The 72,089-nt window shown below is 45.0% G+C and overlaps 2 protein-coding genes across 2 annotated transcripts; one reads left to right on the top strand and one right to left on the bottom strand.

Moving 5' to 3' along the window:
- Positions 1-26,298: 26,298 nt before the first annotated feature.
- On the top strand, positions 26,299-70,685 carry NUS1 (NUS1 dehydrodolichyl diphosphate synthase subunit). The gene is made up of 5 exons (XM_073575937.1): positions 26,299-26,741; positions 33,772-33,888; positions 38,776-38,928; positions 51,519-51,618; positions 65,438-70,685. Exons 1-5 carry the CDS (start codon positions 26,399-26,401, stop codon positions 65,526-65,528), a joined length of 804 nt encoding a protein of 267 aa, XP_073432038.1. The 5' UTR covers positions 26,299-26,398; the 3' UTR covers positions 65,529-70,685.
- Positions 52,856-54,846, bottom strand: LOC141089487 (uncharacterized). The gene is made up of 2 exons (XM_073575936.1): positions 54,130-54,846; positions 52,856-53,914 (listed from the first exon to the last, which is right to left on the bottom strand). Exons 1-2 carry the CDS (start codon positions 54,284-54,286, stop codon positions 52,986-52,988), a joined length of 1,086 nt encoding a protein of 361 aa, XP_073432037.1. The 5' UTR covers positions 54,287-54,846; the 3' UTR covers positions 52,856-52,985.
- Positions 70,686-72,089: the final 1,404 nt, after the last annotated feature.

Below are 72,089 nucleotides of genomic sequence, written 5' to 3'. Positions count from 1 at the left end.
CTTTATTTCAACAAAATATTAAAAATTCATAGAAGACAAACAGCACTTACATAAATTCTGTTTGCTGGATATGTATTCTAGCAATTGGTGCAATTTTCCTATAGTGGAACCTGTTCATATCGGCATCGCACTATATCGCACTTGTGGAACCACCTGATCCGCTGGACCCACTATTCCTAGACACAAGGCATTTTCCGGTCACTATACCTACCTTTGTGTCCATAATTTTTCAGGAGTATACTCCCCTTGTGAGGATTACAAATGTGTATCCCCACATGTCCATATTGATGTCTGGAAATCTTTTGGTCCCCATGCGGATATGGTGTTTTTTTCTGTGCAATACAGTCAATTAATTATGTTTTCAGTACTACCATTTTCTGTGCATTATGGCTATACACTTAACTAATTAGGAGATCTGTCTAAACTATAGATAGGGTATATATTCACTAATATATTGGTGAATATTGCTAGAACTGTCCTCCCCTTTGTGGTTTGAGGCACCTTTTTAATATTACTGTTTGTCTTCTAGGAATTTTTAATATTTTGTTGAAATAAAGTGTTTTAAATGTATCTCGTTATTGTTAAACACTTCTTGATCTCGATGCGTCATAATTGCCGCATGATCAAAATGGTTCTCTATGATGTGGAGCGTTGCCCGCTCCTTGCGTGAGGAAAATGGGCTTGGGTATTATGTTTACTGTTTAATAAAGAGGTGGATAACTCTTTACACAAAAGTTTTTATGTGACAATCAGTAAGTGATTACAGCAAACCAAATGTGGCACAGACAAACTTGCAAAGTTTTTGGGAGGTTTCATTAGTGGCCAGAAAATGTGCTAGTCTCCTCTATTTCCATTAGAGTCCTTGACGTTCCAAGAGAGTCAGCAAGTATGAGCTCAGCGTCTATATGGTATTCCATAATATGTTTGTTACTACTTTGTAAATAATTCTTATGAAAAAAAGAAATTAATTTATACACAATTTTCTAAACAGTGTAAAGACTAAATTAATGAGACACCGACACACTACTTCTATTACAGCTTTTAAGACACCCCATTCTAAATCCATAAGCAATAATATGGAGTGTTACTTCCTTTGGAGCTATAAAAACTTCCTCTTTTCTAGGAAAGCTTTCTACAAGATTTTGAAGTGTGCCAGCACGAATATTTGCCTATTTAGCCAAATGGGCATTTGTGAGGAGACACTGATATTCTGATGTTAGATTGGAGGACTGGGCAATCTCCATTCTAGTTCATCCTAAAGGTGTTTGATCAGGGCCGGACTGGGACTAAAATTCAGCCCTGGCATTTGAAGTTACACAGGCCCACTAGTCACATGGTGACTATATAATATCTTTGTACACTTGTAGTTTACAAGAAGTGAGAGGAGATTAACACGACTATATAACATGTAGTCACAGCTGTGCCCAGTATTTCAGCTCAGTCCTATTTATTGCTTTTAGGTACAGTACTCCTCCCAAATCTCTGTCCCCTTTTGTATGCATGATTACAGAATTCCTGGCAGAACTGCTCTCTATTGGGCAACCAGACCCCCTGGTCATAGCTGCCCCTATCATACCTCCCATCTTTTGAAGAAGGGAAAGATGGACAAAGACTGCGGCGCGCGCAGCGTGGCGCTGCAAATTTTGGCCACGCCCAGCCACACCCATTTCACAACTAGTCACACCCATGTCCACACCTAATCGCACCCATTCAGCACTGCTGATCACACTGACTGGTACTGAGGGCACAGTGGCTGGCATTATGGGCACACTGACTGGCACTAAGGAAGAGAGAAAACAGAGAGAGAGAGAAAAAAGAAAACAGAGAGAGCGAGAAAAAAAGAACACGGAGAGAAAGAAGAAAGAACAGAGAGAAAGAAAGGGGAAAGAAAGAAAGAACAGTGAGAGACAAAGAAAGAACAGTGAGAGACAGAGAAAGAACAGAGAGAGAAAGAAAGAGGGGAAAGAAAGAAAGAACAGAGAGAGACAGAGAAAGAACAGAGAGAGAAAGAAAGAAGTAAAGAAAAGAAAGAACAGAGAGAAAGAGAGGAAAGAAAAAGAAAGAAAGAACAGAGAGAGAAAAAAGAAAGATTAGAGAAAGAAAGAACAGAAAGAGAAAGAAAATGAGGGAAAGACAGAACAGAGAATGAAAGAACAGAGAAAGAAAGAAAAAGAGAGAAAGAAATAAAGAAAGATTCTACAAAGATACTATAGCAGCCTGGCTCCCATTGTAGTGCCCACCTGAGCCTCCCGGTGCAGGACCTATCATGATCCGCTCACATGGCCGGCATCCCCGATTCCAAGGCGATCCTGCTGTCTGCGCTGTCGGAGGAGGACACGGTGATGGATCTGAAGCATTCCTGGTTCCGTCACAATCTCCTCAAGAAATTATCTCATTTCCGGTCAGCTTCCAGCACATCACTTCAGGTGGAACGTCATGTGTGTGTTTTAAAATGCTCCTCGGGGCTCCGCCGTGTACTCCTGTGTCCGTGGGAAAAGCCTGCTTTGTATGCTTTGTACACAATTGGCTCCGCTCCGTACATCCCGTACACATATGGCTCCACTCCATACACACACGGCTCCACTCTGTCCACCTCGTACACACGTGGCTCCTCTCCGTACACCTCGTACACACACGGCTCCACTCCGTCCACCTCGTACACGCGTGGCTCCTCTCCGTACACCTCGTACACACGCGGTTCCGCTCCGTACACCTCGTACACACGGCTCCTCTCCGTACACCTCGTACACACGCGGCTCCTCTCCGTACACCTCGTACACACGCGGCTCCGCTCCGTACACCTCATACACACAGGGCTCCGCTCCGTACACCTCATACACACAGGGCTCCGCTCCGTACACCTCGTACACACAGGGCTCCGCCCCGTACACCTCGTACACACACGGCTCCGCTCCGTACACCTCATACACACAGGGCTCCGCTCCGTACACCTCATACACACAGGGCTCCGCTCCGTACACCTCATACACACAGGGCTCCGCTCCGTACACCTCGTACACACAGGGCTCCGCTCCGTACACCTCGTACACACGGCTCCTCTCTGTACACCTCATACACACGCGGCTCCGCTCCGTACACCTCGTACACACACGGCTCCGCTCCGTACACCTCGTACACGCGCGGCTCCGCTCCGTACACCTCGTACACGCACGGCTCCGCTCCGTACACCTCGTACACACGGCTCCTCTCCGTACACCTCGTACACACGCGGCTCCGCTCCGTACACCTCGTACACACTGCTCCGCTCCGTACACCTCGTACACGCGCGGCTCCTCTCCGTACACCTCGTACACGCGCGGCTCCACTCCGTACACCTCGTACACACTGCTCCGCTCCGTACACCTCGTACACGCGTGGCTCCTCTCCGTACACCTCGTACACGCGTGGCTCCTCTCCGTACACCTCGTACACGCGTGGCTCCTCTCCGTACACCTCGTACACGCGCGGCTCCGCTCCGTACACCTCGTACACACTGCTCCGCTCCGTACACCTCGTACACGCGTGGCTCCTCTCCGTACACCTCGTACACACAGGGCTCCGCTCCGTACACCTCGTACACACTGCTCCGCTCCGTACACCTCGTACACGCGCGGCTCCTCTCCGTACACCTCGTACACGCGCGGCTCCTCTCCGTACACCTCGTGCACACACGGCTCCGCTCCATACACCTCGTACACACGGCTCCTCTCCATACACCTCGTACACACTGCTCCGCTCCGTACACCTCGTACACACGCGGCTCCGCTCCGTACACCTCGTACACACTGCTCCGCTCCGTACACCTCGTACACGCGCGGCTCCTCTCCGTACACCTCGTACACGCGCGTCTCCGCTCCGTACACCTCGTACACACTGCTCCGCTCCCTACACCTCGTACACGCGTGGCTCCTCTCCGTACACCTCGTACACGCGCGGCTCCTCTCCGTACACCTCGTACACGCGCGGCTCCGCTCTGTACACCTCGTACACGCGCGGCTCCGCTCCGTACACCTCGTACACGCGTGGCTCCTCTCCGTACACCTCGTACAAACAGGGCTCCGCTCCGTACACCTCGTAAACACTGCTCCGCTCCGTACACCTCGTACACGTGCGGCTCCTCTCCGTACACCTCGTACACGCGCGGCTCCTCTCCGTACACCTCGTACACACGGCTCCTCTCCATACACCTCGTACACACGGCTCCTCTCCATACACCTCGTACACACTGCTCCGCTCCGTACACCTCGTACACGCGCGGCTCCTCTCCGTACGCCTCGTACACGCGTGGCTCCGCTCCGTACACCTCGTACACACTGCTCCGCTCCGTACACCTCGTACACGCGTGGCTCCTCTCCGTACACCTCGTACACACAGGGCTCCGCTCCGTACACCTCGTACACACTGCTCCTCTCCGTACACCTCGTACACGCGCGGCTCCTCTCCGTACACCTCGTACACACGGCTCCGCTCCATACACCTCATACACACACAGCTCTGCTACATCCACACTGTAAATCCTGACCCCACACATACTTACCTCAACCAGCACCATGACAACAGCAAAGCAGAGTCTTACAGATGGTAGAGGCAAGGCTGAGCGCACAGGACCTGTGATGAGGTCACAGGAGGGGCGGAGTCAGGGGTGACATGATCGGGGGTCTGGACAAAGGCTCCTGATCATGTGACCCCCTGACTCCTCCCCTCCTGTGACCTCATCACAGGTCCTGCGAACAGAGCGAGCAGGCAAGCGAGTGCGACGCTGTGAGTGGCTGCGGGGGGGGAGGGAGTCTCATGCTAAGGCGAGGATGGGGTGCGTGGGGGGGGTGGCGGCTTATCTCCCTGCAGTGCGGGAGGAACTTGAAACTATCACTGCCATGCCCGCAGAGGGCCGGCGGCAGGAGCAATAGTGGCCGCAGCAGCTGGCAAGCGGCCAGATGATCGGGCGCTGCCGCCCGCGGCCCACGTGACAGCGGCCCAGCGGGAGAATGCCCGGTTGGTTATATTGCCAATCCGGGCCTGTGTTTGATGCAGTTGAAAACAGGGCTCTGACCGGGCTAGTCATGTTCTTCCAAACCAAACTCATCCAATCATGCCATTATGGACCTTGTGCACAGGGGTACAGTGAATGTGGAACAGAAAAGGACCTTTCCCAAACTGTTACCACTGTTGAAAGCGTAGATCAACCCTGAAAAACCTGCCCCATAGCATTATCACTCATCCACCAAACTTTACAGTTGGCATAATGCAGTCTGGCAGGTAATATTTTTGGCATTCACCAAACCCAGACTGCCAGATAGAGAAGCTAATTTCTTCACTCCACAGAATACAGTTCCACTGTTATGGAATCCAGTAGTAGAATGCTTTATATACAGTTGTGTGGAAAAAGTTTTTGCCCCCTTTCTGATTTCTTATTCTGTTGCATGTTTGTCACACTTAAGGTACTGTCACACTTAGCGATGCACCAGCGATCCCGACCAGCGATATGATCCGGTCAGGATTGCTGGTGCATCGCTAAGTGGTCGCTAGTGAGCTGCCACACAGGCAGATCTCACCAGAGACATAGCAGGGGTCGAGGGTCGCTACTTACCTGTCAGACGAGGCGATCCTGACGTCCTCCCGCCCGCGTCCACACTCGCCGCTCGTCTCTCCACAGGAAGCCCAGCAGGAAGCTGACGACGAGAAACGGTCCAGGACGTTCTCGCGCGATCAGTGATAAACAGCGGGGGAGCCGGTCGGAGGTAAGTATCAGACATAGCGATATCGCTAGCAATATCGCTATAACGTCACAAAACCAGTGACGTTATAGCGATATTGCTAGCGATATCGCTTAGTGTGACAGGCCCTTTACAGTAGATGTTTCAGATCACCAAACAAATTTAAATATTAGGCAATGATAAGACAAGTAAACACAAAATGTCTAAATGAAGGTCTTTATTATTAAGGGAAAAAGAAATCCAAACCTACAGGGCGTTGTGAGAAAAAGTGATTGCCCCCCTTAAAACATAAATTAACTGTGGTTTATCACATCTTTAGGAAGCTGAGATGAAATTCGCTAGCCACACCCAGGCCTGTTTATTGCCACTTCTGTTCTCAATCAAGAAATCACTTAAATAGGACCTGCCTGACAAAGTGAAGTATACTGAAAGTTCCTCTAAAGCTAAACATCATCCGGCGATGCAAAGAAATTCTGTAACAAATGAGAAACCAAGTAATTGAGATCAGTCTGGAAAAGGTAATAAAGCCATTTCTAAAGCTTTGGGACTAAAACGAATCACAGTGAGCAACATTATCCACAAATGGTGAAAACCTGGAACAGTGGTAAACCTTCCCAGGAGTGGCGGACCAAACAAAATTACCGCAAGAGCGCAGCGACGACCCATCCAACTTCATTTTGTGCTTACTTGTGCTATCTTTGTCTAATAATTAAATTTGGTGATGTGAAACATTTAAGTGTGACAAACATGCTAAAGAAAATGAAATCAGGAAGGGGGCAACTTGTGGAAACGCTCTAAAAATGTGTGTAATCCACATGACCGTATCAATAAAGTTTTGTCAAAGCCAAATACCAGGAATGATCAAAAACAAATCAGCTTTATTTAAAACATGATCTACCAACAAGATATAAGAAAAGTATTGTATGCAATGATGAAATTCAGCTGCCACTAAGGGGAGTTCATTGCACACTATATTTATACGGCTATTAAGAGCTGTGTAATGCCATGTATTGTGAGTTAGTGGTTGACTACAGTAGAATCTGCCAGAAAAGGGAGCGACACATTCTAAAGGGAATCTGTCAGTAAGGTCAACCCTCGCAAGCCATCTATATAGGCTTGTAGATCATATGAAGCTGGAGAAAATAATACCTCAATATCTGTGATCTTATGTCTTATTGCAGAGAAATCCACATTTGTATTATATGTAAATGAGATGTTAAGATCTATGGGCCGGACACTGATCTTCATGGGAATCTGCCACATAGAGCTTATTTTATTTGAAAGGGGGCATTGCCGGTCCGGTGTGAGTCATGTAAATCAGGAGAGCAGACTCTCAGTCATTACATGTCTCACACTGAAAACGTCCACTTTCAGTTAAAATAATCTCTAGAGGCAGATTCTCAGGGAGAGCTATGTCCGGACCATAGATCTTAACAGCTCATTTACATACAGTTAAGTCCAGAAATATTTGGACAGTAACCGAATCTTCGTGATTTTCGTTCTGCATGCCACTATTTTTATTTAAAATGAAACAACTGAGATGGAATTTAAGTGTAGATTTTCAGGTTTAACTAAGGAGGTTGAGTAGAAATATTCTGTGAAATGTTTAGGAATTGCAACCATTTTTCTACAAAGCCTTCTCATTTCAGGGGCTCAAACGTGATTGGACAAATTACCTTTGCCATAAGTAAAATGTTAATTTTTAATACTTTGTATAGAATTCTTTTCAGGCAATGACTGCCTGACTAGTCTGGAAGCCATGTACGTCACCAAATGCTGGGTTTCCTCCATTGTGATGCTTTGCCAGGAGGCCTCAACTGGAGCTGCCTTCAGTTGTTGCTTGTTTGTGGTACTTTCTGCCTGAAGTTTTAAACTGTCAGCAGGATCTAGCACTATAAAGTGAAGTTATGTCTATAACAGTGCAGTTACACTGATTAACCCCTTCACGACCTTTGACGCCACGTAGGCGTCATGAAAAGTCGTGCCAGAACGACCCATGACGCCTATGTGGCGTCATGACTTTAAAGCCCCCCTGCGGGTCGGGTGACCTAGGTCACTGAAAGGTCACCCGACACGCAGATACAGGGGGCTATGTTCTTCGCCACAGGGGGCGTGGCTTCACCCCCACGTGGCTACGATCGCTCTGATTGGCTGTTAAAAGTGAAACAGCCAATCAGAGCGATAGTAATATTTCATCAATGAAAATTGATGAAATATTACAATCCAGCCATGGCCGATGCTGCTGTAGCATCGGACATGGCTGGAGACACCGATTCCACACCCCCACCGGCGATCGCCCCCCCCGCAACTGAATGACAGCGGCGATCTGCCGCCGCTGTCATCATCTGCCCCCCTCCCATTCCCTCTGCTCCCCGCCAGATTCCGATAACCCCCTCACCCCCTCTCACCTCCCCCGGCACCTTCTAAGTCCCCCTGTCGCTCCCGGTGTCCGGCGGGTCCGGTTCATGGGCGCCGCCATCTTAGAAAATGGCGGGCGCATGAGCAGTGCGCCCGCCCGAATCTGCCGGCTGCAGATTCCATTCTTTCATTTTGATCACTCTCATAGTGATCAAAATGAAAGAAAAAGTAAATAAACCCCCTGATTATCACCCCCATAGGTAGGCACAACTAATAAAATAAAGAAAATATTTTTATTTTTCCATTAGGGTTAGGGTTAGGGTTGAAAAGAGGGTTAGGGTTAGGGTTGAAAAGAGGGTTAGGGTTAGGGTTGAAAAGAGGGTTAGGGTTGGAAAGAGGGTTAGGGTTGGAAAGAGGGTTAGGGTTAGGGTTGGAAAGAGGGTTAGGGTTGGAAAGAGGGTTAGGGTTGGAAAGAGGGTTAGGGTTAGGATTGGAAAGAGGGTTAGGGTTGGTAAGAGGGTTAGGGTTGGAATTAGGGTTAGAATTAGGGTTAGGGTTGGAATTAGGGTTAGCGTTGGAATTAGGGTTAGGCTTGTGGTTAGGGATGTGTTAGGGTTAGGGCTGTGGTTAGGGGTGTGTTGGGGTTAGGGTTGGAGTTAGATTTGAGGGGTTTCCACTGTTTAGGCACATCAGGGGGTCGCCAAACGCGACATGGTGCAACCATTGATTCCAGCCAATTTTGCGTTCAAAAAGTCAAACGGTGCTCCCTCCCTTCCAAGCCCTGACGTGTGCCCAAACAGTGGTTTACCCCAACATATGAGGTATCAGCGTACTCAGGAAAAATTGCAAAACAACTTTTGGGGACTAATTTCTCGTGTTACCCTTGGGAAAATAAAAAATTGGGGGCTAAAAAATTATTTTTGTGGAAAAAAAATGATTTTTTCATTTTCACGTCTCTGCATTATAAACTTCTGTGAAGCACTTGGGGGTTCAAAGTGCTCACAACACATCTTACATACGTTCCTTGGAAGGTCTAGTTTCCAAAATGGGGTCACTTGTGGGGGGTTTCCACTGTTTAGGCACATCAGGGGCTCAGCAAACGTAATGACGACCGCAGACTATTCCATCAAAGTCTGCATTTCAAAACGTCACTACTTCCATTCCGAGCCTTGACGTGTGCCCAAACAATGGTTCCCCCCCACATATGGGGTACCAGCGTACTCAGGACAAACTGGACAACAACTTTTGGGGTCCAATTTCTCCTGTTACCCTTGTGAAAATAAAAAATTGCGAGCTAAAAATTCATTTTTTGAGGAAAAAAAAGATTTTTTATTTTCACGGTTCTGCGTTATAAACTTCTGTGAAGCACTTGGAGGTTCAAAGTGCTGCTCACCACACATCTAGATAAGTTCCTTGGTGGTCTAGTTTCCAAAATGGGGTCACTTGTGGGGGGTATCCACTGTTTAGGCACATCAGAGGCTCTGCAAACGTAACATGATGCCCGCAGACAATTCGATCAAGTCGGTATTTCAAAACGTCACTACTTCCCTTCCGAGCCCCGACGTGTGCCCAAACAATGGTCCCTCCCCACATATGGGGTATCAGCGTACTCAGGACAAACTGGACAACAACTTTTGGGGTCCAATTTCTCCTGTTACCCTTGTGAAAATAAAAAATTGCGAGCTAAAAATTCATTTTTTGAGGAAAAAAAAAGATTTTTTATTTTCATGGCTCTGCGTTACAATCTTCTGTGAAGCACTTCGGGGTTCAAGGTGCTCACCACACACCTAGATAAGTTCCTTGGGGGGTCTAGTTTCCAAAATGGGGTCACTTCTGGGGGGTTTCCACAGTTTAGGTACATCAAGGGCTCTGCAAATGTAACATGATGCCCGCAGACCATTCCATCAAAGTCTGCATACCAAAACGTCACTACTTCCCTTCCGAGCCCTGACGTGTGCCCATACAGTGGTCATCCCCCACATATGGGGTATCAGCGTACTCAGGACAAACTGGACAACAACTTTTGGGGTCCAATTTCTCCTGTTGCCCTTGTGAAAAAAAAATTGCATGCTAAAATTCATTTTTTTTGAGGGAAAAAAATGATTTTTTATTTTCACGGCTCTGCATTATAAACTTCTGTGAAGCACTTGGGGGTTCAAGGTGCTCACCACACATCTAGATAAGTTCCTTGGGGGGTCTAGTTTCCAAAATGGGGTCACTTGTGGGGGGTTTCTACTGTTTAGGCACACAGGGGCTCAGCAAATGTAACATGACGCCCGCAGACCATTCCATCAAAGTCAGCATTTCAAAATGTCACTACTTCCCTGCTGAGCCCCAACGTGTGCCCAAACAGTGGTTCCCCCCCACATATGGGGTACCAGCGTACTCAGGACAAACTGGACAACAACTTTTGGGGTCCAATTTATCCTAGTACCCTTGTGAAAATAAAAAATTGCCAACTAAAAAAAATTTTTTTAGGAAAAAAAAAGATTTTTTATTTTCACTGGTCTGCATTATAAACTTCTGTGAATCACCTGGGGTTTCAAAGTGCTCACTATGCATCTAGATAAGTTCCTTAGGGGGTCTAGTTTCCAAAATGGGGTCATTTGTGGGGGAGCTCCAAAGTTTAGGCACACAGGGGCTCTCCAAACACGACATGGTGTCCGCTAACGATTGGAGCTAATTTTCATTTCAAAAAGTCAAATGGCGCTCATTCCCTTCTGCGCCCTGCCATGCACCCAAACAGTGCCCCCCCCACATATGGGGTACCAGCATACTCAGGACAATCTGGACAACAACTTTTTTGGTTCAATTTCTCCTGTTACCCTTGTGAAAATAAAAAATAGCGTGCTAAAAAATCATTTTTGAGGAAAAAAAATGATTTTTTATTTTCACTGCTCTATGTTATAAACTTTTGTGAAGCACTTGGGGGTTCAAAGTGCTCACTACACATCTAGATAAGTTCCTTAAGGGGTCTAGTTTCCAAAATGGTGTCACTTGTGGGGGAGCTCCAATGTTTAGGCACACAGGGGCTCTCCAAACGCGACATGGTGTCCGATAACGATTGGAGCTAATTTTCCATTCAAAAAGTCAAATGGCGCTCCTTCCCTTCCGGGCCCTGCCGTGCACCCAAACAGTGGTTTATGACCACATATGAGGTATCGGTGTACTCAGGAGAAATTGCCCAACAAATTTTAGGATCCATTTTATCCTGTTGCCCATGTGAAAATGAAAAAACTGAGGCTAAAATATAATTTTTGTGAAAAAAAAGTACTTTTTTTTTATTTACGGATCAATTTGAGAAGCACCTGGGGGTTCAAAGTGATCACTATGCATCTAGATAAGTTCCTTGGGGGGTCTAGTTTCCAAAATGGGGTCACTTGTGGGGGAGCTCCAGTGTTTAGGCACACAGCGACTCTCCAAACGCGACATGGCAAGCGCTAAATATTCCAGCATATTTTCCATTCAAAAAGTCAAATGGCACTCCTTCCCTTCTGAGCCCTGCCGTGCGCCCAAACAGTGGTTTTTGACCACATATGAGGTATCGGTGTACTCAGGGGAAATTGCCCAACATATTTTAGGATCCATTTTATCCTGTTGCCCATGAGAAAATGAAAAAATTGATGCTGAAAGAAAATTTTTGTTGGAAAAATTAAAATGTCTTTTTTTTCCTTCCATGTTGCTTTAGTTCCTGTGAAACACCTAGAGGGTTAATAATCTTCTTGAATGTAGTTTTGAGTAGCTTGAGGGGTGCAGTTTTTAGAATGGTGTCACTTTTGGGTATTTTCTGCCATATAGACCCCTCAAAGTGACTTCAAATGTGAGGTGGTCCCTAAAAAAAATGGTTTTGTAAATTTTGTTGTAAAAATGAGAAATCACTGGTCAACTTTTAACCCTTATAACTTCCTAACAAAAAATATTTTGCTTCCAAAATTGTGCTGATATAAAGTAGACATGTGGGAAATGTTATTTAGTAGCTATTTTGTGTCACATAACTCTCTAGTTTAACAGAATAAAAATTCAAAATTTGAAAATTGCGAAATTTTCAAAATTTTTGCCAAATTTCTGATTTTTTCACAAATAAACGCAAAAATTATCGATCTAAATTTACCACTAACATGAAGCCCAATATGTCACGAAAAAACAATCTCAGAATCGCTAGGATGCGTTGAAGCGTTCCAGAGTTATTACCTCATAAAGGGACACTGGTCAGAATTGCAAAAAATGGCCAGGTCATTAAGGTCAAAATAGGCTGGGTCATGAAGGGGTTAAATCAATACCTTTGGTGAGCGAATCTGATCTATGGTTCTTGTTTAATTCTGTTTTCTTCTGATTTCATCTTCTGTGCATTGGGACAGGCCTGGGGGGATAGGGCCTCAATTTCTTCTGGCCCCTCCGCCTGCCTCCTGTGTTTCTGCAGGTCACTCACCATCTTTAATTTTGAAATTTTGCATCGCTGGCAACTTTATTGGCATGGGCGGCATGTGCGCAGTTGGATTCCATGGACGGTTTTCTGTTCTTCAATAAAATTAAAAAACTTCCTGGGTTGCTTTTGCAATACGTTTTGGGTCATTGTCCATCTGCACTGTGAAACAGTGTCCAATCAACATTGCTGCATTTGATTGAATAAGAACAGATAATATGGCCCTGTATACCTCAGAATTCATCCGGATGCTTCTGTCTTCAATCACATCATCAATAAACACTAGTGACCCAGTGCCACTGGAAGCCATGCATATCCATGCCATCACACTGACTCCACCATGTTTTACAGAGGATGTAGTGTGCATTGAATCATGAGCCATTTCAAGCCATCTCCATAATTTCTTCTTCTGTTCTAATAATGGTTTTCCAGAATGGGGCTTGCTTTTTTAGATTTCATTTTTGCAAAGACTAATCTGGCCTTTCTATTTTTTAAGGCTGATTAATGGTTTGCACTTGTGGTGAACCCTCTGTACTTGCCCTCATGAAGTATTCCCTTTCTGGTAGACTTAGATACTGAAACACCTACTTCCTGGAGAGTGTTGTTGACTTGCAAGAAACAGATGAATTCCAGCGGAAAACCAATGATTCTTAAAAATTCAACATTTATTATTCCAGAATTAAAAAATATATAAAAATGGTGCACCACAAAAATGATAGGTACTAGCTCTTGCAACATATTGCACAAAAGAGGGCGTTATACCCTGCGTTATACCCTGCGTTTACCAACGTGTTTTGACATAGGTCATGATTAAGAGCCATAGGCTGGAGCCTAGCAACCACGGCATCACCAGGGCCACCTCTGATTGGTGCTATGACGTAGATCACACCAATCAGAGAGCACAGACGCGATGTGAACCCACAGTGACCGCCCTGTACTTCCTCATTCTGGATGCAGACTTGTAGAGGGCGGTCACTGTGTCGGTCTGTGCTCTGTGCTGGACCTTGTGGTGCCACATACTTTTTCAAGCCTATGCCTTACTTTTCATGTTCCTGCTGCTCATGAGGAAGAAAGAAAGAAGACTTTCTTGATCCCTCTCTGAGCCATTCCTGGATCTTTCATAATCCACACCAATCCCCCTCTCCTTCCCTTTTCCCCTCGGCATCCTCCACTAATGCCACTGAATGTTGATCAGTACTTGACTCGTGCAGCCGTCGATGCATATCACTGATCAACATCCATGCTCGCTGTTTTCTACACTTTTTTTTGTCCCTGTCTACTCCCCCTTTGCACCACCTCTGTGTGTATCACCTGCAGACACTGAGCACTGATCAGTGACAAATCACTGGTCCACACTCCTGCTCTCTGCTTTCCTCTCCTTTTTTCCCTTATTTCCCCCCTCCCCTCCTTAGCACCACAGAGTTTGTGCGTCCTACAGCTTTCGCTTTTGGCAAGGTCTTTTTTTCCTGTTTATTTTTTTTATCCCCTTTTTGCACCACATTGTGCGGGCGTCCTACAGCCATTGAGCTCTGGTCGGTGACGAACATCACTGACCAGTCTCTGGTTGTTGGGTTTGTTTTTGTGTAAAAAAGGAATCAAATAAAAAATCATCTAAATTTGATTTCAGAAGTAAATTAGGGACAGTAAAAATACACTGTAGTAGTCGTCATCTACTACAGTATTTTTTACTGAATTGAGTTAGTGTCAGATAGTAAAGAGCAGAAAAAAATAAATTAGATTAGTTGTTAGGATTAGATTAGGAACATTAAAAATATACCATAGTAATCGTTGTCTACTCCAGTATTTTTTACTGAATTAAGTTAGTGTTAGTGTCTGAAAAAAAGAATCAGACCAGTGTGTATGTTCTACAGCTGACGAAGCGCTATCACTGATGCACATCAGTGATCAACCTCCGGTTGTTGAGTTTCTTGTTTTTCTTTTGTGAAAAAAAGAACGAAAAATTTAGATTAGGGACAGTAAAAATATACCGTAGTATTCGTCATCTACTACATTATTTTTTACAAAATTGAGTTAGGGTGTCAGTGTGGAAAAAAAGAATCAGATCCGTGCGTGTGTCCTACAGCCTTCGGCATTCACAGACACCTGAATAAAATTTCATACACACACACAAACACCGGATACGAGAAAAAATATCCCGCTCTTCCCAATCACTATATTCAGCAAAGAAGTCACACACCATCCTTGCCTCCAACCCCGAAAGAGTGAGGGAGAGGAACCCACCTATTTTATTTTTCCTTCTTGTCTTGCTCTTTCTCAAATAAAACTGAACCACCACGAAGACGCTCCAGGTAAGAAACTCAACCAGCGCTCATTGTTACTGACCCCATATGGACTTCAAATTCAGAAGATTATGAGCCACTGATTCCTGATTTTGTAGTGCAATCAGGAATCAAATTTGACACCACTGGCCTCACAGAAATAAACTTTTTCAAAGTCTTTTTCTCTGTGGATTTTGTAAGCCTCACGGTGGTCAAACAAGTTTGTAAGACTTTTGGCACAAAACTGCCCTTCTTTATTTTATAACTGGACCCCTGTAGACGCAGTGGAAATGATGACGTTTTGGTATCTGGTCCTTCACATGAGGTTAGTGAAGAAGCCAGAACTTCGGCAATATTGGAGTGTTGATATGTTATACAACACTCCAGTTTTCCACATGGCTCTGACCCATAAACTATTTGAGGCAATCCAAAAATATTTGCATTACACAATTTTGCATTCAAAAAGTTAAACGATGTTTCAACCCTTCCGATCCATGCCGTGCACCCAAACAGTGGTTTCCCTCACATATGGGGTATCTGCGTACTCAGGAGAAATTGCACAACAAATTTGGGATTCATTTTCTCCTGTTACCATTGTGAAAATAAAACATTTTTGGCTAAAAGATCATTTTTGTGAAAAAAATTTGATTTTTTAATTACACGGCTCATTGTTATAAACTTCTGTGAAGCACCTAGGGGTTAAAGGTGCTCACCACATATCTAAATAATTTTTTTGAAGGCTCTAGTGTAATGACTCTGTTTTGGGTATCCCAGGGCCAGGGGCTCCTTCCCTGTCCGTAACGCTAGGAGCGCCCTAGCTATCCCTATTCCCCTGATTACTTATAATGGTGAAGACGCCGAGGACACTTACCTTGATGAGTTCCTGAATCCACCCTCAGTCTGTTCCCACCCCTCACCCAGGGAAGTAGTAGTGTATAGCTATACAACACCACCAACTCCTGAACCATGCAGCAATTAATCATTTTCTGATTGCTGAATTCCAGTATATATACAAGAGGGAGTGGCCAAGAGTGAACAGCTAAGATCCTTAAGGCAGGTAAGCTTCCAGGAGCTCTCAACTGAGCAGACTAACCCCTGCACTGCTAGAAGAAACCTGCACCTTTTAATATCAAGGTGAGGAATTTCTAGCCAGTTCAGGAGGGGAAATCAGATGATGCAGTATTCTAGCTCCTCTCTGTTGTGGCAACACTGTGACATCTGGTTTCCAAAATTGGCTCACTTAGTGGGGGGGGGAGGGTTCCACTGTTTAGCACTCCAAACGCGACACGGCATCCGCTCTTGATTCCAGCCAATTTTTGCTTTCAAAATGTCAAACGGTGCTCCTTCCCTTCCGAGCCCTGCCGTGCACCCAAACAGTGATTCTTCATACATATGGGGTATCTGCATACTCAGGAGAAATTGCACAACAATTTTTGGGATCCATTTTCTCCTGCTTCCCTTGTGAAAATAAAACATTTTGGGCTTTAAAGATCATTTTTGTTGAAAAAATGCATTTTTTTTTATTTCACAGCTCTACGTTATAAACTTCTGTTGAGCACCTAGAGGTTCAAAGTGCTCACCACACATGTAGATAAGTTCCATGAGGGGTCTAGTTTCCAAAATGTGGTCAAGTGTGGGAGGTTTCCACTGTGAAAATAAAAAAATTGGTGTCTAAAGTAAAATTTGTATGAAAAAAGTTAAATATTCATTTTTTCCTTCCACATTCCACTAATTCCTTTGACGCACATGAAGGGTTAATAAACTTCTTGAATGTGGTTTTGAATACCTTGAGGGGTGCAGTTTTTAGAATGGGGTCACTTTTGGGTATTTTCTGCCATATGGACCCCTCAAAGAGACTTCAAATGTGAGGCGGTCCCTAAAAAAATGGTTTTGTAAATTTTGTTGTAAAAATGAGGAATCGCTGGTCAACTTTTAACCCTTATAACTTCCTAATAAAAAAAACTATGTTTCAAAAATTGTGCTGATGTAAAGTAGACATGTGGGAAATGTTATTTATTCACTATTTTGTGTCACATGACTCTCTGATTTAAGGAAATAAAAAGTGAAAGTTTGAAAATTGCAAAATGTTCTAAATTTTTGCCAAATTTCAGCTTTTTTTTCCATAAATAAACGCAAATCATATCTAAGAAAGTTTACCACTACCATTAAGTACAATATGTCATGAAAAAACATTCTCAGAATCAGTCGGATCCGTTGAAGCGTTCCAGAGTTATCTATAATATAACCGGCTAAGCGTGACTCTGTCCGAAGCCTTTATAGACTGCGCAAGCGCGACACGCCTGCGCAGTCTGGCTCCACACAGAATGAGGCAGCCAGCGGTGAGGAGTGTGTATGGCGCCGGAGATGGCGCTACGCATACACACTGCATACCGCTATGTCCGGCGCCATACTTACATACTTATCTGACCGGGAGGAGCGTTGCCGCGGCGCTTCTTTTCGGCCGAAGATCGGGCCAGGAGAGCGGCCGGAATCGCGCATAGCGCAATCGGCACCATTTTACTAAAGACACATTTTCAGTGTGTCTTCAGCAATATGGCGCTGGACAGCGCTATGGGCATGCGTGTACTCCGGCGCCAGACTCCTCCCCCGGCCTCCAGCAGAACGTGACAGGCAGCGCTGGAGCACAGGGAAGAAGGGTGAGTATAAATGTTTTTTTTTGAATGTGTGTAGTTTAATAGGGGTGAGGGGGACCATGCATACCAGGAAAGAGGGACAGGGGACCATGCATACCACGAAAGGGGGTGAGGGGACCACGCATACCAGGAAAGGGGAGTGAGGGGACCAACCATACCACGAAAGGGGAGTGAGGGGACCACGCATACCAGGATAGGGGGTTGAGAGGACCACGCATACCAGGAAAGGGGAGTGAGGGGACCATGCATACCACGAAAGGGGGTTTAGGGGACCATGCATACCACGAAAGGGGAGTGAGGGGACCACGCATACCATGAAAGGAGGGTGAGGGGACCACGCATACCACGAAAGGAGGGTAAGGGGACCACGCATACCACGAAAGGAGGGTGAGGGGACCACGCATACCATGAAAGGAGGGTGAGGGGACCATCCATACCATGAAAGGGGGGTGAGGGGACCACGCATGCCATGAAAGGAGGGTGAGGGGACCACGCATACCACGAAAGGAGGGTGAGGGGACCATGTACACCACGAAAGGGGGGTGAGGGGACCATGCATACCACGAAAGGGGAGTGAGGGGACCACGCATACCAGGAAAGGGGAGTGATGGGACCACGCATACCAGGATAGGGGCTGAGGGGACCATGCATACCAGGAAAGGGGGGTGAGGGGACCATACATACCAGGATGGGGGGGTGAGAGGACCACGCATACCACGAAAGGGGGGGTGAGGGGACCACGCATACCACGGAATGGAGGTGAGGGGACCACGCATACCACAAAATGGGGTGAGGGGACCACACATGCCAGGATAGGGGGGTGAGGGGACCACGCATACCACGAAAGGGGGGTGAGGGGACCATGCATACCAGGAAAGGAGGTGAGGGGACCACGCATACCACAAAATGGGGTGAGGGGACCACACATGCCAGGATAGGGGGGTGAGGGGACCACGCATACCACGAAAGGGGGGTGAGGGGACCATGCATACCAGGAAAGGGGGTGAGGGGACCACGCATAGCACAAAAGGGGGGTGAGGGAACCATGCATACCATGAAAGGGGGGGTGAGGGGACCATGCATACCACAAAAAGGGGGGCGAGGGGACCATGCATACCAGGATTGGGGGGTGAGGGGTAGCATGCATACCAGGATTGGGGGGTGAGGGGTAGCATGCATACCAGGATTGGGGTGTGAGGGGAGCATGCATACCAGGATAGGGGGGTGAGGGGACCACGCATACCATGAAAGGGGAGTGAGGGGACCATGCATACCACGAAAGGGGAGCGAGGGGACCATGCATACCACGAAAGGAGGGTCAGGGGACCATGCATACCACGAAAGGGGGGGCGAGGGGACCATGCATACCACAAAAAGGGGGGCGAGGGGACCATGCATACCAGGATTGGGGGGTGAGGGGTAGCATGCATACCAGGATTGGGGGGTGAGGGGTAGCATGCATACCAGGATTGGGGTGTGAGGGGAGCATGCATACCAGGATAGGGGGGGTGAGGGGACCATGCATACCAGGATAGAAATGAGGGGGTACCATGCATACCAGGATAGGGATGAGGGGGCCATACATACCATTATAGGGACCATATATACCAGAATATGGATGAGGGGTGCCATGCATACCAGGATGGGAGACCATATACCAATAAAAATGCTCGCCACCCGGGCGTAGAACGGGTTCATAGCTAGTTACCTTATAAAATGACACTGGGCTGAATTGTAAAAATTTGGCCTGGTCATGAAGGTGAAAACAGGCTTGGGGGTAAATGGGTTAAATGTTAAGTAGGCACTTAGTAGGCATGTGAACACTGTTTTCTAGGGCAATTAATTCTGAACCCTGGATGTGGATTGATAAGAAATGAAAAAAATATTTGTACTAAAATAACAAATAGGAGGGAGAGGACAATGATGTTGACCTCTTTCTGACATATGACATACTATTCCGTCCATGTGCCCTGGGACTTAATTCCCATGGACGGAATAGTACGTCATAGGCGATCAGCCACGCTCACAGGGGTAGCGTGTCTGATTGCGGCCGAGTGTCAGCTGATAATTACAGCTGACACCCGGCACTAAGTGCCAGGAGCGGTCACGGACCGCTCCTGGCACTTTAACCCCCGGCACACTCTGATCAAACATGATTGCAGCGCTCCGGTGGCATGGGGTAGCATTGCGCAGGGAGGGGGCTGCCTGCGTGTTTCCCTGAGACCCTCAGAACAACGCAATGTGATTGCGTTGTTCCGAGGGCCTCCTCCCTGCAGGACCCCGGATCCAAGATGGCCACGGGTCCTTCCGGGTCCTGCAGGGAGGTGGCTTCTCAGTGCCTGCTGTCAGATCGCTGATCTGACAGAGTGCTCTGCAAAGTGTCAGATCAGCGATCTGATATGATACAGTGACGTCCCACCCTGGGACAAAGTAAAACAAGTGAAAAAAAAAATAATGTGTAAAAATATTTAAAAAAGAAAATCATAAATAAAGAAAATAAATATATAAATATTCCCCAATAAATACATTTCTTTATGTAAAATAAATAAATAAAAATACACCTATTTAGTATCGCCGTGTCCGTAACGAACTGCCCTATAAAACTATCCCACTAGTTAACCCCTTTTTTGAACCCCTTAAAAAAAAAGGCAGAAAAACAATGCTTTATCATCATACCTGCTAACATAGAAAAAATTCAAAAAAACTCATACCACAAGATATGGCCTTCCCAAAACCCTGTCTGATGACAAATGCACATATAGCAGGATGCAGCAATCCTCCACTAATAAAGGCAAGGGGCAGCACAGGTGCAAACTACTGATAAAAACAACCACCCCACACCTAACAAACCATGGTGGGGTTGGTTGCCTAGTAGAAAAAATGCACATAGATAAGGCTTGCATAGGACGCCAGTCACACAGTGATGCAAAGTGTCTGGCTTCCAACCTATTAATGACGCCCATAGTATCATCATACTGCCAAAAAGTGGAATACCACGTGATCAAAAAGACGGATATAAATAAACATGGTACCGCTGAAAACGTCATCTTGTCCCGCAAAAAACAAGCAGGCCATATACCTCAGTCACGGGAAAAATACAAAAGTTATAGCTCGCAGAATAAAGTGATGTAAAAATAATTATTTTTTATATAAAATTGTTTTTATTGTATAAAAGCACCAAAACGTAAAAAATGATATAAATGAGTTATCACTGTAATCGTACTAATCCGAAATATAAAACCGCTTTATCAATTTTACCACAAGTGGAAAGGTATAACCCCCCCTCCAAAAAAAAGAAATTCATGAATTGCTGGTTTTTGTTCATTCTGCCTCCCAAAAATCGTAATAAAAAGCGATAAAAAAATGGTACCAATAAAAATGTCAACTCGTCCCGCAAAAAATAAGACTTCATATGACTCAGTGGGTCAAAATGTGGAAAAATTATAGCTCTCAAAATGTGGTGATGCAAAACTATTTTTTTCAATAAAAAGCGTCTTTTAGCGTATGACAGCTGCCAAACATAAAAACCCGCTATAAATAGTAAATCAAACCCCCTTTATCACCCCCTTAGTTAGGGAAAAATAATAAAATTAAAAAAATGTATTTATTTCCATTTTCCCAATAGGGTTAGAGTTAGGGCTAAAGATAGGATTTGGGTTGGGGCTAAAGTTAGGGTTGAGGCTAAAGTTAGGGTTGGGGCTAATGTTAGAGTTACGGTTGGGGCTAGGGTTAAGGTTGGGGCTAATGTTAGAATTACGGTTGGGATTAGGGGTGTGTTAGGGTTAGGTTTGTGGCTAGGGTTATGGTTACGATTGGGATTAGGGTTAGGGGTGTGTTGGGTTTGGGTTGGAGTTAGAATTGAGGGGTTTCCACTGTTTAGGCACATCAGGGGCTCTCCAAACATGACATGGCGTCTGATCTCAATTCCAGACAATTTTGCGTTGAAAAAGTCAAACGGTGCTCCTTCTCTTCCGAACTCTGTCATGCACCAAAACAGTGGTTTACCCCCACATATGGGGTATCAGCGTACTCAGGACAAATTGCACAATAACTCTTGTGGTACAATTTCTTCTATTACCCATTGAAAAATAAAAAATGGGGGTGAAAATATGATTTTTGTGGAAAAAAATATGATTTTTTGTCATTTTTATGTGTGCGAGCACTGTTTGCGTTTAGTGCCAATTTTTTGCCAATTACTTGCAATAAAGGCATTTTTTATCCTTAACATTATTCTCAAATAAAAAATGGGGAAAGCCAAATAAAAAAGGGGGAAAGTCAGCTCTGCCTATTGTCAGAACGCAATACATAAAGTGCATATGCACATATTGATTTCTAACTGTACTTTTAAATGAGACATTTAGCAAACAATTGATCAATTCTTTCAGCCACCCCGCCACGTCACGGCATTCTAATATGGGGCAGTCCTACTGTACGTTTTTTATATTCGCTGTGCAATTACGGCCTCATAAATGTATTAAAAGCAAGACTATATTAAATACAAAATGTACCTGAAGCATTTCTGAATCACTCCCATGGAGTCAGAAAGGCTGAGCGTAGATAAAGGCCGTCCAGGTCCGGACATGGACAGATATGACTTCCACACTGCCAAACCAGCAACCATAGATGAAGGGTGAAACAGGCCCAGACACAGGTGCATAATCAAATAGAGCCTGTGGCAGGGTAGGGCTGCTGCATGTGTGCATGGAGCACCCGGCCAGGGCTATCGGGGTACTCGGCACCGGGCTCGTTGATCTCAATGGGAGTTGTCACGGAAGCTGTGACCCGGTCCGTGGCCCTGGGGCTCCACTGCAAAAGGGGGTGAAAGAACTATGAAATAGAATTGATTAATAGTTTGTGACGCCACCTGTGGCGTTCGGCAAGGGAGGTGTTAAGCCGACGCTGCATGCAGATCCTCTGGGACTGGTGGTGTGTTGCAGCCAAGATGGTGAAGCTCCCCACAGGTGGAGCTGTAGTCCCAGGGCAGTGTAGATGTAGGGGTAGCTGAGAGGCGCAGGCAGTGTAGAAGCTGGTACCCAGATGTAGCGGTACCAGGTGTGTTGGCGCAAGAGTGAATGGAGGACACCAGGGCTTGTAGTTCCAAAGCTTTACTCACAGTCTGTAGTACACACAGGTGCCTGCCTCCGTACTGTGTCCTCCGGGTCAGAGGCTCAATCAACCTCCAGGTCAGATGGAGTGCTCCCTTCCAAGTTCAACGCTCCGCCAACTTGTACCTTTCTGAACGTCTCCTCTTATAGCGCCTTTAAGTGTGAAGTACTCGTAGTACTGAGTTACACTGGAGTGCCTCTTGACAGATGTTCCCAAGAACTCTACTTGTACGGCAGACAGCTGTAGCCTGCTTCGGGGACTCCTAACTCCTGAATCACATATCATCTCACATATCATCCCCTGAGGAAGAAGTTTTTAACTTTGAAACGCGTAGGGAAATAAATGTATTAACCACACAACTTGTGAGGAGTGATGGTCTGGTAGCGCACGTTTATTCCATAAAAATTCCCTGCTTGAATCTGAAGATTTATGGCCACGGCGTGGTCATTTGGATGTGCAGCAAGCTGACCTTTGTTCCTTTATGCCTGATACTCTCCTGCAGAGGGTGAGTATAAATCATTGTTTTATATCTTTGTTTTCTCGGGTAAGACCCTATTGCGCTCTTTTTCCTTTCAGTTTCTACAACTCCTGAATCCCGGCTCACTATCAATGTTGCTGTTGTGCCCCCAAGTCTTAGATGGGAGTAGTGCATTTACAGCCCACTACTCCACCGGTGTCTGCTGCAGGACCATTAGCATCGATACAACCTCGGGGACCGGGCCCCAGCCTTGCGCTTAGAACTTTTAGGCAGGGTTCTCTCCTAACCCACGTCCTCTGTTCCCCTATACTCCGTTCCATACTAACCTCTCCTCCTGGAAGATCAGGTTTCAGTTCAATGTCTGTCTCCTTCTTTCCTTTCCCGTGCCTCCATCCCTCTCTCAGGGATCTTCTTTCCTCACTCCTCTCTGAGTGGCTTCCTCTCACTGACTGACCTGTAATCCTAAACCTTTCTGCTCTTTTATGTATTCTAACTCCACCCGCCTCAGAGCACATTTCGTGTTCCAAGCAGTGAGCCACCAAAGGTGCTCTGCTACACTCCAAGTAGGGAGCCGCAATGTGGCTTTTCTGAACTACCGTGTTGTGTGGGATGCAAGTGTTGGAGCATGGTCAGGAGCCCCCAACTTACCTGGATGGTGGGGCACCACACCTCAGGAGGAGGTGCAGTACCTCTGTGGCGACCGAACCTCAGGGGCGCCACATGTACAGCAGCCTAGATCAATCACAATACAGACAGATAGAATGGCATGCATAACCCAGCGCACACAGCAAAAAGTGGTGGTCAGCCACAAACCAATATCAAATAAAAAAGGGGGGAAGCCAGCGCTGCCTATGGTCAGCACATAAGCAAAAACAAAAGAGAACATTCAGCTCACGCCTGAGATGTAATTCCAAGCACAAGATGGAGCACTGCTTCCTCACTGCTGCACAGCGTCCAAGGCAATAGGAAAAATAGAAGTGGATCCAGCTCATTCACAGGGCTTATTTAAAAATTAGAAAATTTTTATTGGATGATCCTTAAAAAATTCAAAATGACAAAACAGACATCTCAGATGGCACAGCAATGACAGGGGGTGATGTGTAATAAGACCATACGCGTTTCGAGCAACATGGCTCTTGAACACTGGTTCATTTAGCAAACAGTTGATCAATTCTTTGAGCCACTCCGCCACGTCACGGCATTCTGATATGGGGCAGTCCTACTCTATGCTTTTTATATTCGCTGTGCCATTATTGCCTCCTAAATGTAATAAAAGTCGAAGGATGATTGGCATTTCAGAGAACACCAAGCTTGGCAGATTTGAAATTGGTGCCCTGTGCTCTTCATGGATGAGAGCAGGTTCACACTGAGCACTTGTGACAGAGTTTTGAGATGCTGTGGAGAACATTATGCTTCCTGAAACATCCTCCAGCATGACTGGTTTGGCAGTGGGTCAGTAATGGTGTGGGGAGTCATTTATTTCTCCATGTGCTAGCCAGAAGTACCCTGACTGCCATTACGTACCTGGATGAAATCCTCAGACCCATTGTGAGACCATATGCAGGTGCACTGGGCTCCTTGATGAATGACAATGCCAGACCTCATGTGGCTGGAGTGTGTCAGCAGTTCCTGCAAGATGAAGGCATTGAAGCTATGGACTGGCCGGCCCATTCCCCAGACCTGAATCTGATTGAGCACATCTGGGACATCATGTCTCGCTCCATCCACCAACGTCACATTGCATCACAGACTGTCCAGGAGTTGGTGGATGCTTTAGTCCAGGTCTGAGAAGAGATCCGTCAGGAGACCATCCGCCGCCTCATCAGGAGCATGCCCAGGCATTGTAGGGAGGTCATACAGGCACATGGAGGCCACACACACTACTAAGCATCATTTCCTTGTCTTAAGGTATTTCCACTGTAGTTGGATCAGCCTCTGCACAGGAGGAATCCCGACCCTTGCCTTCTGCTGTCTCCCATTCAGTCCCAGCTGCAGTGGAGCCTGCTCAGCAAAGACGGTGATCCCGGCGTCTTGCTCAAGCTAGTGTTGTTGGGTTGGTTGTTGCTGCCTTCCCTGGTTCAGCTATAGCAGCCTGCACTAGTCAGTGGCAAGCAGCTCCAGAGTATAAATCCCTTTTGCAGCCCACTGAGCATGCCCGTGGGACGGCCTCTCATTGGAGGTCACATGCTCAGATCCTCAAGCAGCTTGGATTGGACCATTAGGAAGGTCCCGGAAGGACACTGCTATAAAAGGGTCGCATGGCCACTCGGCCATGCGCTAGTATAGACTCATTATGTTATTGGTATGTGTGATGATGGATGCATGAAACTGGTGAATGACTCATTATATTACCCCCCTCCTTTGATACGCATGTGTTAGGGTATCTGAGTCAGCGCCAACGGGTGGCTATGTTTCCGCCACCGTGCTCCTAGCATTATCACACACTAGTGGCCGGTGGTGTCATCCTGTATAAGGCACTACCGCATTGCGCCAAGTCAGCACCTGCCAGTGCAGCGCCATGCACAAGTTGTGCGCTGTTTAGCCCAACCTTGGGCAATTGGTGGCGCATGCGCCAAGTGCTGCTGGTCTGGAGGGACCCTTTCCCTTGTCTCTGGGGCAGGGTCTTGTGACCGTATAGCAGTGCTTCCCCAGCTGAGTCCTGTGAAGTAACAGAGTTCGCTCCTATACGCACGGGGTGAGTGGTTACCCGCCGGTGTTCAGCTAGAACTCCGCCATTACCTGACAGCAGTATTCCATCTCTGCACGGTGGACCCCGGGTTGCGATCTCACTCTCTTACACTTTAGCTTTAGTGCGATCCACAACCCTAACATTATACTAGCGCCTCACTGGCATGCGCCACCTGTAATTTTTCACTTTGATATTGAGTATCATTCCAACTCCAGACCTCCATGCGATATTCATTTTAATTTACATTAATCATTTTTATGTTGCATTGTTCTCAACACATTCCACTAAGTCTAATGAATGCTGATTTGCACCTAGAATAGTTCAGTGACATATAGGACGCGGTATTTTAGTGTTCCCTTTATTTCTTGGGCAGTTTCCCTCCCATATACCACACACTGCTCTCAGATTTCATCCTGTAGCTATCCACACCATGCACTTCCTCGCTCCGTCCATAGGTGTCGCTGTGACGCCTCGGTGTACGTCCGTCCGCTGCTCACGTCTCGTTCATCCTGCATCCTTTTCCCAGATTCCGGCTCCAACCTGCAGTGGCCACGTCACGCTGCTTGTTTCCCGCGGAAGTGACGACACGAGGTAGCTCGTCCAATCCCGGCTGAGCGTGTGCGGAGCGCTAGAGTTCCCCCGTGTGGCACTGGCATGGTTGCGGCGGGGTGAGGTGCCGGTGTAGTGAGCAGCGGCCATGTCCGTGCTGTACGCGCTGGCCTGGCGCCTCCTCCACCTGCTGCTCGGCGCACAGCGGGCGCTGCTGGCATGGCTCCGGCTCTGGCACTGGAGAGTGTGGCGGGCGGCAGGTGCCCTGCTCTTACCTCCCGACATCTCCTACCAGGAGCGGGCGCCTGACAGCAGGTTCCCCCGGAGCACCACGTACCTGAGCGGCCAGGAACGGGCACAGCTCAGCAAGCTGCCCGTACACATCGGCCTGCTGATCGGCGAGGAGCAGGAGAGCTGCGCGGACGTGGCCAGCCTGGTGCTGTGGTGTATGGCGCTGGGCATCTCCTATGTCAGCGTCTATGACCCGCAAGGTAACGTCATCAGCGGTGACCCCAGGTGACCTCACTGTCACCCTGCATGGAGGTGTGCTGCCTGTTAGCTCCTGGCCCCATCGCTGTCCCCGGGAATCTGCATCACCAGAGGTTCCCCACCTTACGTTATAAGACTGGGATAGACCAAGGCAGACCCTCAGTCATCTGCAGAGGGGGCCTCCATTGTACCCCATAACCGATCAGTCTGTGGCCACCATCCATGGCGCTCGCTTTAGTAAGGGGTGTTGTGTGTGACAGTTCCTCTGCTGTGGGTCGGGTACCCGGTATTCTAACGCTACGCTGGATTTTGTTTTCCAACCTGGGAATGGAATATGACTGCAGCAGAATCGATGACCCATAGAGGTTCCACACAACATCTGCCGCTGACATTGTCCCGGGATGTGGATTTTCACACCACGTTATGTCAGAGGGTGAAGTCTGTGACCAATTCCCATGTAATTCATAAAGGTTACAGTCCGAGTGCAGCTAATAGGGCCTGTGAAAATTGAGGCCGTCCTGTGATTTGTTATGGAGGCCACCCTGCTGCTGTTACTAGAAAGTGGCATTACACGTATTTTTGTGGGCTCAGATTGCCTTCTAGGAGCCTGGGTAAGTGTGACCTTATGTATGTATTGTGATTAGAGGATAGCGAAACCTCCATGTGATGTTTCTGGAACATTATGCACACGTCTATTAGTGAATGGAAATCAGAGGTAAAAGCCTAAGGAGAACGTAGCGCAAAGAGTCGTATCTAACATACAATTAAAAGTTCTTTATCAGATTGCACTAACCTGATGTATGATTTAAAAAGCATTTTTAAATCCTTTTAGCTGCTGCAGATCCACGGTTCATAAACCGAATGGCATGAAGATAGGAATGACCATTCAACTGAATGGCTGCCATGTAACATTACCCTTTCCCTGCAGTGGCAGTGCGATGGCTGGTAATTTCTCCTGTAAAATCAGTTGACTGGTGCTAGCTTGTTCAAGTAGGCTTGTCTCTGATGTGCCCACCTCTTTTAGGCCTCATTCACACATCTGTGTTTTAACACGGACGTGAATAAATGGTACTGGTGTCATCAGTGTAACATCACTGTGTTCACTGTCTGGTCCGTATGTCCATTATTAACATCAGTTTCTCATCAGTGTACAGTCCGTGTGTCCGCTGTTACCATCAGTGTGTGGTCAGTGTACAGTCCGTGTGTCCGCTATTACCATCAGTGTGTGATCAGTGTACAGTCCGTTATTACCATCAGTGTGTGGTCAGTGTACAGTCCGTGTGTCCGCTATTACCATCAGCGTGTGATCAGTGTACGGTCTGTGTGTCCGTTATTACCATCAGCGTGTGATCAGTGTGTGATCAGTGTGTGGTCAGTGTACAGTCCGCTATTACCATCAGTGTGTGGTCAGTATACAGTCTGTGTGTCCGTTATTACTATCAGCGTGTGATCAGTGTACGGTCTGTGTGTCCGTTATTACCATCAGCGTGTGATCAGTGTACGGTCTGTGTGTCCGCTATTACCATCAGTGTGTGATCAGTGTACGGTCCGTGTGTCTGTTATTACCATCAGTGTGTGATCAGTGTACGGTCTGTGTGTCTGTTATTACCATCAGTGTGTGGTCAGTGTACAGTCCGTGTGTCCGCTATTACCATCAGCGTGTGATCAGTGTACGGTCTGTGTGTCCGCTATTACCATCAGTGTGTGATCAGTGTACGGTCCGTGTGTCTGTTATTACCATCAGTGTGTGATCAGTGTACGGTCCGTGTGTCTGTTATTACCATCAGTGTGTGATCAGTGTACGGTCTGTGTGTCTGTTATTACCATCAGTGTGTGGTCAGTGTACGGTCTGTGTGTCTGTTATTACCGTCAGTGTACAGTCCGCTATTACCATCAGTGTGTGATCAGTGTACGGTCTGTGTGTCTGTTATTACCATCAGTGTGTCATTAGTGTCTGGTCCGTGTGTTCGCAAACTAGTTTTTGGTGTTCTCATGGCCTTCTTTCTTATATAACAATGTACCAGGAGGATATCGGTTTCCTAAATTAATTATGATGGGTATGTGTTCTATCTGTGAAAAAAATAATACAACACATGTGGAACATGGACGTCTGTATGAGGCCTTAAAGGGGTGGTCCGAAGTCAGTCAATTTCATTCTAAATCCCTATCTATTTAGTGCCATAATCTAAACTAATTTCTAATATTGCATGAAAAATTCCATACTGTTCCCTGCTTTTCTACTTTTTTTTTTTTCCTTCTAGTTTTCTGATAACCCTTCGTTTGAGTATCCCAGCATGCACTGGGATTCTCAAACAAAGCGTCATCAGGGGGCAGAGGCTGCTGTCCCTGCCACAGTCCACGCCCCCTCCCTGAAACGAAGCGTCGTCAGTGAGAGCTCGTCTCTGTTCTGTCCTTGCGCGATGTGCACAATGACAGCGCACGCTCTGTTCAGATCAGCAGTAAGAGCTGGCAACAGGGCAGTGTCACATTACCCAGCCTGCAGAGATTATCGCTGCCTCTGCAGGTGACATCACTGGTCTTTGCACGCTGGGTGTTCTGACACCGCTATGTTGCCGTTTCGTCACTGCTGATCTAAGCTAGCAACATAGCGCGTGCGGTGATTGTGCATATCGCTCAGGTAGTAGCTCTACCCCTGAAGCGAGCGACGCTGATGACGCTTGGTTTCAGAGAGGGGTCAGGTGCTGCAGCATTGACCGCAGCCTCTGTCCCCAGCATGCACTGGGATTCTCAGATGCAGTGTCATCAGAAAAGTAATAGGGGAAAAAAATAAAATACATGGTGTAGTTAGGTAACAGTAGGGATTATTTTAATGCATGCATGTTAGAAAATTAGTTTAGATTATGACACGAAACAGGTGAGGATTTAGACTTAAATTTACTCTTGACTTTGGCCTAATGGGCTTCGTGAGCTGGAACGTCAAGTGTGCCATCTCAAGGAGAAACAAGTGGGGAAAAATTTGATGTCCTGCATGGCCGCCCTATAGATCTTAGAAAATGATCCCAATCCGTGTAGGGTTGTGTGATTTATACCAGAAAACAAGCACTGATTGAATATATGGTAAGCTAAGTTGAGGCTCATATATGGTCCCATTCACATAGACGTACATACTGGGGCAGAAGGATCATCTGTACAATCATTCTCTCCCAATACACCATGCATATTGTGGGCAGCACATCCCCTGTTTGCATGGGCAAATGTGCTGCTGACCACAATGATTATTATGCAGGTATAAACGATCCAGTAAGTTGATAATTCTCTTTGCTTTCTCAATGTCTGAGCGGTGGCATATTTACATGGTCCAATGGTCAGGACAAGCGTTCTTAGGAACGTACATTCTCTGATTAGACTGTATTAATGGAACTTTATTATTGTCACTGACGGTCCCCATAGAAATTGGTTTACATAGGCAGTCATTAGTACAGTGAAAGTTAGGCTATGTTCTCATTCAGTGAGTTTTTCCATTTTTAGATGCGTTTGGGGATGACAAAAATAGAAATAAAATGACACAGTACAGGATCCATATATTTGAATGGGGAGAACGGAAATGTCCTAAAATGTTTTTCATTCGATTGCAATCCATTTTTTAGCTGGTACTAAAAACATACAGCTCAATTCATTAAGAATGTTGTTGTGCACACCAGTGTTAATAAGGAGCGTGCAGGATTAAGATGCGTCTATATCATTAAGGCCTCTTTCACGCATCAGTTTTTTTGCCATCAGTCACAATCCGTCGTTTTGTGAAAAAAAACTGATGCATCGGATAATGTTTCTCCACTCAGGGACTGGAGTAAGTTATGCCGCTACAGTGGCGTAACTTTTGAAGAATATGTCGGGCAAGCCCATTTTGGCGGATCTTGCGGTGACAAGCTTCAAAATGTCAAGTCACAAAATGTTTGCCTAATTTCAAGATGTGCACAGGTTTTGCGACTTTTTTTAAGAGCTTTCTGCCTGAAATCTCACAAGTGTGTCAAACACTTTGGAGAATAAGGGATATAGTGCAACTGTTTTTGCCAAAAACTGTATATGTCATCCATTAGTGGACCAATGTTTAAGGCACTATGAATGCCCAGAACATTAGAGATGTTCAGAGACCCCTCTAGTACAATTTGGCTAGGACTGGGTATGACAGCTCACACTCATCAAATTCATGACGAGCAGTGTCTTTCCTTATGCCATAAATCTTAATCCTGTCCCAGGTAGAGTAAGGGTACCGTTACACTTAGCGATGCACCAGCGATCCCGACAACGATATGGATCGCTGGTGCATCACTAAGAGATCGCTAGTGAGCTGCCACACAGGCAGATCTCACCAGCGACATAGCAGCGGTCGGGGGTCGCTACTTACCTGTCAGACGCGGCGATCCTGACGTCCTCCCGCCCACGTCCATGCGTTGCTCGTCGGCTCCACAGGAAGCCCAGCAGGAAGCAGACGACGAGAAATGGTCCAGGACGTTCTCACGCGATCATCGATAGCCAGCGGGGAGCCAGTCGGAGGTAAGTATCACATGCAGCGATATCGCAGCTACGTCAGAAAACCAGTGACGCTATAGCGATATTGCTAGCGATATACACATGCTTCCCACTCTGTGGATAGCTAAGAAGAAGGTGCGGCTGGAGATAACCCGTGTATATAGATGAACAAAAGCTGAAGCCAGCCTGTTCTAACTACTCGTAATATTCAGTATTGGGTTGTGTATTTGGTTAGGTTTTATAGTTTAGTATTGTGACACATGCAGTGGGATGACTACATAGTTTCAGGGTTTTCTCTGTGCTGATCTTAATCCCACTGCAGTCACACGCAATCCACCCTTAAGTTGCTTATGAGAATCAATAGTTTGCAGTTAGGATGCATTTCCACTTGTTGATCACAGGCATTACATTTTAGCCAAATATATATAAATAAATTGACACTGACTAATATGTAAGCTTGCATAAAAATGATTTGTCTCAGCAGCACATAGTCCTGTGTAAACAGGGCATGTGCTGTTGAGAGCAATAGGCCAATGGTCTTCTATGTGCACAAAACAATCCATCTGTTTTTTCTGTGCACGTGAGGAGCGTTCCTCCTGTGTAAACCAGCTCTTAAGCAACCACTAATAAACGTAGGGTGCATTTACATGGGCTGATATCTGTTAATTAAAGAAACGCTCATCAACCCTATGTATGGAAATTGTCCGTCATTTAAAAGCCTTTTTGGACTGAACAAGCACGCCTCCATGTGCACAGAGCCATCGTTAATTGAATTGTTCTGTGCACATAGAATATCGTTGTTCTCGGTAGCACCTGTCTTGTTTACACGGGGCAATATTCTGCCAAGAGTGATGGTTTTTAAGCCATGTTATTAGGGAGGTGATTATCCTTGTAATCAGGAATGGATATGGTACTCGCTTCCTGGTTATTGACCATTGTTTATGCACCCTATGGGTAAATTTATATGCTCCGGCAAGGTGATCTAACCAAATATTTTTTTCTTCTTCTGCATGGTGTTTACAAGCAAAAAGCCTTTGCACACTACTGGAGCGTAGCTTCAATGGTTGATACACTTGCTGAGTGTGAAAAAGGAAATAATTGCGTTTTGCATTTTTTTTCCAAAAGCGGCTGATCTACCTCTAAATTTCGCCTGTGCTTTGTGGAGATCAGCAGAGTCCGACATAACCACTGTTTTTATCTCTTGGCTGACGGCTCACCCCACGATTCTGTTACATATAGGATCTAGCACATTGATGGTAGTCTCTGGCTCAGGGGCCTTCCTCTTACTGCCCTTCAGCTGCGGCCATCTACTGTGTATGCACCTCACAATGTAGTAGACTATGATGGGAAGATAACGGCACAGGTCAGGATGTTTCAATCAATGCAGAGGTTTCCTCTGGGATTAGAAGGATCCCGACACAGCCTGAGATGTCAGTCATGTGCAAGCCGGAAGGGTACTGAAGGCGTTGCATCTGATCTGCATACAGGGTGCAAAACATTGCTAAACAATTCTCCGATCTACCGCAGAGTTTAGAACGAAATCCTAATGTATAGCACCTACAATGCCTGTTGTGAGAGATTTACCCTCTCGGTGTTGTACTGGAACTAGCTGGTGTCAGACACAGAGCATATTAAGTAGGCATACTGAAGTATGCAGAAAGACTATAAGTTTAAATAAAAATATACAATTTGTAATTAAAAATCATGATACACACCATTTAGTATAAAATACAGAAAAAATCCCAATGCATCAGGTATCAATACTTGACGACAACAATCTTCACACGCCTGTGATTATTTTGCATCATTGTGCTGAAACAGTCTTTCATCTGGTTTCAGGACATGTGTCCGAAAAGTCACACGGAGACTTCTCAATAGTTTCCTAGCATCAGCATGTGAAGGGCAGAGTAGCCACCTATGCCTTTTTGCTTGTGCTTGTTGTTTTTTTTTTTTTTTTTCACGTGGTCCATTTGTCAATAAACCTGCCATGTGAATGGCTTCATAAAATATAATGCGTAGGTGTGATAGCCATAGAAACAAAAGACAGCAGACGGACAACCAACACCGTTGTGTGGATAAGGCCTCCATTTTCTGTGTGTAATATGGGCATTCCAAAAATCAAGCCAAAAACAATGTTGAGCGTTGTACATTTTATATTTGTGCCACAAAAAAATTCTACACACTTCACCTGAATTTAGATGTACTCTCAGATAAAAATAACATTTATTTTGCATAAAACAAGACCTCACCCGGAAAAAATACAATATATGTGACTGCTAAAATGTTGGAGTGTGACCACGAAAAAATAAAATGACTGCTTCTTAAGGCCATTAGTCGGTAGTGCATGCGGCCATGTGAGGCAGCTCCTCCTCTTCCAGTTGGGTTCTGCTCTGATGAGGGTTTGTCCTTCCCTATTATCACAGTCATCTGCAGCTGCCGGGCTGCAGATTGGCTTCAGCTCCTTCTGACCGAATCTCTCTGTTTAATAGCAAACATTGGTGTGAACATGTAAACATGACCTCTTTTTCCTCCTTTCTTAAGGGATCTACAAGCAAAATTGCTCCAGACTTATGGAGGAAGTATTAAAGCAGCAGAAGGAGGCCTACTCCAAGTATCCACTTGAATATGCGAATGGCAGCGCTGAGAGAACAGATAAAGGTGATGGATGTGGCAGTGCACAGACAGGCTTCTGTTCCTTTCATGCACTGTGTGAGATCTCGTTTCCCATGATAAATGCACTATTCAGCTTTTGTACATTCTGCCTATTGTACCGCTATCATCCGGTTTCAGCTCGTACACACAGACGCTTTTGTACTCAGATTAAGGGGCATATATGCATCCTTCTGGCTTGCACATTCTTATAGATGGTGAGCTGTGGTTATGTTCAGGTATTAGCAAAGTGTAGCGTAGGGGCATTGCTCTGGCCTTAGTGTGTGACATTGTATCACTGGGTGCCACTCACTTTACAACATATGGACATAGTCGGTGATACCAACGTGGGCAGAATTCTTGCTATTTTACTATCTCTCCAGAATATTGAAATAGCGTCTAACTAACATACTGGAAATGATCAATACCACTGTACAGTGATGTAAAGTCACTACAATTACCTTTATGTGGTGACTGAATAACACCACTATGGAGTGCCAATATAAAAAATTCTGCCCTTTCAGTAAGTGGATAACCCTACCCATTACTGATATAGTGGCTAAGTAACAACGCTATAATGTGCCTGTTTACAAAATACCATATGTTACCTTGATAACCCTACCTGTTACTGGTAAACATCACCACATAGTGGCTGAATAATACTGCTATAATGCACCTGTATACCCCCACTGCAGTGAGGAACCTACCTTAATTCCTTCCGGTACAGTAAGAGTTTGGCAACTGGCACTGATAGTAGTTCTTCATTAGGGCCGGCTGTCAGTCAGTGCCAGAGGCGCAGTTACAGCCACCAGACTCTATACACAGAGTGGCCACCACCGTGGCTGAAACCTGAATGCTACCAGGAGGAATAAAGTTAATTCCCTCCCATGAGCGGGGATCTAAGTGCAGATGCTGGGCAAGTTAATATCATTTTTAGCCTGCACATTAAGGAAATTATGTCACAAATCTGCATAACATTGATAGATCTTCTCATGTAAGACATATATTCCTGGAAAATACTATACATTTTTACTTTTGCGCCATTTTTTTTTTGAAGGCACTGTTTGCGAATTTGCATATGCAGTGTCTTCAATAAAATGTCACCAGAGATCGCAGTGTACTACAGTGATGGAGAACCTTTTAGAGACCAAGTACCCAAACTTCAACTCAAAACCCACTTAATTATCGCAAAGTGCCAACACGGCAATTTAACCTGGTTTTAGTTTAGAGAAACCAGCTCCTACAGATAGCAGATGGGGGCAGGGGTACCAGACTGCAGATATAAAGGAATATGCTCCTACATCCTGCCTGCACTGCAGTTCTTTATTACAGGGGGAAAAAAAACGACAAACACTCCTACTCACCTTTCCCCCCCTCCTCTGTAGCGTGTCATCAGCCTTCTAAAGCCAGCAGTGACGGGGGCATTACATCACTGCCCTGCACCCAGTCACGTGCATGCCAACGTCAACTGCTGACCTCTGATTGGCCGGCAGCGTGTATTGTGGCCCACAAACCTGGCAAGTTCGTGCGCTGCAACACTTCAGCTGCATGGGGCATTCAATGACGCACATCCAGGAGAAGTAGGGTCTGGCTTCTGTGGCATCCGCACTACTGCACTATTTATTAGAGACATTCTACAATAAAAAGATGCGGAATGCGCTGACTCTGGCGCCTCACTGTGCAGGCATCAAGGCTTCAGACAGAAGGACACATCTCCAGTTATATTGTAGATATACACATACACAAATCACTCATGTTTACCCCACTAAATAGATAATTTTATGTATTTTTAATGCCCATAAACCTTTACACCTAATATAGAAGCCATGTAACTATACACACAACCAGTTTACACACAGATCCATTGTATACACTGATGCGCACACACACAGTATATACACACAGATATGAGCATATACAATGTATGCACGCAAATGTATACACACGTAAAGAAAGAATGCTTAGTATATACACATGGCTTATGTCCTGCACTTTAATTCAGCATTATCAGGACATTTATATCCTTTGACATGAAAGTTCTGGTACTGATATAAAAGGAATCCAAAGTTCCCCATTCTATTTATTGTTTTCTTTCAGACCCCCAGTGAATACTTGTCATTATTTGTGCTGAATTCTGTGTAAGCTTCTGCGCTCCACTTTCTCGTGATGAGCCTATAGTGACTCTTCCAATGAATAGTAGGGATGATTGTGCTCACACTCAGTAACAGGAGATTAACTCTGCCCTGTGATGTTTTAGATCAAAAGAATGACAAGGGGGGAAAGTTTCCCTTAAAGAAGTTGTCCACTACTTTTACATTGATGCCCTATTCTTAGGATAAGGCATTGGCTGATTGGGGTCCAGCACTTGGGACAACCACTGATCAACTGTGAGCGGAGGTGGCGGCCGCAGGCCAGAGGTACTTACCTGTCCCGGCGGCATTTCACTTGTTAAAGACTAAACTTCAAACAAAAAGGCCCACAAACAAATTGCAACTGAAAACCACCGCAGTGAAGGCCTGGCAGAGCATCAAAAAGGAGGAAACAGTGTCTGGTGATATCAATGAGTTCAAGACTTCAGGCAGTCATTGCCAACAAAGGGTTTTCAACCAAGTACTAGAAATGAACATTTTATTTACAATTATTTAATCTGTCCAATTACTTTTGGTCCCTTTAAAAACAGGGTGGCACATGTTAAGGAGCTGAAACTCCTTAACCCTTCATCCAATTTTAATGTGGATACCCTCAAATGAAAGCTGAATGTCTGAACTTCAATTGCATCAGAATTGTTTTGTTTAAAATTCATTGTGGTAATGTCTAGAACATAAATTAGAAAATGTTCTCTGTCCAAATATAAATGGACCTAACTGTAAATCTATAAGAGGCAGCAAGGTGGAAAGATTGGTTATGACTGCCATGTGTATGACGTTTGTGTGTGTGATGTGTATGATTGTGCTTGGAATAGGAATCTACAGATCTTACAGCTAATCTCTGTGATACCACAAAGTTGTGCACTTTTTCACTGCCGCAAGTCGGGGCTTAGGACTCATTCATCAGCACATTAAAGAAATGAAGGTAGAATTATTGACAAATGCTGGCATATGCTAGTGCTTGGTAAATATTTTCCCAAGGTGCCACATGAAAGAATGTGACTATTGTGGAGGGCTGAAATTAATTCTGCTCAATATTAGCCTTATAATTTATATTAATATAAATTAAAATGACTTGATATTTAGCACAATGAAGTACGCTAACATACCCTTATATAACGTACAAGCTCACACACAGCACCTTTATATACAGTATGAGCCCCCACATAGCCTTCTATATGCAGTATGAGCCTTCACATAGCCCTCTGTATACAGTGTGAGCCCCCACATAGCCTTCTATATGCAGTATGAGCCTTCACATAGCCCTCTGTATACAGTGTGAGCCCCCACATAGCCTTCTATATGCAGTATGAGCCTTCACATAGCCCTCTGTATACAGTGTGAGCCCCCACATAGCCTTCTTTATGCAGTATGAGCCTTCACATAGCCCTCTGTATTCAGTGTGAGCCCCCACATAGCCTTCTATATGGAGTATGAGCATTCACATAGCTCTCTGTATACAGTGTGAGTCGCCATATAGCCTCTCTATTTGCAGTGTGAGTCGCCATGTAGCTTGTCTATATACATTGCGAGCCACATAGCCTCTCTATATACAGTGTGAGCCCGTACATAACCCTTCTCTATACATTCAAACATCACATGAAAAAAAACAACAACACTCATCTCACTCCATTTCCACTGGCGCTCTGCTCCGTTCTCGCGCACTAACTCTCCGCACAGTGACATCATCACGTCTGCTGTCTCAGGCGCACATGCTGATTGATGAAAGGATTAGCCGCCAGCTCAATCCTCCACCAGAGTATTCACCGCTAGCTGCGTTCTGAGGGAAGCGGGTGCCGGTGGAGGGTTGACCGTATGATGTAACCCTTTGGCCACTGTTTTCAGCTCTTCGGCTGTCTGGAGTAGCCGGCGGACCTAATGTTTCTGCACTTTGCCAAGCTCTCTGCTAATGTTTGACTTTGAGTCTTGCTGAAGATTCTTCTTAAAACAGAAGAAAATATTTTTATTTTTTTTCCATCTCTTTTAAAATGTGTAAAAATAGGACATGTAAATATAGTCTGTCAGTGATAGTCCTTCTCAGGTGCTAAGTAAGCGAACACCTGGCTGGTTTGCATAATACCGTAATTTTTCTCTGTAAATGTACTTTGCAAATGTGGCTTCTGCACAGGGCTGTGGAGTCGGTAAGCCAAACCTCCGACTCCTCAATATCCCTGACTCCTGACCCCACAGCACTGGTCACTACTGAGCATGTGCATCAAGTGCAGATTCATCGCAACTAAAAACAGAGATCCTTAGATCAGGAACAGAAGACATTTATAGGACATTTCAGAACTTTCACAAATTATTATAAAAACACAGCCCATACAGCTTTGCACTACTGTACCAATTTATTATATATTTTAGCAGTCGGTCCATTTTATACCAACTCCACCAAAATGAACTCCGACTACACAGCCCTGTGTCTGCATTCTTCAATAGCAAAAATATATTTTATGATTCACTGGAAAAAAAATGTCAGCTTTATATTTTCCTGCTGTTACTTTCAACACATGTTTATTTATCGGCTGCACTATTTCCTAAGTGTAATGGTACCGTCCTTTTCAGATACTGTATATAATGTGTAGGTAGGTACAACGCTGTGCACATCGATTTGAGTCCTGCGTTTAACATATGCCAGGATAATCTCCCAGCATACAAGTTTTTTCATAAATGTGATTACCATGCAGAACCTTAAAGCTCTGCCTTTCTTGCGTTTCAATGATTTTCCATGTGTCTTGTATATCTCCAGCTTTTCGCCATTTGCCTGTGTTAAAGGTGCTGTCTCCAGAGGATGGGAAGCCAAACATTGTGAAAGCTGCTCAGAATTTTTGTCAACTTGTAGCAGACAAACAGAAGACACCGGCAGACTTGGATGTAGATGCCTTTGATCACCTTTTAAGAAGTAATTTGATTACCTTAATAGTTGATTGTGAATTGGTTACTTGCATTTTAGGCTCTGTTTGACTCTATATACTATGACTCTATATACTATTATTTATTTTGTGCCATTCTGATGATTTAACCTCTTAATGACCACACCTTGCACCTGTTAGAGCATATTAAACTGGCAACTAGTGATAAGCGAGTATACTGGTTGCTCGGGTGTCCTCCGAGTATTTTGGTGTGCTCGGAGATTTAGTTTGTCGCCGCAGCTGCATGATTTGTGGCTACTTGACAGCTTGAATACATGTGAGGAATGCCTATTTGTTAGGAAATCCCCGCATGTATTCAGGCTGTCTAGAAGCCGCAAATCATGCAGCTGCGGCGACAGAAACTAAATCTCCGAGCACTTCCAAATACTCGGAGATCACCCGAGCATGCTCAGGGAACCCCAAGCAACGAGCATACTCGCTCATCACTTCTGGCCACATCTGGGAATAGAAGTTACAGAGCTGAATGTAATGTATTTTTTTTCAGTTTTCCTTTCTGCTGTAGACATATTGGCTTGCAATGTAAGACTAAGGGGCATTATCAGATTTTTCTCTGTGGGCGTGTGTTTCTTCCCCTGCACAAGGTTGACCAATCATAATAAGGCAGCAATATACAGTGGAAAAAAGAATGCATTACTACAACACAGATTTCTCCTGTGTGAGACATGTAATGACAGACAGTGGATCTCTCCCCCCCCCCCCCCCCCCCCCCCCCCACACACACACACACACACACACACACACACACACACACACACACACACACACACACACACACTGCCTTGATATGAAAGTTGAAAGGTTTATGTAAACAAACTCATCTCTGCAGTGAGATTAGTGAGGAGAGCGTACTGTCGGTCATTACATTTCTTACACTGTGATACCTGCTCTAAGCTACTGTCATGACAGGTTCTTTTTCTCCGCAAGTATTTTGCTGCCTGCTTACGATTAGTGCAGGGATAGCAGTATACATCTTGTGACTAAAATAATAATAAATAAATAATCTTTATTTTTATATAGTGCTAACAATACAGATAATGTGTACAGTTTGCACACATTATCATCACTGTCCCAATGGGGCTCACAATCTAAATTCCCTATATTAGTATGTCTTTAGAATGTGGGAGGAAACCCACGCAAACACGGGGAGAACATACAAACTCCTTGCAAATGTTGTCCTTGGTGGGATTCGAACCCAGGACCCCACTGAGCCACCGTGCCGGCCAAATCTCTGGTAATGCCAAGTTTTCTCTATCGCTTCATTGGGGGACACAGAGACCATGGGGTGTATGCTGCTGCCACTAGGAGGCTGACACTATGCACAAAAAAAGGTTAGCTCCTCCTCCGCAGTGTACACCCCACCGACCGGCAGGAAATTCCTCAGTTTAGCTTGGGGTCAGTAGGAAGTGGACACGGGTCTTTCATTAGACCCCTATCTACCTCGATGTGCGTCGTTCCTTTTCAGGTTTCTGAAGGGATACAGTGTGAATGGTCACAACTGTACTCCCACAAGAGACTGAGTATGGCGTGTACTGCCACGCCGTATCCTCATAGCTCTCCGTAGCAGGACCAGAGCTTAGCACGGATGCGTGACAGCGATCCAGAGGGTCCTCGCCCCTCCGCCTTCCACCCACTCGCCTACCAGAGCCTGTCGGTCGGATGAGGCGCGGATACCAGAAAAGACGGAGACAGCGTGGGATATATTAGATACCTTTATTGCAAATGGATCACAGGGTGAGTAGTGAGTATGCAGTCCAAGTCACGGCCCCCCTGGCGGTTTCAGGATTCTTCGGAGTGGTCGCCGAGGAAGTGCTGTAGGGTCTCTGCGCCGCCCGCGCCTCCCAGCGGCTGACATATTCGCTCCAGGCCCCGGCTGTTGCGCGGGCCTTGTTCTACACTTCCCCCACCTCCTTCTTTCTTCAGCGTTCGGCAGGGATAGCGCAGGAATCGGGCGGCGATAGGTAGGGAGGTGGCCATGGCGACGCTGCGAGACCTCCACGCCGCCCCGCGCTGACAGGCGGCCGCCGCCATTAATTTAGTCCCCGGCTTCATTTCGGGCCTTTTCTGACGTCGCGGCCACACCCCCCCGCTCTTTCTCATAGGCGGGCTTCTCTCCCGCCCGTTCTTGGACCAGCCACCGCCTCTCAGAGCCTGCGGTGGGCAGCGGGCGGTACCTTCTTTTGCTCGGCGGCTAGCTCCACCCATCTTCTTGGTTTAAAGGTGCGCGTTTCTCTCAGGCTACCGCCATTTTCTCAGCCTGTCAGCCGGACACGGAGGGATTCTACGCTCTCCTCTGCTGGGGCCCTGCATCTTCAGACGAGCCGTGTATCCGCACTTTTGGGGACACAGGATCGTGAGTAACTCTGCAACTGCATACTGACACTCTCCTCTGCCTTCTGTCCCCCAACCTTCCGGCATTTCTTCATTATGTCTAATTCTAAGCCTGACCGTACCCATCAGCCGGCTCTCGCTTGCACTTTAGTCAAGTTCTTTGCATGTTCCTCTTGCAATCGCAAACTTCCCTCAGGTCAGTCCACTCCCCTCTGCCTAGACTGCAGCAATCCCATTCAACCCGATGCCACACAGGAGCTATCTATTGTTCCACGTGAGAGTGAACCCCCCCCATTCCTGGCTGGGCTTCTTCTCTATCACAATCAGTGGCGGACCTAACCAGGGTGTCTCAGTCCCTAGTGGCCGTTCTTGATAAATTACCCCTGGACACTTCTACAGGGCCCAGCAGGTCTCAAGAGGTCCCATCTGAGCCAGCCAGCAGGGGCCGCAAAAGACCCAGACAGGATCTCCAGCCGGAATCCTCTCCTCGCCCCATCTCACCTCATAGTCCTTCCCAGCAGTCGCCTTCCCGTGCCTCCTCACCCGAGTCAGGCGAAGCGTTCTCGGAAGCGTCATCTGAAGAGATTTTAGAGCTGGATTCAGGCCATGACACGGACATGAAGGTTACGGTACAGAACCTCATTGCTGCGATTAACCACACCTTCGAAATCACAGACTCCCCTGCGAAATCCTCAGATCAGGAGGTTTCGTTCAGATGGGCAGAAACACCTTCCAGAGTCTTCGCCTCCCACTCTGAGTTTGGCAAGATCCTTACCAGGGAGAGGGAAAATCCAACCAGACGCTTTCAAAGAGGGAAGCGCCTCGGCGTGCTCTATCCATTTTCAAAAGAGCTCACCGACAACTGGTCGGCTTCTCCCTCTATTGACGCTCCTGTGTCCAGACTATCTAACAAAACGGTCGCTAAAGGATTCTAATGACAGAATTATAGAATCCTTAGCAAAGTCCGCATTCGAAGTGGCTGCGGCGGTGCTAAGCCCAGCCTTCGCTTCATCTTGGGTAGCAAAGGCCAGAGCTACTTGGGCAGAGGATCTCCGCAAGGGCATCCTAGATAAAGCCCAACCGGAGCAATTGGCCAAACTGGCTAACCAGATCTCCCATGCAGGTTATCTTCTCTCTGCCTCCTTGGATTGCCGCGTCTTGCGTGGCTCAGGCGTCAAGCAACGTGGTGGCAATCCGACGTACAATTTGGCTCAAGGCTTGGCAGGCGGATTTGTCTTCAAAAAAGTCCCTTACCAATCTGCCTTTTCAGGGAGCGCGTCTCTTCGGATCCCAGCTGGACCAGATTATTAAGGATGCCACTGGAGGTACGAGTTCCCTCCTCCCTCAGTCCAAGCCTCGCAGACCTCCGCTAAGACGTCAGTTTCGGCCCTTTCGGACTTTCCGCCGCTTCAATACGGCAGACAACATCTCTAACCAACAGAGAGCGCAGGCATGCCAGGATAGAAAAAAGGTGTCTTTCAGACCCACTCCCTCCTGTCGATCTCACTCCTCCCATGGCAGATCCTCCAGGTCCAGATCTGGACGGTCCACATCAGCTAAACTATCAACGAGCTCCCGAGGGTCCTTCCCAATTGGGAGGTCGACTCCTTTTCTTCAGAGATGTTTGGCTTGCCTCAGTAGAGGACGCTTGGGTCAGGGAAGTTGTATCACCAGGATACAAGATAGAGTTCGTTTCTCGTCCCTGGGATCGTTTCTTCGAGTCCCGACCTCCAAAAGATCCTGCCTTAGTTCCGGGGTTCTTTGCGTCCATCGCCTCTCTCCTCAGTTCCAGAGTGATTGTGCCCATTCCCGAATCAGAACGTTTCACAGGGTTTTATTCAAACCTGTTTGTGGTGCCGAAAAAAGGCGGTACAGTTCGCCCCATCTTGGACCTCAAGTTACTCAACAAGAGAGTTCAACTGCATCATTTCCGAATGGAGTCTCTTCGGTCGGTAATCGCTTCCATGTTGACGCAGGAGTTTGTGTGTTCAATAGACATTCAAGATGCCTATCTATATGTTCCCATATTCTCTGGGCATCAGAAATTCCTGCGTTTCACAATTCGCCAGGAACATTACCAGTTCGTTGCACTGCGTTGATGGCCTTGTTGAGAATCAGAGGTCTTGTTCTTTTTCCGTACCTCGACGACATTCTGATTAAAGCTCCATCCTTTCATCAAGCTCGCCAAAGTCTTACCATCGTCCTCGACACCCTGTCCAATTTCGGGTGGCTCATCAACAAAAACAAGTCCTGCCTTGTTCCGACACAACGTCTTGTGTTTCTGGGTCTATTATTCGACACTCGTCGATCGAGGGTTTTTCTCCCACAAGAGAAGATTGGCTCCTTGCAGCGGGATGTACGATCGCTGCAGATCATACGACTTTCATCTCTGCGGACAACCATGAAAGTCCTGGGAAAGATGGTGGCGGTGATAGAGGCGGTTCCCTTTGCCCAATTTCACTCCAGACCTCTCCAACACGCCATACTGTCTCGGTGGAACAGGTCTGTTCTTTCCCCGGATCGCCCATTTCGTCTTTCATACCGGATCAAGCAGTCCCTCAATTGGTGGCTGACATCTCCTCTCATCTCCCTAGGACGGTCATTCCTTCCCATTCACTGGCAGATTGTGACAACGGATGCCAGCCTCGGCTGGGGGGCAGTGTTCCGCAATCGCACTGTTCAGGGTCGATGGTCGACTCAGGAGTCAACCCTGCCGATCAACGTCCTCGAGATACGAGCAATTTATCTGTCTCTCGTTCACTGGGAGAGACTTCTCAGGGGCCTGCCTATCCAGATTCAGACAGACAATGCCACAGCCTTGGCATATGTCAACCGCCAGGGGGTACACGGAGTGTCTCAGCCCTGGCAGAAGTGTCCAAGATTCTTCATTGGGCAGAGGTTTCAGTCCCGGCAATATCCGTGGTGCACATTCCCGGCGTGGACAACTGGGCCGCCGATTTTCTCAGCCGCGAGGGTCTCGCTGCGGGAGAGTGGTCCCTACATCCGGAGGTATTTCTTCAGCTCTGCCGTCGTTGGGGAACCCCGGACGTAGATCTCCTAGCTTCTCGTCTCAACAGGAAAGTCCAACAGTTTGTATCCAGGGCTCGAGATCCTCTCGCAGTGGGCACCGACGCTCTGGCCATTCCTTGGTCGCAGTTCGAGCTCCCCTACCTGTTCCCTCCCCTTCCTCTTCTTCCCAGGCTGTTGAAGAAAATCAAGGCGGAAGGAATTCCAGTCATCCTCATCGCCCCAGAAGGTCTTGGTTCGCGGACATCGTCAACCTTCTCGCGGACGCACCCTGGAAGCTTCCAGACAGGGCAGATCTGCTGTCTCAAGGTCCGATTTGCCACCCCAATTCTCGGCCGCTCAATTTAACGGCGTGGCTGTTGAGACCAAGGTTTTGAAACGATCAGGCTTTTCGGATCGAGTTATTCATACCATGATCCAGGCCAGAAAGCCATCGTCTTCCAAAATGTATTACCGTACTTGGAAGGCCTATTTCACTTGGTGCGAGGCCAACGACATTCTGCCCATGCATTTTTTGCTCCCTTCTGTCCTGGCGTTTCTTCAGGCTGGACTTGATGCAGGCCTTGCCCTCAGCTTTTTAAAAGGTCCGGTTTCGGCGCTGTCCATTTTATTTCAAAAGACGTTGGCCTCCCGTCCTCAGGTCAAAACCTTCCTACAAGGAGTGGCTCATACGGCTCCTCCGTACCGAGCGCCCGTAGATCCTTGGGATCTTAATCTGGTTCTCGAGGTTCTGCAAGGTCCTCCCTTTGAACCTCTCAGGGAAGTTTCCCTATCTCTCCTTTCATGGAAAGTAGCCTTCCTAGTAGCCATCACCTCCTTCCGGCGTGTGTCGGAATTGGCGACCCTCTCTTGCCGCTGTCCTTTCTTGGTACTCCACCAGGACAATGTAGTTCTGCGGCCTCCGCCCTCTTTCCTTCCTAAAGTGGGGTCCACTTTCCACCTGAATGAGGATATTGTTCTCCCGTCCTTTTGTCCGGGTCCAACTCACCCTCGGGAGCGCTCCTTGAACAAGCTGGACTTGGTCAGGGCGATGAAGGTCTACCTGGCTAGGACGACTCCTTTACGGAAGACAGACTCTCTCTTCATCATTCCAGATGGGGCGCGGAAAGGTCAGCCGGCCTCCAAAGCTACTATTGCTCGCTGGATCAGATCGGCAATTTTGGAGGCCTACCGGGTCAAACATCGATTGGCCCCTCCGGGAATTAGCGCTCACTCTACCCGGGCAGTGGGTGCCTCCTGGGCGGTGCGCCACAAAGCTTCCACGCTGCAGCTTTGCAAAGCTGCAACCTGGTCATCGGTTCACACGTTTGTTTAATTCTATAAAGTCCATACCTACGCATCAGCGGATGCCAGCCTAGGTAGAAGGATCCTGCAGGCAGCGGTGGTGAGTCCGCTGGCCTGATGGAAGTTTGTTCTCCCTCCCCTGGGACTGCTTTGGGATGTCCCATGGTCTCTGTGTCCCCCAATGAAGCGATAGAGAAAACAGGATTTTTGGGTTGCTTACCGTAAAATCTGTTTCTCTGAGCCTTCATTGGGGGACACAGCACCCTCCCATGTTCTACAACTCCTGTTCTTATGTTTGTTGGTTATTTACAGTTGAGTTGCCTGTTCTGTTTTTCAATCTATTCTGTTACTTCTCCTACTGCTTTCTCTCTAACTGAGGAATTTCCTGCCTGTCGGTGGGGTGTACACTACGGAGGAGGAGCTATCCTTTTTTGTGCATAGTGTCAGCCTCCTAGTGGCAGCAGCATACACCCCATGGTCTCTGTGTCCCCCAATGAAGGCTCCGAGAAACAGATTTTACCAGTAAGCAACCCAAAAATCCTGTGTTTTGTTGTTTTTTGCCTCTTAACTTTCCAGAAGCCATCATTTTTTTTTTTTTTTTTTTAATCACTAATGTTGCTACATGGAACTGTTGTATGCGGGATAAGTTGTGTTTGGGTACATAAAAATTACGGTGAATTTATATAATTTATTTTCCAATGCAAATGCATGTACGGTAATTAAAAAATAGCTTTGGATTTTTTTTCTGCTGTGGGCATTGTTAGGCTACTTTCACACATCAGGTTTTCGGCGTCAGGCGCGATCCGGCGTCGTGCCGGAATGCCGGATCCGGCAAATGTTTTGTAAAACCTGAAGTGCCGGATCCGGTTTTCTGCCGGATCCGTCTTGTTCTTGACAGACAAAACCGGATCCGTCTCATCCGGTTCATCCGTTTTTCTATCCGTTTTTCTAAGGATTACGCCGGATCCGGTTTTTAAAATTGACCCTTGTGGCCTTCCGAACGGGATTGGCTACTGGAAAACTAGATATAGCATGTTCCTACAGCCCTTCTTTGACAGGTTGTAGAGAAGAAAGTGCAGGTTGGAGAGAAGAGCAAGTTACTGGCGAAGATGGATGTTGTCATTGGAAATATTACCACTAGAAGTTCTGTGACGGTTTCAGGGACAATTTTCCACTATACTTTGTCACCTCAAGGCAGAGTACACTGGGATGACAGAGTGTGAGAGATTTTTGCCCTAAACTTGTGTACCTTCTGGACCAACAGTATATACCTTTGCCAACCAAAGTTGGCTATCTTGTCATGGTCTTACTATTTTTACCTTTAGGCCACAGGTGTGTACCTGGTTGTGTTTTATGCAAAGTATTTCACCTTTTAACAAAAGTTGTGTACATTGGTAGGAAATCACCAACAATAAACACAACTTTTTCGGTGAAATACTTTGCTTCAAACACAACCAGGAACACAACTGTGGCAAAAAGCTAAAATTTACCCACAGTTATACCTGGTTTTGAATACCTTTTTACCTTTGAAATACCCTGTATTTAACCTTTTTTTAAAACATAGTTCGCCGCAGAAAGAAATGACAGACAACCATTGTGAAACGATAATTTAACTTTTATTTAAATTTTTTTTTTTTTTTGTAAAATGTTTTTAAAGTGCAAAAAACTTTTTTAATAAAGGTTTTAAACCCAATGGGCATCTTTATTACAAAAAACACACATTACAATTCTGTGTACTGTGGGGTGGAAATACTGCTGGAGGGGCTGCGGGACACTTCGACACTGGGTGTGTGGAGAGAGGACTGGGATCGTGGTGGGGAAGGAACAGTTAGAGGTGAAGGTGTGGAAAAACTACAGAATGGGTGGACATGTGGGAAGCAGAAGAGGTGGTGGGTGGTGGAGTAGAGGGTTGGGCAGGGACTGTAGGAGCAGATGATGTTGATGGAAAGTTGTATGGGGAAGGAGTTTGGTACGGGGCAGGTTGCTGGAAGTGGGGAGATGACTGGTACTGGGGAGGTTGCTGGTACTGGGCAGGTTGCTGGTATGTAGTAGGAGGGGGAGGATGGAAAGTGGCTGGAGGGGGTGCAGATGTAATAGGAGGGGGAGGATGGAAAGTGGCTGGAGGGGGTGCAGGTGGAGGAACTACAGTGGTGGGAGGTGGAGGTTGGGAGGTAACCTGCTGTAGAGCACCGTGGCACGAATGCATTACATGCATCTGCTGGGTAGGAGATAGTGTTGCCATGCGCTCCACAACAGACCTGAAAAAGGTGTGGTTTGGCGAAGATCTTGCTTCTGAATGCATGGTTTGCAGAAGTGTCTTCACCTCCAGAATGCTGGAGTTGATCTGCTGAAAGCCTGCGGAGATTTGCTCTGACAAGACTTTGAGACAGTTCTGGAAAGATGCATTCAGATGCAATAACTCTTGCGCATAACTCTTTTCCTGACCCCTCTGCCGCTGCCGCCCAGTACCCGCAGGTGTACTAGAGGCGGCAGGGGCAGAAGGGTGGGGTAAAGGGAAAGCGATCTCCTCACCAGCAGCTTCATGTAATGTAGGCGGCCACGATGCTCCTGTGCTGGTGGATGGGACAGATGGGTCGAATGTGTGGGAAGGCTGGGAAGGTGCAGATGTACCGGGGCGGTCGAAGTGTCCCTCGGTGCCGGTCTCCTCAGGGATCGCCTCAGAAGGGTCCAATCGTGCAGGCTCCCGAGTGCTGCTCACCGTGCAGTGGAATAAAGAGAAAAAAAAACAATTAAAATACTGACATGGTATGGCCCTGGCTGAAAAAAAAAAGTTACATCTAACATTTTTTTTCACATGTGGTGTGTAATATTTACCTTCTGGTGAGCATTGTTTCCCGGAGGAACGACAGGGCTTGTGCGTACTTGTACTTGCTCCTGCGTCCTCCAGATCCACTCGGGGCCCGCATCTCTTTATTGAACTCCTTCTTGAAACGATCCCTCACAGACCGCCACCGATTCACAATTCTGTTCCCTGAAACGAGAAAGGAGTGGTTAGTATACAACATCAGTGTTTCACAAACTCCAGTCCTCATGGTCCCCAGGGGTCATGTTTTCAGGATTTCCATAGTAAATAGAAATCCTGAACACATGATCCGTGGGGACCACGAGGACTGGAGTTCGGGAAACACTGGTTTACATCAAGCAACCGTTACTGTATATACTTACGCTCTTTAATCTGGGCCCGAGCTTCGAGGTCCTCCCAGCGGCCCACAAGGAGAGAACAGATTTCCTCCCAGAGTCGTCGGGTAATGATCAGGTCAGCGTGGCGGCGGTCAGCCATATTCCAGAGCGGCTCCCTTTCTCTGACGAGATCGATGAGGCGGTCCACATCAATCCCTCCATCCTCACCGTCAGAGTCGGGAGCACGCTGTGAAGGCTGTTAAAGAAAAAGACAAAAATAACATAATTAGCCTCCACAAAAGAAATGAAATAAAAAGTGCAAAAAAACAAAGCAAAAATATTTATACTTACACGCTGGTGACCGCCGCGTTGCTGTCGCCGACGACCTCTTGGCCGAGCACCAGATTGGGAAGACTAGAGAAGAAAACAAAAAATGTTATGTCTTTGGATGTAGGCATTTGTTTGCTGTGTGTGGTCTGCAGAACATTGTTTTCTATGTGTTGTGTGTAGTGTGATGTTGTGTTTCTGCGTTTGATGCAAAAAACTTACCAATTGTGAGCCCACTCCAGGTGTCTGTCCACCCCTTCCTTCTTCTTCTGGGAGCTCCTCTTCATCTTGTGATTCCTGTTTTGAAATAAAAGGCAATGAATAGACATATATTACAGAGATGATGGATTTTGGAAATAAAAACTTACCGTCAAACGCTGACGATGCGAGGGAGGGCTCCCAGAAGAAGATGTGCTGTCCTGTTGATGGCCAGACTCCATGGCTGTGGGTATTGCTGCTGCCAGTGATGCCATTTCTGCTGCTGCTGCTGCATCTCTTTGGCGGCTGTTGAATAAAGAGAAACAAAGGGCCAATGAATATCTTGATATTCCATGGCCCTAGTTTGGAGGAATGGGGGATTTGATAATTACCGTCTCTCATCTGCTTCTGGACTCCCCTCCCGTTCAGCATGCTGCTCCATTTGGGGTGGTGCTGATGGTGCTGCTGCTGCAGATGTCTCCTGCCTTCTCCTGCTTCGCTTGGTTGCTTTCTTGGGTGGCATGTTGGGTGTGGCTGAGGGTCCCATTGTCTTGCTTTTATATATCTCCTGTGGGCAGAGCTACTGAGCATGCTCAGACCAAAAAAACCGGATCCGGCCACCGGATCCGGCTTTCGCCGGATCCGGCGCATTGCGGCGCTCATAGGCTTTCATTGTGTGAAAAAGCCGGACGCGCCGGATCCGGCGGGTACGGCTTTTTCGCCGGAGACAAAAAACGTTACAGTAGACGTTTTTTCCAGATGCCGGATCGCGACACATTGCGACACATTGCCGGATCCGGCGAAAACCGGATGAAACGCATGGCCATCCGGCGCGATCCGGAGCAAATGCAAGTCAATGGGGGGGAAACCGGATCCGGCATTGCATTTCGCCGGATCCGGTTTCTGTCAAAAGCGCCGGATCGCGCCTGACGGCGAAAACCTGATGTGTGAAAGAGGCCTTAATGTTTTATTATTTTATGATTTGAATGAAAAAAAAAATCTAGAGAAAGATAGATATGTAGATGTTTATGACTCCTCAGCATTGATATTGCAAAGTCAAGAAGGAAAATATTTTGACTTATGGAAATCACATGATTAATAGACATGTTAATGCTATGCAAATGTTTAAAAAAATGGAAACAATTTTTCAAAATGCATCAGTTTATTCTGTATCGTGTGCAAGCACCACATGCAGAAATAAAGGCACTTACCCAGGTTTACACAATATTAATGAGGTTATTTATGTCTCTCAAATGTTCTGTATTGCCGTCCAATGACGACCCAGTTGTGCTTAATGGAAGACCAGTCCAGAGACACTGTAGGCCATGGTTGCACATTTAGGCCGTGTGGGCTGCTCACAATAGCATCGGCAACATATGGCCCTGGCATTGTAGTGTTGAAAAAACCTACATGTATTACCATGGCCTACAGTGTATCAGGATCAAGCACATCTGAGACATCATTGGTTGGCAATTGCAAAGGGAGCTGCTGGTAGCGAGTCTTGGTGTTTGGTGTACCCAAGTGCAAGCCTAGACGTGTAAGTGCCTGTATTTCTGCTCATGCGCTATACATAGTACATTGAGATGTTTTCAAACATTTATTAGCATCTTTTCCTCATTTACATATTATTATTAACATGTCTATCCATCCTGTGATTTCCATAATTCCATGGCATTTCTTTCTTGGTGTTGCAATTTTAATGTTGAGTACTGTATATAAAAACATGGGGATATATAAAGGGGTGTAGGAGTATGAATATATATATATTTCAGTCATACATATGCTCCTGCTAAATTGCGTTAGCTGTTACTATTACCATACATTTGTGTAGGTTTAAGACCCAGGATCGAACACCGTAAAATTAAGGCGCTTGGTAGTTTGTGTTACAGACTACACAAGAAAACGCACGCTGCACCGTTGGCCCCACATGCAATATTTTTATGGAGTCTGTTGTGGGACTTTTCCTGCAGCAATTCATTAGAGAACGTCTATATGCCTTTGCATCAATTACTATCAGCATGCATTGAGTATGACGGCTACGGTGACTGGAGAATTATTCTTCAGTAGAGTCACGGTTAATAGGAAGAACGATAAATCCCTTTTCTAAATCTTGTTCCTGACCTCCTGGATTGATTTATGGAATGCTTCTAGAATTTTCTGCACAAAGTAGGCCATTTGAGGACACACCATACCACAAGTGATAGACTAAATTGTTGTATAGGTAATCATTAACCTATTGTTTTTTTTCTTCTAGGTACACACAACTTTCCAGACCCTGATCTAATATTAAAATTTGGCTCTATCAGTAGCACATTAGGTTTCCTGCCATGGCATATAAGACTTTCAGAAATTATGTAAGTAGATTGTTTTCACTACAGCATTTTCCCCTTTGTTAAATGAAGTCTTCAGGATTTTTCTGTGACCTAACTGGGTTTGTGTTCGATGTGGACATCCATAACTAGTTACATAGAAATAAAACGCATGAGGAGGTTGAAGCACATTATTCTGCGTGGGCACCTGTAATTAATGTTTCACAGTTTAAACCAGTATTTTACATGGGTATTAGCAGGGTGGATTTGATTTAAATCTAACTGATTTAAATCACGATTTAAATCACTAGTCAGTAAGGCTTGATTTAAATCAGTGATTTAAATCAAAGTTTCTACCTAAACTAGTTCTTGCTACTTTAACATGCAAGTAGATGAAGATTTTTAGAATCACTTTTTATATTACTTTTTTCTCCCCAGTTTAATGGGTTAATCATTCATATTTGGACACCACTGTTCTGTTGTACTTAGGAAGGAGAAAAATAATCCTGACCTTAATAACAATTTAAATAGATTTATTCAACTGAAACAATAACAACATTACAGCATAAGTTATTTGCTTAAACAAACATCCATGTTTGTTAACTAATTTGGCTAAACAAAATATATATATATATTTTAAGAAACTTAGACTGTCAGCCCAGCCGACACATGAAAAACTTAAATACTACTGTCCCTGCTGTCCTCTGTAGCTCACTTGTCGTCATCTTCATCATCATCTTCTTCTTTGTTCCTATTCATAATCTGGAAAAGAAAAACAAGCTTTCCTGCTTTATTGGGTCCCAACCGATTTCTCAATTTAGAATGAATGAGTCCAAAGGAAGAGAATATTCTTTCAACGCCTGCAGAAGAAGCTACTGCTGTTAAAAGTGAAATCATTACTTGAACAGTCTCTAAATCCAAGTGCTTAAGTGACTTCCACCAGTTTACTGGTGTGACCTTCCTTAAAATATCTTCAGCAAACATATATTTCTTGAATGGTTCCCCCTTAGCTCTGAAGTTTATTATAGTTGGCATTAAAGATGGATGATTGCTGGATACCCATGTCATAGCTAACTCCTCTTCCTCAGCACTTAGGTTTTGACCCTGATATTGGATATTGACAATATTTGCCAAAAAATGAGCTGGAGTCAGTGCTTGTCCCATTCGTTTGTTTACTGCTTGTAATTTAATTCTGTCCATGTGTAGTTCTGTTTTTAAGTGTTCACTCAGTTCCTTCCAAATTTCAACAGCATCCGCAATAAAACAGCTATTTTTCTGTATTTTGTTTAAAGCTTGAGAGATGGGTTTCAGGAAGCTCAGCATATGTTCAACATTTCTCTTAAGCCCAATGTTGAGGATTTTGGCCGTGACAGTGCCATCTATTTTATCTCGATTTTCTTCACAAAGTGTCATCAGAATAGGCCAGTTTTGATATACTGCTCAAAACAGTCCACCACAGAGTTCCAGCTAACATCTTGTGGGAGCGTTAGCTTGGTTCCACCCATCCTTTTCAGAGCTGCTGCAGCAAAATGATTATTACGGAAGTATTTAGCAATTTCAACATTAGCCTTTATTTCTGGAACACTTAAGTCTTTGGCTAAGAGGTGCAGCAAATGAGCACTGCAACCATGTGTTATTAGCAGCTTTGTATTCCCTCCCTGCTCTTCTAAATCTCTTCTCATCTTGGATACGTTTGCAGCATTGTCAGTGACCAAACTGCGTACTAGACATTTGAATTTTTGTTCACATGTCGTTATAGCTTTTACTGCCACTTCTTGTAAGTATTCTGCTGTGTGTGCATTTCCTGACATATCAGTTGTTTGTGCAAGGAAGACTTTACCTTCTTCTGTTGTTATACAAGCACATACAATAGGATCATTGTGGACATTACTCCACCCATCAATACTTAGGTTAACAATTTTACCCTCCAGAGCTGTTGCACATTGCTCCATTTCTCTGTCATACACTTGATCCAGCAGTTTCCCTGCAACATCAGCTCTGCTGGGTGGACTGTATCCTGGTCTCAGTGACTGAACCATATTAATGAAATGTGGGTTCTCAGTCAGACGGAAAGAAGAGTTCGTTGCATAAATAAACTGGGCAATTTTTTCATCAATCAACTCTTTTTCTAATCTGCTAGTTCTTATCACAAACCTATCTATGGTGGTTCCAGGAGGTAAAGGTTTTTTCTTCCTTTTGGGTGATGGTGATATGTGGCTGTGGGTGTCTGATGATGATGCTGCTGCTAATGAAGCACTATCCTGGATGGATAACTCTGAAACTGTAGAACAGGATGATGGTGATCTTGGAGGTGGATAGTTTCCAGAATCCATGAATTCCCCTAAACAAAAAAAGTAAATGCTGTTATTTTATTGTTTATACAATTTCTGCTTATTGTACACAACACATCACTGCCCCTGCCCCAAAAGGAATATTTGTTTTTCTTCATAACTGTACCAAATGACAGTAACATGCAGTAATAATAAGAAATAGAATTTTTCTCACACATGACAGTTCAGTCTTTAGAAATAGGATTCAATAAAAATGTTTACCAACCTGAAGATCCTGCCTGTTCAGAAGTGTTTCTTTGGTCATCTTCATCACCGCACTTCTCATGATGTTGCCTCATTCGCGCCACCAGGCCTTGCATCTTTGTTGCATCGTTTGCATTTTGCACGCATGCCTGCCTTACCGATAGGCGAAGGAGCTTCATTAAAATATTCCCAAACTGGGTCTCTTTTACGGCCTGCTGCCATTATAAGGAAAGAATGTAATAAACCTCAGATCGTACACACAAACAGATCCAGACTTGTCTGTGGCTATGCTGCAGTATTGTGCTCAAAGTTTCACTTTCATTTTCTTGTCTGCTTGCCCTTCCTCCTCCTCACACTTAGATTCACATTCTTCTTGTGTTGTTCTATTCCACTCCAAACAATCAGAAACATATTGTCTAACTTCTTGGACTTGGCACTGAAGGGGTTGATTCTGTATTCATAGGTTTGTAGAACAATAGGATTAAGGTCTTTTTCTCAACTCTGTTCATGTTGTAACATTTTTGCCGTGAAGAAGAGGCTGGGACCTCTGCGGAGTCAAATTCAGTTTTGAGAACTGCGTAAGTAAAGCGAGCGTCTGTGATAATATAGGAGAGAAACTGCCCACTAATCCTACAGAAACCTCTGGAAGAGCATGGCATTGTGAATGTTACACATATACAGCCTTTATTCTACTGAGTTAAACAACTCAGCTTTATCTCATGATGGAAGAACCTTTGGATGGTAAAATATTTTCCTCAAAAAGCAGTTTATTGAAAAAAATCCGATTTAAATCAAAAAAATCCGATTTTTTTTTTTTTATTTTTTTATTTTTAAAAAAAACATTGATTTTTATCCACCCTGGGTATTAGTAACATAATTTCCCTGGCCACATATACCTCTAAAAAGTTTTAGTTCTTAATACGTACAAAATTGTATACAGCTCCTATACAAACAGTTTGTTGCCATGGTAACCGAAGACAAACGTGTTCTGGACGGCACACCACTTTACATACATCAGGTCACAGGTATATACTGCCCTGACTCATTGCACTGTCTGCACTTTGTTTGGCAATTGACCATATATCTGCACCATTTAATGCACATTATATATATTGTGTTTACACAATTTGCCCCCTTATTTCTGCACTAAATGCACTTTATTTAGCACTGTGAAGTTGTTAAATTTATACCAAGCAAAAAATGTTTTCGTTGTTTTGGTCTGTTCAGTGTTTCTGGCTAATACCTGTGTATTAGTGTAATGACAAAAAAAAATTTTTTATGAAACCATGTGCAATGGAGGAACTTTTATGGGTTATTTAAGAATAAGTATTGCTTTTTTTTTTGTTTTTTAAAAAAAAGTTCCCCCTTTCATTCAAATGAAATAAGGCAAAAATGGTATTTTTCCGCCAAAAAAGGACATGCAATTTTGCATTATTATCTTTTATGTTGACAATAGGAGGGCAGATTCCTCGTCCAGATAGACCTGTTTGCTTTTACACTGTTGCTGGAATTTCTAGAAGACATTTTCTGAATGCACTTCTTGATCGTAAAACTTGAAGCTTTGCACTGAAAATGAAAAGATAATACTAAGTTCCAAAATATTTTAAAATATTCCAGAATGTTCTAGATGTGAACAAAATACCACTTTTTGTTACAACTTAGAAAGATATTTTCTTTAAAGATTAAAATTAAAAGACGAAAAATCTTTTGAAAAAGAGCGGGAACTTTTTTGAATATTTTACATATTTGATGATACTAACGTCTTTTGAATGCAATTGTTCCTCCAATGTAAGGGGTTTCATTTTCGTTTTGCAAAATTTTTAAAATTGTCATCACCCTACTGTGTATATGTACTCTGCCTATGTAATCGTTGGATGGGCCCCCATGACTCTAATATATCAATATTGAGGGTATTTTTACATTTATGGAGTCCCATTTACACTTATTTGCAGTTATGTGTTAGGGACGGCGGAACGCACTAAATATTAAATAACAGTGCATTCGCCGCCCGGGGTCCACCGTGCACAGGTGTTAAACTGCTGCTATATAATGGCAGAAGCGCTATATGGCGGTATAGCACACGCGGGTTATATGTCACCCGATGTGCGCTGGCGAGCTCTGTTAACCTCACAGAGACGCCTAAAACATAAATGCCGAGCCTGTTGACCTCACATGTCTCAACGGTGTGCACACACGGTATAAGGTCACAGGACTAGGGCCCAAGACTGAGGATCAATGTCCGTCTAGACCTACCGTGCGTGCGGCGTCACTACCGCGGACGCCAATAAGTGCTCTGACTGCAGCGCGGCGACCGACTCAGTCGCCACACGACAATTCCCAAGAGGGGCCGCACTGTCGGACGCTAGTGCTGTAAGATGTGAACTGTGGCCTGTAACGCGCCACTGACTGGCGCTGGCTCTATGAATAAGTCCCTATCCACACACGTAATATTAGAGGGAGGGGATCTTAATGAGTCATTCTCAGGCACATGCATTCATCATCACTCACACAGATATCAATTAGAGTCTATGCCGCTCGGCCATGCGCTAGTAATGCGGGCCTTTTATAGCTGTGCGCTTCTGGGACCTTCTGGATCTTTGAGATGGACCAATCAGATCAGGAGAAGGACCTGAGCACGTGACTCCCAATCTCCACTGGGAGAACGTCTCGTGAGCATGCCCAGTAGCGCGGCGAGAGGACTTAGCCTCTGGAGTGGCTTGCTGCAGAGCAGGCTGCACTACTATTGCTGGTCCAGAGGTGGCAGAAACAACCAGACCCAGAGAACTGGTCTGAGCAGGGCGTCTGGATCGCCGAGATTGCTGTGCAGGTCCCTGAGAGGTCGGAGGGGAATGGGAGACCGCTGGCTGCATGGCTCTGGATTCCTGCTGTGCAGCTGCAGGAACCCAACGCCTAACATTGTGTCCATTTTTTATTTTATTTTTTCATATTGTGCACTATTTTTGTGCCATTATTTAGTAAAGGTTATTTATCATTATTTTAGTGTATTATCTTATTACCATATATACATATATGTATTTTTCACTATTGACCTCTGTTGTGATTCAAGTGCATAGTACCACAAAGTAAAGGACAAATGAAAAAAAGTAGGAGACTGAGACACTATAATTAACCCCATCATGACCCAGCCTATTTTGACCTTAATGACCTGGCCATTTTTGGCAATTCTGACCAGTGTCCCTTTGAGGTAATAACTCAGGAACGCTTCAACGGATCCTAGCGATTCTGAGATTGTTTTTTCGTGACATATTGGGCTTCATGTTAGTGGTAAATTTAGGTCGATAATTTTTATTTGTGAAAAAAAATGGAAATTTGGCAAAAATGTGGAAAATTTCGCAATTTTCACATTTTGAATTTTTATTCCATTAAACCAGAGTTATGTGACACAAAATAGTTAATAAATAACATTTCCAACATGTATACTTTACATCAGCACAATTTTGGAAACCAAAAATTATAGGGGTTAAAAGTTGACCAGCGATTTCTCATTTTTACAACAAAATTTACAAAACCATTTTTTTTTAGGGACCACCTCACATTTGAAGTCACTTTGAGGGGTCTATATGACAGAAAATACCCCAAAGTGACACCATTCTAAAAACTGCACCCCTCAAGCTGCTCAAAACAACATTCAAGAAGATTATTAACCCTTCAGGTGCTTCACAGCAACTAAAGCAATGTGGAAGGAAAAAATGGACATTTTAATTTTTCCAACAAAAATTTTCTTTTAGCATCAATTTTTTCATTTTCACATGGGTAACAGGATAAAATGGATCCTAAAATTTATTGGGCAATTTATCCTGAGTACACCGATACCTCATATGTGGTTATAAACCACTGTTTGGGCGCACGGCAGGGCCCGGAAGGGAAGGAGCACCATTTGACTTTTTTAATGGAAAATATGCTGGAATATTTAGCTGTTGCCATGTCAAGTTTGGAGAGTCCCTGTGTGCCTAAACATTGGAGCTCCCCCACAAGTGACCCCATTTTGGAAACTAGACCCTCCAAGGAACTTATCTAGATGCATAGTGAGCACTTTGATCCCCAGGTGCATCACAAATTGATCCGTTAAAAAAAAGGACTTTTTGTTCACAAAAAATTTTCTTTTAGCCTCAGTTTTTTCATTTTCACATGGGCAACAGGATAAAATGGATCCTAAAATTTGTTGGCCAATTTCTCCTGAGTACACTGATACCTCATATGTGATCATAAACCACTGTTTGGGCGCACGGCAGGGCCCGGAAGGGAAGGAGCACCATTTGACTTTTTGAATGGAAAATTAGCTCCAATCGTTAGTGGACACCATGTCGTGTTTGGAGAGCCCCTGTGTACCTAAACATTGGAGCTCCCCCAGAAGTGACTCCATTTTGGAAACTAGACCACCCAAGGAACTTATCTAGATGTGTGGTGAGCACTTTGAACCCCCAAGTGCTTCACAGAAGTTTATAACGCAGAGCCGTGAAAATAAAAAAAATATTTTTTTTCACAAAAATCAATTTTAGCCCCCAATTTTTTATTTTCCCAAGGGTAACAGGAGAAATTAGACCCCCAAAGTTGTTGTGCAATTTTTCCTGAGTACGCTGATACCCCATATGTGGCGGTAAACCACTGTTTGGCCACACGTCGGGGCTCGGAATGGAGGGAGTGCTGTGTGACATTTTGAACGCAAAATTGGCTGGAATAAATCGTGGCGCCATATGGCGTTTGGAGACCCCGTGATGTGCCTAAACAGTCCAAACCCCTCAATTCTAACTCCAACTCTAACCCCAACACACCCCTAACCCAACCCTAATCATAACCCTAACCACAACCCTAATCCCAACACACCCCTAAACCTAATCCCAACCCTAATTCCAGCCCTAACCCTAATTCCAGCCCTAACCCTAATTCCAGCCCTAACCCGATAAAAGAAAATATTTTTTTATTTTATTATTTGTGCCTGGCTATGGGGGTGATAATAAACGGGGGGTGTATTTACTTTTTTTTTTTTTTTTCATTTTGATCACTCTGAGAGTTTATCACATTGATCAAAATGAAAAATGAATGAGCAGCCGGAAAATTCATGGGCGCCGCCATCTTGGACAATGGCAGGCGCACTGCGCATGCGCCCGCCATTTTGCAAGATGGCAGCGCCCATGATCCAGACGGCGGGACATCGGGAGCCACAGCAGGACATCGGAGGTACCCGGGGGGGGAGGGAGAATTGGAAGGTGGGGGGGAGTGATAGGAAGGGGAGGGGGAGCAGATGATGATGGCGGCGACCGATCGCCGCCGTCCATCGGCGGCGGGGGCCGATCGGCCCAGCCAGTCGGTGTGGGGGGTCGGGTGTCGATGTCCAGCCATGTCCGATGCCATTGCAGCATCAGCCATGGCTGGATTGTAATATTTCACCAAATTTAATTGGTGAAATATTACAAATCGCTCTGATTGGCTGTTTCACTTTTAACAGCCAATCAGAGCAATCGTAGGCACGTGGGGGCTAAGCCACGCCCCCTGGGATTAACCATAGAGTGTCCTCTGTGTGCGAGTCGGGTGACCTCTCAGTGACCCCGGTCACCCGCCCCCCAGGAACGCTATTTATAGCATGACGCCTACGGGGGCGTCATGGGTCGTTTGGGCGCGACTTTTCATGACGCCTACATAGGTGTCAAGGGTCGTGAAGGGGTTAAAGCAAAATATGATAAGCCTACTCGTAAGAGCTTACAATCTACAATGAGGTGGGGGGAGACACAATTTATTTACAGTGATGGTCCAGCCATCTTGAGGAAGTGGGGTAGATAAAGGCTGCTTGAGCTAGTCACCAGCCAATATTTGTAGTGCTTAAGGATGCGGTGGAGTTTAATAGAAATTTATGTTCAGAGAACTAGTGAATGGGTCTATAAATAAAAGGACTACGATTAGGGTATGTGATAGGCCACCCTGAACAGATGTGTTTTAGGGAGCACCTAATACTGTGCAATTTGTGGTTAGTCCTAATTTCTTGGGGGTAGAGCATTCCAGAGGATTGATGCAACTTGGGAGAAGCCTTGGAGCCAGGAGTGGAAGATACGGATTAGTGTAGATGTTAGTCGAAAATCGCTTGCGGAGCGTAACGAGCGGGGCGGGTAGGTTGATAAACAAAAATGAGAGAGGAGATGTATTAGGTGCCACACTGTGGAGATATTTGTGGGTGAGAACAAGCAGTTTAAATTTGATCCTATATTGTATGCGCAGCCAGTGCAATGACTTGACAGAGCAGAGGCATCCGAGTAGCAATTTGCCAGATAGATGACCCTGGCTGCTTCATTATGGATGGACTGGTGAGCGGAAAGTCGACATAGATCAGACATAATGTTGGAAACTGTGGACAGACAGTCACCAGTGTTCTGTAGTACAGTGATGGTAAGGTCAGGAGATGTATAGTTTTGTGTTATCAGCATAAAGATGGTAGTGAAAGCAGAATATGCTGAAGTTCTGTCCAAATGGGTCTGTGTACAGAGAGAAGGACAAGGACTGAGCCTTGAGGGACTCCAATAGTGAGAGGAAGAGGAGAAGAAATACAGCCAGCAAATGATACACTGAAGGAGCGGTCAGAAAGCTAGGAAGAGAACCAGGAGAGAGCAGTGTCCTTAATGACTATTGATTAGAGCATAGAGAGTAGGAGGTGGTGGTCAACAGTGTTGAAAACTACAGAGTGGTTACAGTTACATTTTGCTGCGAAAAGGTCATTGGTTTCTGTAGAATATAGGGGGCAGAAGCCAGACTCTGATGGATCTAGGAGAGAGTGAGTGGAGAGGTAATGGATAAGGGCGGGAGTAGACCAGGCACTCCAAGAGTTTAAAGATTAAGGGGAGATTGGAGACTGGTCTGTAGTTATTTGTGCAGGATGGGTCAAGAGGGTTTGTTAAACAATGGAGTAATGAAAGTGATTCAAGGAGGAGGGGGAAAATACTGGAGGAGAGCGAGAGATTGAAGATTTTAGTTAGGTGATTGTTGACGACTAGAGGAGATTAGAGAAAATGGGGTCAGTTGTGCATGGAGTAGGATGAGAAGAGGAGGAGTTTGAAAACTTATTCTTCTGTGATGAGGTCAAATGTGGAGAGTGAGCCTTTAGGAGATGTGGGGAGGGAAGGGAGTCACGACACTTGGTGGCTGGCAGCTGATTTCCTGGGAGGCCAGATCATCAGCACCAATGTATGGGATAGGGGCTTGTGCTTTTGGACTGAGGAGGGAGTGAAAGGTGTCAATTTTTTTTGCATTGTTGGATAGTGAGTAGATCAGGATGGTGAAGTAGGTCTATTTGGCGAGGTGAAGTGCAGAGTTATAGGTTCTTAACTTAAGTTTGTAGTGGATGAAGTTTCCTCCATAGGCATTCAGCACTCCTAAAGCATCGCTGGAGAGATCGAGTTTGTGATGTGAGCCAGGGCTGTTTTACTCCGTGCTTGGAGGTTCTGAGGGTAAGGGGCTCTACTAGGTCCAGGGTGCTTCTGAGTGTGTCATTGAAGTGATGTACAGCCAGATCAGAACAGGAAAAAGAGGAGATTGTTGACAGTGAGTGTGGGGAGTCTGTAAGTATATGATGGTTATTGGTTTGTAGACTTCTGAATGTGTGATAGGTAGGATTGTGCTGTGGTGGGTGAGGATTTGTGAGCGTGAAGGAGAGAATGTGTTGTGGTCAACGAGGGTAAGAGGTGAGTTTTCTAGGTAGGAGATTGAATAGAGCCAGACAAAGACCAGATCAAGGTGTTAGGGTCCCGTTACATTTACCGATGCACCAGCGATCCCGATAATGATACGACCCGGTCAGGATCGCTGGTGCATCGCTAAATGGTTGCTAGTGAGGTTCCAAACAGGCAGATCTCACCAGCGACGCAGCAGCCCGTCGGCGGTCGTTATTTACCTGTCACACGCAGCGGTGATGACGACTTCCGCCTACGCCCATGAATCGCTAGTTGGCGCCAGCGGGTTGCCAGCGAGAAGAAAATGGCCCAGGACGTTTGCGCTTGATCAGTGATATCCAGCGGGGGGCCGGGTCGCAGGTACATGTCACATGTAGCAAGATCGCTAGCGATATCGCTGTTGCGTCACAAAACTGGTGACGCTTTAGCGATATCGCTAGCGATCTCGCTATGTGTGAAGGGGGCTTTACGGTCTTTGTGTGTCTCAGAAGTTGAGAGCTGTGAGAGGCCATGAGAAGTGGTTAGAGATAAAAACTCAGATGCAGATGGGGAGGTGGGATTGTTAATGGGGAAGTTTCCCAGGTTGAGTTGGTCATTCTGAGGACATGAAGTGTGGCAACCAGGCAGAAAAATGGTCAAGGAACTGGTTGAGTGAGCCTGGAGGATGGTATATGACCACTATTCTGGGGAAAAGGGGATGGAAGAGCCTGATGGTGTGGACCTCAAAAGAAGGGAATGAGAGTGATGGAACTGGGGGGATGACCTAGAAAGTGCATTGTGGGGACAGGAGTATGCCGACTCCACCACCAATTCTGTTTGCGGGTCTCGAGGAATGGAAAAATATAAGCTGCCATGAGAAATAGCAACAAAGGAGACCGTGTCAGAATCCTGAATCCAGCTTTCAGTGAGGGCCAGCAGATTGAGAGTTGTTCAGAAAGTAGTTGTGCAGGAATGGAATCTATTTGCATATTATATTGTGAAACAGTAGAGGGAATCCTACACGAGGGTCGTTATGTGTCTCCCAGGCGATGCATAGAAGCATACTAAACTCACTCGAGTGCATTGTAATTACAGCCACAGTTGTGGTTACCATGCTAAATAAGAGAGTGTGGACTTTGTCAAGCTATTTCGCCAAGTCATATTTAGGGAAACCTGACATCAGCTTTTATTTTTAGAGAGATGGCAGTATAGTAGTGGGGTAGATCTCTCCCTTCACTCCGGGTCTTGGGAGTGGCCCATGTCCACGATTCCCATTTAAACGTTCAGTTAAGATTTGGATGATTCATTGGTTTGCAAGCATCAGAGCAGGAGACTATGCAGGACATGTCTGTGTTAGTCTGAGCACAGGCCAAAGAAAGCAAAGCTACTGACGCACCCACGAGCAATACGACAGTGCCCGCGGGAACAGACTTGATACTGACTGCTATGGGCGATCCACCTGCGAACCGGAAGATAAAGTTTGAGTTATTTTTGTAAGTTTCCAAAATAAAAACGTTTAAGTTCGACTAAGGGTACCTTTACACTTAACATGTTTTTTGCTGGCCGTTTTTGCGGCCCCAATAGTTTTCTATGGGGCCGCAAAATCGGCCCGCAATAATTTGTAGGAGGGCCATGCTCCATATGGCCGTGAGGGCCGTATTTGCGGCCGTGAAAAAATATCAAGCTTGCTCGATATTTTTCATGGCTTACAGACACGACCACAGTGCATTTCAAAGGTACTGCAAAAACAACGGTAGCTTGAATTTGCGGATCGCCATATTTTTCCCAGCAATTGTTTAAAATAAGGAAAAACTGCAATTCGAGTGGTTTTTTTGCAGGCCCGTTTTTGCAGGAGACCTAAAAAATAACGGCAATATGGGCCACAAAAAAACACGTTAAGTGTAAAAGTAGCGTTAAAAAGGAGACTTAAAGCCGCAGTGCTAATCTGGGAATTATGCAAATTGTCTCTTCCAATAGGAAGAGGACTAGAACTCTAGTGCCACCTATTGGAAGTAGCAATCCTAAAAGTCATGTTGACCCTTTAACAAGCCTTGTTACATGACTTGGGATAAAAGCCAAAACCAGAATCTCAATTTTCAGACACTGTTTTGGGTTACTGCCCCTCGTCAGTGCAAAGTGTGAGATCTGGTTTGGCTTTGTGAGAGGCGTCTGCGGCTTTTAGTCTCCTCATCTCGTCATTCTCAGCAAGGAGAAACAATACTTCTTGGGTATCGGTCAGACGCCTCTCACATAGCCAAACCAGATCTCACACTTTGCACTGACGAGGGGCAGTACCCTGAAACACAGTGTCTGTAAACTAAGATTCTGGTTTTGACTTTTATCCTAAGCCATGTAACAAGGCTCGTTAAAGGGTCGACATTGACTTTTAGGATTGCTACTTCCAATAGGTGGCACTAGAGTTCTAGTCCTCTTCCTCTCTGAAGAGACTATTTGCATATTGTAGATTTAGAAATGCAAACACCTATGTCCTGGAGAGTGTTGATCACTTGGGTGGACTGTTGTCTTCCACGGACAATCTGACCATTTGAGTTCCCAAGCTCATCATCGGTGCACTTTTTTCAGAATGTACCAAACTGTTGATTTAGCCACTCTTAAGATTTGTGCAATCTCTCTGGTGGATTTCTTTTTTTTTTTTTTTTTGTTTTGTTAGCCTAATGGTTTGTTTCTCTTTCATTAAGAACTCCTTTGACAACATGTGGGTTCACAGCAACAGCTTCCAGTTGCAAATGCTACACTACCTGTAATCTGCTCCAGACGTTTAAACTGTGTAATAGTTGATGGATTAGCAAGAGAATAGCCAATGCAACCCATTGAAGAGCCTTTGATTTAATTGTCTAATAACTTTTGGTCCCTTTACAAAGAGGCATCTAGATATTAAAGAGCTGTAATTCTTAAACTCTTAATCCAACTAGAGCTCATACTTGCAAGAGACTCGCATGATTCTTGTGCGAGTCTTTCGCATGAAAACCTGGCACTGCCGCCCGCACTGGGACCGGAGCGTGCGGCTGCGTAGAAATACATGTAGCCGCACGCTTCGGTCCCTGTGCTGGTGGCAGTACCAGGTTTTCGTGCGAGAGACTCGCATGAGAATCGTGCGAGTCTCTCGCAAGTGAGTATGGGCCCTTAGGTTGTGAATACCCTCAAATTAAATCTGAAAGTCTGCACTATAAGCCCATATTAATAATCATCTAACTATGTTTTGGTAAATAGCTATAATGGCAAAACTTGTCATTGTCCAAATATCTTTGGCCCTAACTGTATATCATGACCTATTGCAATGTAGTTGTGCATCTACTACATCAACATAGGATCTGTGGGGGTCTGACATCCGGCCCTCCCACTGATCATGTCTTATCGCCTCCAGCAGTAGCCAAATGTAACCGGTGTACGGAGCAGAGCATCACAATCAATACAATGTTTAGTGTTCATTGCTGGCTACCACAGATCAGCTCCTATCTCTCCAAAGAGCTGAGATGGAGAAATCCTCAATTTGGTAGACTCCTCTAACAAATCTTATATTACTATCTTTTGGGCATAATAGCTTACATCTATTCCTGGATTTATTGCTAAGACTTTCCAGTTAATTATTCAGCCAAATAGTTGCATGCTAGTTAATCTAGCCCTTACCTGTCTCTTTTGTGTTTTGTTTTTCAGCTCTCTACCATCCCATGTGAATATTCAGTATGAAGACTTTATCTTTGCTCTCCGTTGCTACGCAGGCTGTTCGCAGCGGCTTGGCAAGTGACCACTTTCCTTTCAGTTGGTTTAAGCTTCCTCCGAAAGGGACTCAATGCACCTGTTTACAAGTGATCGGTGACTCAGTCCGGCTGCCTCACAGGTCCTACCCCACATATGGGCTTCTACCATAGACCTGGGTATAATAATGTCTGTATAAAGTGTCTTCAGCTCTTCTGGAAGTGGATATGAAAACATGACGGGGTCATGGACAGTCTCATAGCCTACAGTTCCTTTTATTTTTCTTTAATGTCTACCTGACTTGCCATTGATAAGACCAATATCGAGTGCATTATTACAACCTCTTTCTACCGTGTCTACCTAAGTCGTCAGTCCGTCCAGCTCCTTCCATGGTATGGACAGTATTGCGGATGTTCACCACCAGATATTTGGAATATACAAGGTTGCCTTTTCACTACAGGAGGCCCAGACAGCACCAGCTGCATCTCATTGTAGATCATGTCAGCAATTTCCTCCATTGTAATGGGAAGTATTTACCATAGAAACGTCGACAAAGCAAATATATTAACTACAGCGAGAACTTGAACAGTTCCTCTTAGAATTTGCACTGAAATTACATGCCAGCAAACATTGTATATTTTTTTTATATAATTTAAAGTTTTGAATATTTTTTTTAAAGAATTTGTTTTTTTTTTTAAATAAGGGTACCAAATATACCAGCTTAGTTTACATGGGTCATAACCTATCGTTGCCCATGTATTTTGGAGCAAATTCTGTTAATATTAAGGATTAATCAGTCAGTGCTGTTATTTTTACATCACCTTGAAAGTAAGCCGTGAACAAAAGTAAATTGTGTCCAGAAAGCAGTATTTTTATTGTGCCCAGATGCCCTGTCCAACTGTGCTGCATTAACTGGGCTCTATGGGCAAAACTGATACTGTCCTGCAGGATCTGCAGGTTTGTTGGATAAGACGTGGCACTTTTTTCTTTTTCCTCTCTTGGTTCATGCACCATAGTGTTCAATTAAGATTAAAAAAAAAAAAATACCTGAATATACTGGTTCTTGGGAACAGCTGCCATCTTTGCTGCCTTTTTTTATTTTTTGGAGCGGCACTGCCAACACTTCAGGGTGACACCACATCCAGATCTGTCTACGATCTCCGCAGCCAGTTACTTTATGCTGCGAAATTGCCCCAACATGTTGAAGCCACTGCGTGGTATGGAGAAGGGTGTGACACCCTAATACATAATTTTCTTGGTCCTAAAAAAGGATTATGTTAGGATATATACTATTCACCAATAATTTGCTGTAATTTGAATTTTTTGTGGCATATTATATTTTTATCTTGATCATTTGGCTTTCATTCCGAAACGTTTGCCACTGGTATTTATTAGTTTTCATTTATTTAATGTTGGCTGCCATGTAATCTGTTCTTCAAACAATATATTTAAGAGGGAACTCTCTCTGTAGTAGCTCCCTCTTGCCATCGTATTTTTTAGTTTTTACATTGTATCTTCCGGAGTTGGTGGTTCTTTTGCTATGGAGTATGCCAAGACGCAGTAACCTGTCGAAAAAAATGTTGTGGTGACTTTAAGTTATAAAAAACAAAACCTGTGCCACGTGAAGAGTGTGTTTATAAAAAAATGCATTAAAAATCTCTAAAATATAAGAAATGTCTGTGTTTTACCTGCCATCATACTATCACTGATCTGCCATGTGATACCTTCAATGTTGATATTTAATGGTCCGCCCTTGGGGGCATTTTTTAATCTTGCTTTAATGTATGTATTTTTGACCAAATCACTTTTGTAATTGGGTTTCATTAGAAATTTAGCATAGTTTGACTTCTATAGCCTCTGTGGTGTCCTGTCGCTGACTGCAGAATGAGTTCACTGAAAATCTCTGTGAGCTCAATCTCATAGTCCAAAGACAGAGTTTGTAACTGTTGTCTTTTTTTTAGCCTCTGTCAGATAATTTTATGACCATAGACCACATCAAGGTTAAAGTGCACGGGAAAGCGTGCAACATCCCTGACTTCGATGCAGGCTCCAACCCTGAGCCTGCATCTTTCCTTGCATATATGACAGCTAATTTAATCAGCTATCCATGTGTCTTTAACTGCCACGGTTAGATAGGAACTTCACCCTGGCTGTTAACCAGTTAAATCCAGCTTTCAATCTCTGACAGTGGAATTTAACACGTGATAGGTTGTCATGATGGTCTGCTGATGACCCCTGTGCCTGTCGTTGTGATACACTCATAGGAGATTGTGATTTTTGCTGTACATAGCAATGATTAAGCACTGCCATGTATAGCACAGGCAATCGGACGATCGCACCGTCAAGTACGATTAAACTCAAGAAAAAGTGTAAAAAAATAAAATATGAAAAAAGTACAAAAGTTCAATTCTTCCCCCTTTTTATCCAATTGTAAATAAAACAGTTAAAAAATACACATTTGTATCATTGCATTCAGAAATGTCCAATTTATCCAAATATAAAATTAATCTGATCAGTAAATGTAACGAAAAAAAGAATCGAAACAGAATTACATTTTTTTTTGGCCACAGCGATATTGCACTAAAATACCACAAGAGGATGTTTTGATCACCTATCTTCCCCAAAATGATATCAATAAAAACGTCAGCTCAGTGGGCAAAAAATAAGTCCTCACCCAGCCCCATATCCTAAAAATGGAAACGCTGTGGGTCTCTGAAAATGGCGATGAAAGCAAAAACTTTTTCACACAAATTTGGGATTTTGTTTTCACCAATTAAAAGAAAAAATATATACATATTTGGTATCTGCGTACTCCGACTAACTGCTAGGTCAGTTTTACCATAATAGTGAACATGGTAAATTTAAAAAACATTGTGAAATTGCACTTTTCTTTCAGTTTCATTGCACTCGGAATTTTCCTGTTTCCCTGTACAATATATGGTAAAGTCAGTGGTGTCCCTGAAAAAGCAAGCCCTCCTAGGGCTGTATTGACAAAAATATAAAAAATGTATAGTTCTTGGAAGAAGGGAGGAAAAAATGGCCATGACATTAAGGGGTTAATGAAACCAAATTGAAAACAATGTATAGCCTGAAATACATGAATTTAGGGAAAGAAAAAAGTACTGAGGTTAACAACCCCTTTAAACCCTACTTGTGTCCTGAAGTATTTAATATATTACCGCTCCATAATAACCAGTACTCAAGGCCAGACCACCAATAAGCTGCTGAAAGACCCCACAGTGGGATCATGTTGAAATCTACCCCATCTGCTGCCTTTCTGGAGGAGTCAGGACACTTTGATGTTGCCATATTTGACCTATCTAAACTAATAATATAGGCATACAGGTTACAGAATACTGAAAACAGTCCTCCCTGTGTGTTATTGAGAAATCCTCTTTTATTATGTTATGTAAATTACCTCTTCCAGGCTCTGGGGAGGATGATGCCTGAAGATAACTCTGCCCCCAGAGCATATTTTACATGCAGGGGGAGTTACCAGTGTGATGTGTAATGGCGGCTCTCTGCTCTCCTGATCTCACTGCAGAGCTGTGTGTGATTATGCTTGATAAATCTGCAGGTTCCTCTCATCTTCCAGCTCACAGGCAGACAGGGTGTAATATTGTTGTACTTGTGTTTGCAAGAAGACAAATTTCAGTTCTCTTGTTCTGTGTTAGTTACTTGTCTCACTGCTAACTCCCACTTCATGTAAAATAAGCTCTGGAGGCAGAGTTATCTCCAGGCATCATCCTCCCCAGAGCCTCGAAGAGATAATTTATATAAAGTGGTAAAAGAGGATTTCTCAGCAGCAACACATCTGATACGAGACACACAGGGAGGACATTATTAATGGCCTATCACATACTCAGCACCCCTGCTGATCAGTTCGGGAGCTGCGCAGCAGAGCTCCGCTCTGAATAGTGTCCGTGGCTGGGTATTGCACATTTGCCCCTATTCAAATTAAAGGGGTTGTCCACTACCAGGACCACCACTTCTCATTCCCACGGTTGGCCCCAATAAAATAAAAATGCCTATACATGACTCCCATGCCGCCGCCGTTCCTGCAGTGTCAGCACTTACGGTTTCGGGGTCTCTCGTGCAGCTGTATGGGCACTGGGGTCACATGTCATACAGCTGTATGAGAGCCCTGGGACTGTGTCGACATCGCAGTAACAGCGCTGACACGGGAGAGGAGTATAGGCTTTTTTATTTTACCTGGGCCAGGCATGGGGAATGAGAAGGGGTTGTCCTAGTAGGGAACAACCTCTTTAATAGGGGTGGATTTGCAGTACCTGGCTGTGGCCACTGTACAGTTGATGGAGCTGTGCTGCTCTGCCGCTAAACACATCCAGCTGCTACCAGGGACAGATGGTCGGCAGGGGTGACGGGTGTTGCACCCCACCAATCTGGTATTGATGACCTCTCCTAAGGATAGGCCATCAATATAAGTGTCCCGGACAAACTCTTTAACAATGGAGATTGATAATGAATGGTCTGATCAAATGCCCTTCCATCCATATTCATAATGGGAGTCCTATAGAGAAGGCCGTACAAATGAGGTCAGCACATTAGAAATTAAAAAATTGTCTGAAGTTCTATAGAAGCTATACCACATATGAATATATATTCTTCCAAGAGGCTTGAGGTTTAATGTACTAATCAAGGTTAACAATGACAACTTTGGATTCTCAATAGCTATTCATTGAATTATAGCCTATTGTATAACTACATACATGATTCTCCACCACTGGAAAGTTCGGTAATTCATTGTCTGGTCTGTTCTTAATTTCTTATCTAGTCACATTAAACCAATAGTTTTAAATGTACAGAGGGATAATAATTTTCTGACTATTATGCTGCTCCTTTCTGGCTAGAAGCTAGTGTTATTAATAAAATACCAGTTTTTATTTATATATATTTTTTTTAATCTTTAATTACAAGAGACAACATGTTCCCCCTTGTGCCAAGCGCTGTCCATCTCTGGGGCTTGATCTATGAATGTATATGTATGACATCCGTATCACAGTTTGTACAAATCAGTCCCTTTTGTGATCCGTATTGCTGTAATGTTTTGGCTAAATGTAAATATGTAAAGTTTTTATGGATAAAAGTTCAAAATTTTTAATATGGAAAAATGAATTATTGTATGTAAACAGATTGGAAATAAATTAAAATACAACTACCCTGAAATAAGTGGATCAGATTTTCAGATGGTCTTATGATTTATTGCATACTATGTAACATGTTTCACTTGGCACTACGTGGAGCGATTGTGCTTGTACTTAACTTTAGTCCCATCACTAAAATCATCTATATGGGCATGTAGGTCATAAGAAGCTGAATAAGATGGTACCTTGATGTCTGAGATCTGATGTCTTATTTTTTCCCTAGGGAGGTAACTGGCTTCATAATTGATCAGCAATTTCTCAATTTTCCAACATTACTTGCAAAACCAATTTTTGTAGGGACCACATCACATTTGAAGTGACTTTGAGGGGCCTGTATGACAGAAAATAGCTTAGTCTCCGTTTTAAAAAAAAAACTGCATCCCTCAAAGTACTCAAAACCATAGTTTATTAACCCTTCAGGGCTTCACAGGAACTAAAGCAATGTTTATTTTTCATTTTCACAAGAGTAACAGGAGAAGTTGGACCATACAGTGGGTACGGAAAGTATTCAGACCCCTTTAAATTTTTCACTCTTTGTTTCATTGCAGCCATTTGGTAAATTTAAAAAAAAAATCATTTTTTTTTTCTCATTAATGTACACTCTGCACCCCATCTTGACTGGAAAAAACAGAAATGTAGAACTTTTATATTTCTTGCACTGAGGAGAGGCTTCCGTCGGGATACTCTGCTATAAAGACCCGACTGGTGGAGGGCTGCAGTGATAGATGACTTTGTGGAACTTTCTCCCATCTCCCTACTGCATCTGTGGAGCTCGGCCACAGTGATCTTGCGGTTCTTCTTTACCTCTCTCACCAAGCCTCTTCTCCCACAATTGCTCAGTTTGGCTGGTTGGCCAGGTCTAGGAAGACTTCTGGTGGTCCCAAACTTCTTCCATTTAAGGATTATGGAGGCCACTGTGCTCTTAGGAACCTTGAGTACCGCAGAAATTCTTTTGTAACCTTGGCCAGATGTGTGCCTTGCCACAATTCTGTCTCTGAGCTCTTTGGCCAGTTCCTTTTGACCTCATGATTCTCATTTGGTCACACATGCACTGTGAGCTGTGAGGTCTTATATAGACAGGTGTGTGCCTTAACAAATCAAGTCCTATCAGTTTAATTAACACAGCTGGACTCCAATGAAGGAGTAGAACCATCTCAAGGAGGGTCACAAGGACAGCATGTGACTTAAGGGGGTTTTACACTAAGCGATATCGCTAAAACGTCACTGGTTTTGTGACGTTATAGCGATATTGCTAGTGATATCGCTATGTGTGATACTTACCAGCGACCGGCTCCCCCGCTGTCCATCGCTGATCGCGCGAGAATGTCCGGCTCCATTTCTCGTCGTCAGCTTCCTGCTGAGACTTCCTGCTGTGACGTCCAGCGACGCGTGGAGGCGGGCGGGAGGACGTCTGGATCGCTGTGTGTGAATGGTAAGTATCGTGC

The sequence above is a fragment of the Dendrobates tinctorius genome, unplaced genomic scaffold (assembly GCF_039654945.1).
Source record: "Dendrobates tinctorius isolate UK_male_01 unplaced genomic scaffold, ASM3965494v1 ptg000046l, whole genome shotgun sequence".
Lineage (NCBI taxonomy): Eukaryota > Metazoa > Chordata > Amphibia > Anura > Dendrobatidae > Dendrobates > Dendrobates tinctorius.
Note: the sequence above shows the minus strand (reverse complement) of the source record. Positions and strands in the feature narration are given on the sequence as shown.

Excerpts from the sequence above, each read along its gene's own strand:
- NUS1 (XM_073575937.1), top strand. The coding sequence starts at position 26,399 with ATGTCCGTGCTGTACGCGCTGGCCTGGCGCCTCCTCCACCTGCTGCTC. Across the intron at positions 26,742-33,771 it reads CAGCGTCTATGACCCGCAAG|GGATCTACAAGCAAAATTGC; the intron begins GTAACGTCATCA and ends TCCTTTCTTAAG. Across the intron at positions 51,619-65,437 it reads ATAAGACTTTCAGAAATTAT|CTCTCTACCATCCCATGTGA; the intron begins GTAAGTAGATTG and ends TTTGTTTTTCAG.
- LOC141089487 (XM_073575936.1), bottom strand. The coding sequence starts at position 54,286 with ATGAAGCTCCTTCGCCTATCGGTAAGGCAGGCATGCGTGCAAAATGCA. Across the intron at positions 53,915-54,129 it reads TGAACAGGCAGGATCTTCAG|GGGAATTCATGGATTCTGGA; the intron begins GTTGGTAAACAT and ends TTTTTTGTTTAG.